At 39.1% G+C, this 71,839-nt stretch overlaps 4 protein-coding genes and 1 long non-coding RNA gene across 9 annotated transcripts in view; 3 read left to right on the forward strand and 2 right to left on the reverse strand.

The window, feature by feature from the left end:
* The window catches only part of bcas3 (BCAS3 microtubule associated cell migration factor), a 412,830-nt gene extending 403,105 nt beyond the window's left edge, over window positions 1–9,725 (reverse strand). For both annotated transcript variants that reach the window (XM_059330532.1, XM_059330531.1), the window contains exons 1-5: window positions 9,615–9,725; window positions 5,885–5,976; window positions 5,737–5,791; window positions 3,118–3,193; window positions 1,343–1,449 (exon numbers count right to left, since the gene is read on the reverse strand). In XM_059330532.1, coding sequence (XP_059186515.1) covers window positions 1,343–1,449; window positions 3,118–3,193; window positions 5,737–5,791; window positions 5,885–5,955 — 309 coding nt within the window. In that variant the 5' untranslated portion in view covers window positions 5,956–5,976; window positions 9,615–9,725. The remainder of the gene's footprint in view (window positions 1–1,342; window positions 1,450–3,117; window positions 3,194–5,736; window positions 5,792–5,884; window positions 5,977–9,614) is intronic.
* A 3,349-nt stretch (window positions 9,726–13,074) lies between these two features.
* Window positions 13,075–28,980, forward strand: LOC131970516 (aldehyde dehydrogenase family 3 member A2-like). Of its 2 annotated transcripts, XM_059331930.1 has the most exons (11): window positions 13,075–13,205; window positions 14,865–15,026; window positions 15,437–15,668; window positions 20,501–20,586; window positions 20,669–20,877; window positions 20,964–21,081; window positions 21,818–21,959; window positions 23,177–23,343; window positions 23,451–23,550; window positions 24,548–24,786; window positions 28,167–28,980. In XM_059331930.1, exons 2-11 carry the CDS (start codon window positions 14,865–14,867, stop codon window positions 28,185–28,187), a joined length of 1,476 nt encoding a protein of 491 aa, XP_059187913.1. In that variant the 5' UTR covers window positions 13,075–13,205; the 3' UTR covers window positions 28,188–28,980. The 2 variants fall into 2 exon arrangements, with proteins under 2 accessions (XP_059187913.1, XP_059187912.1); XM_059331929.1 differs by lacking the exon at window positions 28,167–28,980 and having other exon boundaries at window positions 24,548–25,523.
* A 449-nt stretch (window positions 28,981–29,429) lies between these two features.
* LOC131970371 (aldehyde dehydrogenase, dimeric NADP-preferring-like) lies at window positions 29,430–43,834 on the forward strand. 2 transcript variants are annotated; one of them, XM_059331755.1, is made up of 10 exons: window positions 29,430–29,551; window positions 31,518–31,708; window positions 31,794–32,025; window positions 38,199–38,284; window positions 38,513–38,721; window positions 40,736–40,853; window positions 40,937–41,078; window positions 41,162–41,328; window positions 41,415–41,514; window positions 43,219–43,834. In XM_059331755.1, the coding sequence occupies exons 2-10, from the start codon at window positions 31,553–31,555 to the stop codon at window positions 43,533–43,535; spliced, it is 1,527 nt and encodes a 508-aa protein (XP_059187738.1). In that variant the 5' UTR covers window positions 29,430–29,551; window positions 31,518–31,552; the 3' UTR covers window positions 43,536–43,834. The 2 variants fall into 2 exon arrangements, with proteins under 2 accessions (XP_059187738.1, XP_059187739.1); XM_059331756.1 differs by lacking the exons at window positions 29,430–29,551; window positions 31,518–31,708; window positions 31,794–32,025 and adding an exon at window positions 32,351–33,345.
* Window positions 43,835–47,545: 3,711 nt separating this feature from the next.
* On the reverse strand, window positions 47,546–53,173 carry LOC131970373 (uncharacterized). The gene is made up of 7 exons (XR_009394178.1): window positions 52,122–53,173; window positions 51,438–51,555; window positions 50,311–50,337; window positions 49,370–49,453; window positions 48,984–49,028; window positions 48,464–48,898; window positions 47,546–48,318 (listed from the first exon to the last, which is right to left on the reverse strand). It is a non-coding gene; the product is annotated as an uncharacterized LOC131970373 (long non-coding RNA).
* A 12,285-nt stretch (window positions 53,174–65,458) lies between these two features.
* LOC131970170 (zona pellucida sperm-binding protein 3-like) lies at window positions 65,459–66,976 on the forward strand. 2 transcript variants are annotated; one of them, XM_059331475.1, is made up of 3 exons: window positions 65,459–65,481; window positions 66,236–66,668; window positions 66,752–66,976. In XM_059331475.1, exons 1-3 carry the CDS (start codon window positions 65,474–65,476, stop codon window positions 66,878–66,880), a joined length of 570 nt encoding a protein of 189 aa, XP_059187458.1. In that variant the 5' UTR covers window positions 65,459–65,473; the 3' UTR covers window positions 66,881–66,976. The 2 variants fall into 2 exon arrangements, with proteins under 2 accessions (XP_059187458.1, XP_059187457.1); XM_059331474.1 differs by lacking the exon at window positions 65,459–65,481 and having other exon boundaries at window positions 66,171–66,668.
* The last annotated feature ends 4,863 nt before the right edge of the window (window positions 66,977–71,839 follow it).

The raw sequence follows: 71,839 nt of genomic DNA on the forward strand, positions 1-71,839 counted from the left end.
AAGTACATTACTATACACCGATGCCTCTCTGCAAACCTATTTCAGTTTAAACATGAAGTGCATCCCAAGGAACTCTGTGAAGTTTTTATTTGTTATGTGTTGAACAGATGACATGGTTAACAGAGGAAACATAATATGACTTACTAAAATGCAGTGAATATAAAGATGAAACCTCTAAGTAACAATATTCCTTTATTGCTTCCTCCTTTTCATGCACTACTCGATTGGGCAGTGGACACGTCCTGACAGGTCCAGGGTCAGTCAATGATTGGACTAGAGTTTGACTTTTGACCTCAGTCAGGACATATTGTTTACATTATCCAATCATGCAATCGATTGTCAGGACTGTCCATCGAGTCAGTGAGTAAGATTTATACATTTATACTCATAACCTTTAGTTGAAGTTAGTCTTTTGGTTTAGTGACTTTGATTAAGAAAACACAGATCAGTCAGTCCTTAACAAACCTACTGAATAATAATAATAATAATAATAATACATTGCATTTATATAGCGCTTTTCTAAACACTCAAAGACGCTTGAATTATACAGTTTATTAACCCTCTGACACCCAAGCTCGCTGTGGCCTTGTATTTCATTGTAATCTATAAGTCCTTCACCTCTACAGAATCAGCACAATCATGGCTACAATTAGGAAGAACAAAGATGTCTCTTGTGCAGAAAAGCATATAATGCCACACATAATCAATAAAAGAGATTGGAATAAAATTGAATCTATATATACAACATTTTTCCAAGTGTCTCCACAAGTTATACATATTAAATTATTTCAATATTGAACTATTTGCATTTTTACAACCTCTACTTACAGCCTTTCCTGTCCTCTCCTCTCTGCTCTGTGTAAACAGAATTTCAGTGAATATCTGTCACATGACCATTCGTCTCATTAAAATCAGTCATGGCTTCATGATAACCGAAACACTAACAATAATCATTGAAAAGTTCCAACCCTGATGATAATGTCTGTTTTTACAGTTTCTTTCTACAAGAGCCGGTGTATTTTTTGGCACATTTTTTAAAAACAAAACAAAACTAACCCACATTCAGAGGGTTAATGGAAGCAAAATGTTTGGACCTGTACTGATTATAGTGAGCATGATAAACTCATCTGTAATTATAATCTTGTAACAATTAAAGACTTGAATAAAAACACATTTGCTCATTTTTGTGTTGACTTCAATGGTCTTTAATACCATACAAAACAACTGTGCCGAAATATATCACTATAGTGAGTGTTTCAGCACACATATCCATCTGAATTAATCATTGCACTGGAAACTTATGGCACAAAACCTCCAGGAAGAAAATGAATGTGTAACTTACAGATACGCTCCATATCTGCATCCCGTCAGTGTAGCCGATCATGAGGCAGAGAGGAGGGTCGGTAGTGCCGCTGTGCATCTCAATAAACTCTGGATTGCGGGCCATGTCTGTGCAAACAAAAGTGAGACATTAAGAAAGGGGTAACTGCAGAATGTGTTGATCATCCAATGCTATGACAAACTAACTAAATGCAGGGTCTCTGCAGGTTTCAACAAGACTATTTTAAGATCATAATGAATACAATTTAAGACCCATTTCACACCCATACTGGCAAAAAAGTACAAAAGACATGAAGGAAAATCAGATGCCCAGAATTACTTGCAAAGTATATGAATTTATTCACAGCTCTTTCACATTGGAATAAAAAATGCTTAACCTAACTAAAAACACAGCCTCTCTATTGTTAACTAATATTTGTTTAAAAACAGAAATATTTGTTTAAATTCTGAATGTTCAGTCCTATTTGTTTAATTCTGCCCGGGCTGCACAGGTACTTAGATCCATTCTGTAGTTATATTATATCATCCTTAACAAATCAAACATTTAAAAGCAAGATTGAAGTTGATGCATTTGTTTTAAATAAAAGTAAAGTCAATACATTTTTGCTATCATGACATTTTCATATATTAATGCATTATTCTGCTCTCCGTAGGGTCCATAGAGGCTATCAAAAGCCTCTTTTGTTCGTTTGTCTGATTTACTGTATTTTCTTTTTGTCTGAGAGGTTCGTGTCACAGCCCCATAACATAATTTTAATCCACATTTACCAAATCAAGCAGAATAATAATGTAATAATCAATCAGTCAATCAGACTTTATTTGTATAGCACTTTTCATACAAGAGGGATGTAAAAAAAAAAAAAGCACAAAGTGCTTTACATAAAAAAGGAAAAAGTAATAATAATAATAATAATAATAATAACAACAAAACAAAGATAGACATAACAAAACATAGAAACAAGCAAACACCCTCCGCCCATCCCCAACCCTCCACCCCTGACCCTCCATCCCACCCATCCCATTAAAAACAAAGCACAAACTGAGGAAGCTCCATCTCAACATGGAGCAGTGAAGAAACACTGGAGGCAGCTTAGAAATTAATTAGATAAAATAAAAAAAAAATAAAGTAAGGTAAGATAAAAATAAAATAAAATAAAAAACAAAAGTAAATAATAATAACAATAAAACATTTCTAAAAAGCTAGATAAAAAACATAAAAACAATAAATAAATAATTAAAAACTAGAGCATGATAATATATATATACTAATAAATAGTAGCAAATAAATAAATGAAGATGTTGTAACACTAAGATGCATGAGCAGAAAAATCTCTCAAAATATATGTAAGTCTTAAGTTTAATTTATAATAATGTATGCTACAAAAACAGAGTCTGAAAAACTGTTTAAAAAGATACAGATTGGAAGGAGAAAATATCCCATGGAGGTAGTGGATGTGGAAGCCTGCAAAGTGCCGAAAGCTTTCACAACCATTCACAAACTGTGGCCCTAAACTACAACCAGTATTGGCCAAGCATGTCGTGCCACGCTTGTGATGATGCAGTTTGAAATCCCCAACCCAGGTGGCATGAATGTAAACATTTAAAAACATGACAAATATATTACATTCAAATGGTATGTTGAGTGGGTTCGAGTCTTCTCTGTTGCAATCAAAAAACGTATTACAATTATATAGTGTCCCAGACAGAGATCAGTCACTGTAATTAGAACTCTCCTTTTAAATACTAAATCTTCAGCTGTGTAACAGTCAGACTTACCGCTGATGTCAGCTTTCTCAAATCGAACCCAAATGATTTTCTCCTTCTCATCAGTGGGCGGAGCTCCGGTATATGCCTGTAGTTTGAAAGACAGAAAACAGAGTGAACCAAACATACAAAAGACCACCCAACATACTTTATGGAAGTGTAAAATCCAAATTCTGTTTTTACAGAACATTTAGTTCACCAGCCAAAACAGTTGGGAGACAACATGCAGACAGTCAAAGTGTACATTATTTTGGCTGGAAGCCCTGGGATGCAGCAGTCACCATATTGGTTTCTAATAAAAGTTCCAACTTATCATTCAGGTAAGGTAAAGTTCTCATTTCCCTTCACTTTCCCACCATGCATGTGTTCCAAAGTCAGAAGAACATACCGTTTGAATACTTTGGTATGTTTTAAGACCATCATTTCCATTTACTTTACATAACTGCCTACTATTTTACAAAGCATAACATGTTTTAGAGTGATTTGTTAGCCTTCACAAGTAGTGTTTTCCGTTCTCGCCAGTATGATTTGCAGTGGTGGAAAGTAACTAAGTACATTTACTTAACTACTGTACTTAAGGGAAAATTTAAATGCATCAAAAATAATCCAATAACATATTTTGAATATGTAGAATATAACACTGTAAGTTGGTCCATTCAGCATAATGAGTACTTTTACTTTTGATACTTTAAGTACAATTTGATGCTGATACTTTTGTACTTTTACTTCAGTAAGTTTTGAATCCAGGACTTTTACTTGAAGTGGAGTAATTTCACAGTGGTGTATCAGTACTTTTACTCAAGTAAGAGATCTGAATACTTTTTCCACCACTGATGATTTGTAATTTCACATATTGAGATTGCCCAAAAGCAACCTACAAGTGGCCCATCAGAACCAGATAATTTATATCATATATAATATAAGGCTTTTTCTTTATATCATTTTTTGATTGATTAGGGTTCACTTTTGGAGACAAGACAGCAAATGTAAATTTTCTACACAGCGTGAAGCCATAACATCATCATCAATTTATTGGCCCCTAACACGCTTTCTTAAAGGTCACTAATTTACTTTTACGTGTTATTATGGTATACTACACCAAAATAGAATAATAGTAAAAGTCAAGAGAATAATTGTCTAACTTGGCTTTTAAATTTTCAAACATAAGCACTTTCTCCTTTCAAAGAGATGGTCCCAGCCTGGTCCTTGTGGTTTAAATGGACCATAACCACCTTTGAAGACACAGTTAAACTTATTCCCATGAGTTTATAACAAAACCATTGAGCAAACAGAATGGTGAATGCAGTCTACTATATCTGTTTGACAGATATCAGGGGTATCATTTACTGTTTTACCAAGACTCCTTTTACTGGGTTGAGTTGGTTAACTGGGAATGCATAATGGTGTCTTTTACTTAAGCACCTTTCAAAATTAATTGTTTTGGAATTCCATGAAAAAAGGTAACATTTCATACTGCAAATAACCTTAACCAAAATGGTACCAATCTGGCATCATTATTTCTAATTAAGAATTACCTAACACTGGAGGAAAAGAGGAAAACTCATTTCCCACAGACAACATGCCTTGCTCACTGTGTCACAACCACAATTAGCGTTGGATAGATGGAGAGGTTCACGTCCAAAAACTTTACTGATCACTCAGTAAAAAATGTTTACATATAGAAAAAGATCTCCTTGGGTGGATCACACTGTCATAATTGCCTTCACTGTCTAAAAGGTAGTCTATTAACAACTGATCACACTGCCTCACGTCCTGCATCTGTTTGGAGCGTTGGTTTTGAACATTGCAAGAAATTAATGCTATGCAGTGTTGGAGCAGTACTCACCATAATCTGAGACTAAAGAGTATAGTAACCACTTGGGAGAGTTGTCATGTTTGTTATTTACATCCTGGAAATCTGGTAGTTCTGAATTATCTGGTGTGCTGCAGTGAAATCTTCCAGTAACTTAAACTTTAACTTAAAAACCTTCAAATTTTTCTTGGGGGAGAACACCAACTAGGGCTGGGCGATATATCGATATAAAAAATGTATCGATACATTTATTTAAATGTAATAAGGAATTAGACCATATATCTATATAGTTTTTAAAAAATATATTTTTTCATATATAAATGCTGCCCTTAATAGGGTTTGTCATATTTAGTTCTTTTGTGATGTTCATTATTCTTTTCTCATATAAATATATTGATTTCAGAAAAAGATTGGCCTATTTAATTTCATACGGTATGTTTATTTAAGATTTGATTTATTTACATGTGCACTTTATGGAGCTTTGCTTTTTTTTTTTAAAGGTACTCCTGTTGTTATACAGTATTTATGTTCACCTAAATAAACAGTTTCAATCAAACGGTTTGTGACATGTCATATTTGACTTTGATTGAACATTTGCTCTCACTTTGCGATAAAAATATCGGGATATATATCATATATATTCAGCCTAAATATATCGGGATATGACTTTTGGTCCATTTCGCCCATCCCTACCCCCAACCAGCAACAACTTCACATTACCTGTGTAAAAACCCTGCAGCTGAAGTCAGACAGTAGTGAGGAATTGGGATACAACTTGTAATAGCTGCAGAAGAGAATAAATGAGAGAGGAAAGTTACCTGGGGGACCACATCCTGCAGGAAGGTCACCACACTTTCCATGTAAGACTGCTCCCTGTGAAAGCAAAAAGCTCATGTAATCTGCAGTGTTTCAAATGACAAACATCCAAATGTAAAAATGTAACTGATTGCTGACGTCTGTCCTTACGTAGCAGCTTGTGCTCGCACCAGAACACCTCCAGCACAGCGGCTAGGTCTGCGTGGAGAGTCCGATGCCATTTTGTTTCCCGCTTTTTTATCCTGAAATGGTACAAAGAGATATTTCAAAATAACAGCAACATACAAGAACAGTTAATAATTCATCTGTCCTTGTATTGGCTTGCACTGTTGAAAAATTGTTCTGTTTCTCTGCAGCATGTTAACACACATGAAATCGAATCTCCAGGCAGTTACCATGGAGGACAGGCAGCAGTTACTTGTGTTGTCACAACTTTATTAACCTGTGGGAAATTTCTGACCCGTTCAAAATAGGATTTTGAGTTAACTGGGGAAAACCTTACACATTTCTCTTCTTCTTCTCACATTTTTAGAACAGAAGGCTTTTGGAGTAAAGATGCAGATGAACAGGGATAAGAATTATTCAATAATTTTGACTGTACCAAGCTGTTCTTGAGATAATTGCAAAAACTTAAACTTGGTTTTTACAGTGCCCCCCAGAGGTCAGTGAATGTCAATTTTATGTGCCTGAATACTGGGTGGGATATGTGGTGTCAAACACTAATCTATTAATCAACTTTACTAAATTTCTGGTTTCGGAAGGATGCCCGAACACCTTTAATGTTACTGGATATCAGGCTAAAATAGGCCATCATTGTCATATACAGTTGCAAGAAAAAGTATGTGAACCCTTTGAAATTACCTACTTTTCTGCATTAATTTGTCATAAAATGTGATCTGATCTGCATCTAGGTCCTGAGTATAGACAAACACAACATGCTTAACTCATTATCCACAAAAACATGTCTAATATTTCATTCATAATGCTGGTAGAAACAGGAAGTGAACCCTTTAGCTAATGACTCCATTAAACTCAACTAGACATTGCCCATTCAAATGGTACAACTATGATAAATCATGGATCTGAGCCCATTGACTACACCCAGGATATTTGATTTTGGAACATAACATTTAAACATGTATAAGTATCATGAAATCTAATACAAAAAAAGCACCCTCAAAAACAACCACAGAGTTGAATAAGCCCTTCTCAATGATCGAAATGGTGATTTAATTTGCATTTTTTTAAGTTAAGTTGCCCCCATACTCAGTGTAAATGTATGGAATCAGACAGGATCATATTATATATGTGGATAAACTAAAGGCTTAGAATAAACACTGATCATTGTCTGGATTTTGCCATTTAATGAGGTGCACATAACTAAAGCAGCATTTCTAACACTTTGTCCATACCAAGAGATGGACTAGTACAGTACTAGAAACACATCTCAAGCCTCAAAAATGATCATAAAGTTGAATCAACACGTCTGTTAAACAATTTCAACAAAAACTTAACATATCTTTCATGAAGGTTACTGGGATTTTTGAATTAGACAGTATTGGTTTGTAGCTGTCACTGAGTATAAATTATTTCATCCAGTCACTGTCAAGCAGACAGCCAACATCAATACAACTTTTTTGCGTTAAATAATATTCCACTTTCAATGTCGTTCTTTGTTAAAGTCATTTTTAAAATGAGGTTGAAATTTTCCACGAACATCCACAACACAGTCTCATGAGTGAATCACTCCAACAAAATCATTACTACTCTTGGTGTTTTAAAGGGAGATTGTGGTGGAAAAAAGCAGCTTTATCAGTGCAGCAACCATGCAGATGTAGCAATCCACTAGCTTTCCACATACTGTGACTGAGGGCACCTTAAGGTTCAGGGTCAGGAACCCAAGTAAAATGTTTACTCCTAAGCAACGAACTTAACAATTGAAGAGTTCCAATGTTTGATTAAGATGTCCCCAAGTCATGACCATGTTGCGGTACTGCAGGCAAGTTAAATGTTTGGCAAGAAACTTCTAAGCTAAACATGAATATTCATTAATTTCCCTTAACCGCTTATCCTCACTCTGGTCGTTGGGGGCTGGAGCCTATCCTAGCTGGCATTGGGCGAGGGGCGGGGTACACCCTGGACAGGTTATGACACATAGAGACAGACACATTCACTCCTACGGACAATTAAGAATCACCAATTAAACCTAAGCTACATGTTTTTGGACTGTGGGAGGAAACCAGAGTACCCGGTGAGAACCCACACTGGCGCACGGGGAGAACATGCAAACTCCACACCGAAAAGCCACAGGCCGGAGTCAAACTAGCGACCCTCTTGCTGTGAGGGAAGAGTGCTTCACTACCTAGGCCTGGACATAATTATGCTGATAAAAGTCTATTTCACAGCTAACCAGAGAGAAGCTCGGAGTGGAAGGAGGACAAAAAGTCTGCTACCACCATGAACTCAAACCCAGATAAGTGGTTGATGGATGAATGGACATTATGTGATATGCCAAATAAAAACTCAAATGTCAGGGATAAGCAGCCATGCGGCATCAGAGTAATGCAGTTGCTAATATAACTGACTGCCATGCCTCAAGTCAGATAGAAGATATCGTCACCCTGTTAAAATAATCGCCTCATTTTTTCGAGTTTTGCAGGAAACAAAAAAACTTGTAATATATGATATTTATTGATCATTTCACTCAAAAAGGATGTAACAAAGGATGGCTATTGGCATGGTAATACCACTGTGTGTAAATTATGTAACTTAAGAGAAATAAATGACTTAGGCAATTTTTGAACATGCCTTTGTGACTTAAGCAAGATATGGTAACACTTTACTTTGAAAGTGTCTATATAAGAGTCACACAAGCCTGTCAGAAACATGACAAGTATCATGAACATTAATGTTACTTCAAAGTGTCATTATTGTTCATGACACATCCCATGTCATGTTTATGACACGCTCATGTCACTCTTATAGAGTAAGGTGTTACCAATATTAGTGTCAACAATAAAACACTGATAAACTAAACTGATAACTAAACAATCTCCCTCTAGCTCTTCTTTGCTGGGTTCTTATCTGATGCCTATGAATGTGGCATATTACCAAAGAAGTGATGATCTTAAAGGGGTAAAATCACATGATCTGATCAACTGAGGATGTAGACGATTTTACCATAGGTGGCCGGCGTCATGAGGAGATGATTTAGGCAAAAAAATGACTTAGGCGATTATGTTAACAGTGTGGCGATATCCAGCAAAACATCTGGTAAAGAAATGCAATTCCTGGCCTATGTCACCTAAAATACGTACAGAATGAGACCTGCCTGTCAACCAATGCTGCTGATCTAATGACCTCTTCTCTCATTCAGGTCTTGGTGCACTAAAGCCACCTGGTAAAGCAACATTTCATTATCTGTTTGGGTGGGTTATTTGCAAGTAACTGTGCATATCGGGCTAACAAGTCAACAACGACGTATGTACAGACGTTATCAGCAAATTGGACAAACGCTTATGCAACTACATGAACACCAGGAGACAGGGCTACATGCAGTTGGACTAAAAGATGAGCTTCCCTGGAAAGCCACAGTGAACAGTTACATATCCTGCACACTTATTCAGCTGGCACCACTAGCAACAAGCGTGACATCACGGCCAATACTTGCAATAACTGCCAACTTGTCCACACAATACAGCCGTTATCTGACGGTAAAGTTATATCGCTATATAAGGACCCTGCAGCTAACTTAGCTAGCATTAGCATTAGCTGATACAACTCCAGTGTTGTGATAAAACCACAATGGCAACTCTGAAGCAGGAGATGCATTCTTCAAGTTTTAGTAAGACATTATTTTCAAGCGGCTATAGGTACGAACCGAGGTGCAGAAGGCTGACTGTTTCCTTGCTTATGGACTTGTGTGATGGCCTGAAGAGCTTTGTACAATACCGTCAAAACACAAACAGACTGGATTTACGGAACTGTCTTGTGTGATTGGGAGCCAATCGGAGCACAGGAACGTTTTCGTCGACCCGATCAGCCAATAGGAAGGGCGGAGCTCATGCCTGCGTCACACACTGGGAAAAAAAGGCAAAATAAACATTTTTTTCTTGTAATCCCTTTTTGTCTGACCTCATGATTGTAATGTTCCTTAATTGTCAATAAAGACAAAAAAAATAGAAGAAAAGACATCTCTTCAGATGTGAATGTAATGTGCAGGATTTTTGGATGGACTTGAGAAATCATTTATCTAACTTTCTTAGTGTCTCATACCTATTCACCAAAAAAGATGTTGTTATTTTAGTCATTGTAACAAATCTGTTGAATTTGTTACCAATTTCCTAATTATCTCTTGTAAGTTCTTTATACACAACACATATTTCTCAAAGCTAAGCCAAATTTTAAGGTGTTTCTACTTGAATTCAACTGTCTTCTTAAGTCTCTCAGAATTGTAAAAGACAAAAAAATGAACTATTTCTTCAATATTACGCCAGCCTGATGAAGGTATAACCTTAATTTCTAAAACTATATGATTTTTTAAAAATCATTATCAGTGAATGCACAGACTTTATGTACTTCAGATTCTCTGTGTGACCAATGTATGTACCTCTTTTTCTTTTTTTAATTGTTTTTTTACTACTGTTTCTCCTGATCAGTTCTTTGTTTCATGATATTTGTTTCTTGTAATCCCTTTTTGTCTGACCTCATGATTGAAATGTTCCTTAATTGTCAATAGAGACAAAAAAAAAAGGCAAAATAAAACATATCCCGTGTTCTCAAATATTTGTGTTTTACTGTCGTTTTCAGAGGAGACTGCGGTTTATTCTGGTTGAAAACACTCTAAGCCAGTGATTCTGCTAAGGGGTCCCTGAATTTAAAAAAAAATTGATTCATTAATATTATCATGATGTATTTTCCCCCCAAAAAAGGCTCTATAAATAAGAATTAAATAAATACTTAAATATTTATTAATATTATAATTCACAGATTAGTTTCTAATCCAACAAATATATAACTCCTCGATTCTGAAAATATATTTTAATACAATGCAGTCACCCTTTTTCTTTAATTTCTTGTTCATTTTTATGCCTGGTACAACTAAAGGTACATCTGTTTGGACAAATATAATGATAACAACAAAATAGGTTAGAAGAGTTTAATTTAAGAGCTGATATCTCTATCTACCTTTAGCTGTACCAGGCATTAAAATGAACAAGTAATTGAAGAAAACAAGGGTGGTGCTAATAATTTTCTGTGACTGTATATGTTATGTGTAGAAAAAAAAAATCTTGATTTTTTTTTTTTTTTCCGATAACGATAATCTGACAATATCCTTTAAAATGTGATTTCTTTACCCAAACTGTTAAAATTCTTCTTGCTTACCAGGACATCTATGGATGGAGACTTTTTTTTCAGAACAACATCAACAACATCTCTTGTTTATTTTCTGTAAACTTAAGCATTCAAGAGACTCCCAGTTAAACTTCAGTGTAGAGACATTTAATTTGTAAAAATTCAGGTTCTTTCTCCTGAGGCAAATAAGTGGCACATTATCATTTCTTAATATTGTTAACAAAGTGACTTTCATGCACCTCTCCTCTACCATCTATGTGCCTTTCTTTGTTTTCTTTTTTGAGATATTATAAATACTCGATAATGTAAAATTGCACATCATCAAAACAACGTTAACAATATTATCTTAGACGATATATATCTCCTACTTATATCACATAATTAAGACTATAGAACTATAAGAAATAGGCTAGGTCATTAATAATAATTATTTCAGGGGTCCCCGGTATGTTTCTATCATGTAAGGGATCCTTGGCTGAAAAAAGATTGAGAAGCTCTTCTCTAAGCAATGAATAAAACCAATGAGTCCCCTATGTCAGTTCAGTTGGTCGGATACTGAGACTAAGTGCTCCCTCTCAGAAACACTCTGACCAGTCTCACATCAAACTATCTTATAATGTTTGGAGCATTGGAAATAAGAAACTAAAAGCCAAAGTAGATTAGAATGTTATCTGATCCTAAAGGGAGGTTATGAATTGGCAGAATATCTCACTACTGTAAGAGACAGAAAGCAGAGACAGATCCAGGCTCACCACAAAGTCAAAAAAGGAAGAAACAAAAAAAGCATTGCAACCATAAGAAAACAGAGTATGTGGTCATTGTTGGACAGGAGAGGCTGTGACAGAAATGCACTTCCCAATCTAAAACATTAAATTAAATAAAGACAAAATACTTTAACAAGCTCAACCCTGGAATTTCAGATCTCAACGTGCTCAATGACCTCTCAAAATAAAATAAAAACTTCTGAGAGATGGAGACAAGGCAGAATTGTTGGCCAATATGTATCAATATGCCTTAACCTGATGGAAGGACAGTGAATGATCTAGACACACAGCACACACATATCACACATGTTCAAACAAAATAAAATACAATACCAATTGGTGTTATTAAAGGGGAGAAATAATTGACTGAAATAATGTTTCTAAACTTGCTTTGAGTAGTTTATATGCACCGCTGTATTGTAATTTTGTAGATTAATTTTGTAACGATAGGGCTCATTTTAACTACTTAATATACTTAATATACCTCACTGATATGAGGTTTAATTAAATAAAATGTCTAATCACTTTAAATTGATCATGTTTTATGTTAAATCTCGACCTGAAAAGTAACTAATTGTAGTGGAGTAGAAGTAAAAAGTCATATTAAATGGAAATACTCAAGTAAAGTACAAGTACCTCAAAAGTATTAGCATCAAAATATACTTAAAGTATCAAATGTAAAAATACTCATTATGCAGAATGGACCCACTCAGATTGTTTTATATATTCCAAATATTATAACATTATATTATCGATGCTTTATTGTAAAACCAAAACTGTTAAATCTCGACCTTAAAAGTAACTAAAGCTGGCAGCTAAATGTAGTGGAGTAAAAAGTACAATGTTTGCCTCAAATTGTAGTGAAGTAGAAGTATAAAGTTACATAAAATATATATACTTAAGTAAAGTAAATACCTCAAAAGTATACTTAAGTACAGTACTTGAGTGAATGTACTTACTTTCCACCACTGCAGTATACTGAGTATGGAGGGAAAAGAAATGCAGTAAAATGTCTGTTTGACTTCTTGAAAAACTCTGGACTGAAGATGACACAGACAGTGATGGACTTGTTCCAGAAGATGGCAGCAATGCCACGTTGCTGCCGTGAAACAGCAAGGAAGAACCAAGGAGTAAAAGAAGAGGAATGCGGATGCGGCTATGTTGTAGTTGTTATTGTTGTTGAGGGAGGCGCTCAGCTGGTTGTGTTCTGAAGATGATTAGTCATTTCCCTGACGGACACGTCAACTGACCAATCACTGACGGCGTTCGGCTGCGGCTAATAGCATAACTAGTTTGTTACTCGCGTCATCAGTTAGCATTATAACTAACGAGAGAGAGAGAGGCTCTGAGAGGTAAAACTTTAATTAAAAAACAAGCTGGTTCTGCATATATCGCTTACATAATTATTAATAGCGTCTGGTTGTTCACCTAAGCTATTTAACAACAAACTGTAATGCTATGCCATTAGCAACCAAGCTAAGTATATTATAGCTAACGTTAAGTTATAGTCTTGCGCTGTAAGGTCGGTGACTAGTATTATTATTAGTGGTATTCCTTCACTGTTTTTCGATTACAGCGAGTGTTATCATTATTTCCTTTAGAGTAAGGTAGTGTTTGTTAAACCTGAGGTTTGGGGTTGCATAAGGTCCTGCACAACCATTGTACATTTAAGGCTAACGTAACCTATTGTCACAGTTTGGATAGTATCAGAAACAGAATTATATTTTTTATTGCTAAATAGGTTTTTCACGTTCAATTAATTTGCTTTAGTGTATTCAGTGTTCAGTACATACATCTAATTGTCACACTGTTAAAATAATCGCCTAAGTAATTTTTTGTCAAAATAGTTTTTTTTGCCTAACTCATCTCCTCATGACGCCGGGCCACCTATGGTAAAATCGCCTACATCCTCAGCTGATCAGATCATGTGATTTTACCCCTATGGCTTATGTCAAGTGTGTGACTTAAGCGGATTCATTATGCCTAAGTCAAAATAAAATGTGACTTAGGCAATTTTTTGAACATGACTTTGTGACTTAAGCGAGATGTTACATCCTTGTTGAGTGAAATGGTCATTAAATGTCATATGTTACACTTTTGGTGAAGTTTTTTGTGTTTCCTGCAAAACTTGAAAAAATTAGTTAGGCGATTATTTTAACAGGGTGACGTAATGTACTTAAGTAGAATTTTGAGGTGTCTGTACTTTCCTTGAGTATTTCCATATTATGTTACTTTATACTTCTACTCGACTACATTTTGAGGCAAATATTGTACTTTTTACTCCACTACATTTAACTGACAGCTTTAGTTACTTTTCAGGTCAAAATTTAGCACAAAAACATGATTAAATTAAAGTTATTAGACATTTTTTTATTTTGTTTACCTCATAACAGTATAATAAGTAGCTAAAATTAGCCATATCTTGACAAAATTCAAATGCTGCTTACATAAATGCATCAATACAAATACTCTAATAATATATTTGGAATATATAAAACAATTTGAGTGGGTACATTCTGCATAATGAGTACTTTTGATACTTTAAGTACAATTTGATGCTCATACTTTTGTACGATTACTTGAGTTTTGAATGCAGGACTTTTATTTGTAATGGAGTAATTTAGCAGTATGGTATTTATACTTTTACTTAGGTAAGTGATCTGAATACTTTTTCCACCACTGGTTGTATTGTTGCAAAAGACCAAAGAACTAAATTAATATAGATTGAGGAAAGAAGTACTTCAAGTCAAGAAACAGCAGCATAAATAGAAAATATGAAGAATGGAAAAAGTCAACATACAAACAGTATTTACAAAATATAAAAAGTTGAAACAATATCTACAAATATGGAGTTGTTTAAATCAGCTGTGCAAACAGGAATGTGCAGTATAACGTTACTCTGTAATACTGTTTCTGTATAATCTGTTAAATAATCAGAAAGTTAAAGCTGGCATGAAGGGAATTCAAAGGGAAGGCCATCCATCATTCTGTACATTAATTTTCTATTGCAGATGTCTCGGGAACATCTGGCTGTACAGAGGGCAAGGAAGTCCTTCCAGACAGGGAAAACCAAGCCTCTGGAATACAGAATCCACCAGCTGAAGAGCCTTCTCCGCTTCACCACAGAGAGACGGAGGGACATAGCAGATGCTGTCAAAAAGGACCTCGGCAAGGTGGGTTAGTCCAAATGGAAATTCAGGAATATGTTGGCATTTCAGCAGGGCCAGGAAACTGTATACTCCCTGGGGAGACTGGAGGCCACTGGTCAGGACAGGTCATTTAGTATTCAAATGCATTTTTCCAATATTCACCTTGATTATTTAGAGAAGTAGAGAGAGGGATTTGCTCACCCCTAGGTAAGGTGAAAATGAATGCATGGGTAGATTAACTAAATTGTCTTTTGTTTTGTTTTTTTCTATACTCTAGAGTCTGAGCAGGTGCTGCAGATAATGATAAGACTTTAGGCTAAATGTTGCACATTTATAGTAACATTCTGTTTCTGATCAGTAAAAATAAATGTATGAATTACCAAACAAACTGGGGATGAGAGCTGGATTTTGTTCTTTGTTCTTCTGTTTTTCAGAGTGAACATGGCACCGAGCTGTTTGAGACGCTGGTACTTGAGGGAGAGATCAAGCTGGCGATAGAGAAACTGGCAGAGTGGGCGGCTCCTCGGCCGGTGGAGAAGAACCTCCTCACCATATCAGATGAGGTTTACGTGCAGCCGGAGCCTCTGGGAGTGGTGCTCATCATTGGGGCCTGGAACTACCCCTGGGCTGTCACCCTGCAGCCCCTGGTTGGAGCTATTGCTGCTGGTACTGTATATACCACCACTATATATTTGGGATAGGTGTACTGTCATAAGTGCATAGTGTATAGCTACAGAGGCCCCATGTGTTAAGCTCTTTTAAAACATCGTAACACCCACATATAAATCTGGCTTTCAACTTTCATACAGGGAGAAATACAATGCAGAGGAACCATACATATTAATAATAACAATTTAGTTTGCTCGCTACATGCATAGGACAAAACATAGCATGAGCAATCCAGTGACTGAGTCAGCTGGGCGTAAAACAGGTTGGACCTGTTACATTTCTCTAACACTTCCAGTATGGCAAAGGTCTGATGTAAAGGCTGTCAAATAACAAAAAGGCTGCAGCAACACAAATGTTATATACACAGAGATTAAAGATCATTAAATGTCTTGTTTGGCCTGATTAAAATCACTTAAGATTAAGATTTCCTTTATTAGTCCCACAACTGGGAAATTTCCAGAGTTACAGCAGAGAAGTGGATAGCAAACAGCAGTATAAACTAGAAATATAAGAAAGGTATTAGCAAATGAACAAGTGAAAAATATAATAAAGTATTAATAATTTACAATATAAACAAGTAGAAATATAAAAAAGTATTGACAATTAAAACAAAAATAATATATTTATATTTGTCATGTAATTATCATATGCTATGTTTAAAGTAAATCCGTTAATTAAAATATGAATCACTGTGAATGACTGACTTGATGATGTAATAACAAGTCTAAGAATATTAGTGCTAAAACATATTGAAATTATGAAAAAGATTTAAAGCTCAAATAATAATAATAATAATGATACACTAGTTAAATGAAAGCTAGACTAAAAACTAGATGAAATGGATTCAAAATAAATACAAATAAAATCACAAAGAGGGAAATATCGAATAATATGAATAACTAGAAAATTTCCTCAGGGGAAATTCTGAAAGGGCCACGGGGGCTACTGCCGGTGTGTGTCCACTATGATGAGATGCCGAATGTTCCAGGACAGAGGTGGACAGACTGGAATTTCTGGCCTCAAACAGAAAGCATTTTTGGTAAAACCATAATACCTATCATTGATCTGACTTCACTTTGAGCGTCCTTGGTTTTTCCTGAACGTCTACATATGTTTGTTTTTTTTAAGAAAAAAGAAAAAATAGCTTTGTTAGAGCGATCTAAAAAAACTGTTACATCTCCCATTTTCAGGAATCTTCCTGCGTTTTTAATATGGGAGCCAATGAGGCTGTTGGTGTGTGTTGGTGGCGCGTCTGTGCGTCCTACGCCCAAACTATAACTCTGACAGCTTTACAAGAGGATTGTGAGTGAGAAGACAAATTTTCCTACGTTTCTATGTATACATTATTTCTGTAGAGTGGAATTTGCACCCTTGAGCGCAGTTTTTTCAAATTTATTTTTTGACCATTTTTTCTCTCCCTCTACACTCTTGCAATGATGTCACACACTGTGACACGAACATACTAGGAAAAACTGGGAAACAAATTGAGAAAAAAGTCTAGAAATATCTAGAAAAGCTTGAGAAAAATTTAGAGAAGGATCTAGAACAACCTAGAAGGTAATATTGGAAAAAAATCTAGAGATCTAGAGCTTTTCTAGATTATTCTTGATTATTTTCTAGATTTTTCTTAATCCTTCTCTAGATTATTTCTAGATCTTTTTCTGGATTTTCTAGATATTTGTTTTCTAGATCATATTCTAGATTTTTTAAAAATATTTTTCTGGATTTTTTTCCTAGTTTTTACAAGAGCATTTCTAAATCATTTTCTAGATTTTTCTAGATCCTTTTAATTTTTCTAAATCTTTCGCTAGAGTTTTCGAAAGCATTTCTAGATATTTCTGGATCTTTTTTATGGATTTTCTAGATATTTGTTTTGTAGATCATATTCTAGATTAAAAAAAAAATATTTTTCTGGATTTTTTTCTAGTTTTTACAAGAGCATTTCTAGATCATTTTCTAGATTTTTCTAGATCCTTTTAACTTAATTTAATTTCTAGATATTTCTAGATTTTTTTTCTAGATTTTTCTTGATCTTTCTCTAGATCTTTCTAAAGCATTTCTAGATTCTAGAAAAAAAATCTAGAAAATCCAGAAAAAGATCTAGAAATATCTAGAAATGCTTTCAAAAAATCTAGAGAAGGATCAAGAAAAATCTAGAAAATAATCAAGAAAAATCTAAAAAAGCTTTAGGAAAAACTAGGAAACAAATTGAAAAAAGTCTAGAAATATCTAGAAAAGCTTTAGAAAAAATTAGAGAAGGATCTAGAAAACTCTAGAAAGTGATATTGAAAAAAAACCTAGAGATCTAGAGCTTTTCTAGATTTTTCTTGATTATTTTCTAGATTTTTATTAATCCTTTTGATTTTTCGAAAGCATTTCTAGATATTTGTTTTCTAGATCTTTTTCTGGATTTTCTAGATATTTGTTTTCTAGATCATATTCTAGATTTTTATTTATCTTTTCTGGATTTTTTTCTAGTTTTTACAAGAGCATTTCTAGATAATTTTCTAGATTTTTCTAGATAATTTTCTAGATTTTTCTAGATAATTTCTAGATTTTTCTAGATCCTTTTAATTTTTCGAAATCTTTTCTAGATGTTTCTTGATAATTCTCTAGATTTTTCGAAAGCATTTCTAGATATTTCTACATCTTTTTATGGATTTTCTAGATATTTGTTTTGTAGATCATATTCTAGATTTTTCAGGATTTTTTCCTAGTTTTTACAAGAGCATTTCTAGATCATTTTCTAGATTTTTCTAGATCCTTTTAATTCTTCGAAATCTTTCTAGATATTTCTAGATTATTTTCTAGATTTTTCTTGATCTTTCTCTAGATCTTTGTAAAGCATTTCTAGATTCTAGAAAAAAAATCTAGAAAATCCAGAAAAAGATCTAGAAATATCTAGAAATGCTTTCAAAAAATCATGGGAAGGATCAAGAAAAATCTAGAAAATAATCAAGAAAAATCTAGAAAAGCTCTAGGAAAAACTAGGAAACAAATTGAAAAAAAGTCTAGAAATATCTAGAAAAGCTTTAGAGAAATTTAGAGAAGGATCTAGAAAACTCTAGAAAGTGATATTGAAAAAAAACCTAGAGATCTAGAGCTTTTCTAGATTTTTCTTGATTATTTTCTAGATTTTTATTAATCCTTTTGATTTTTCGAAAGCATTTCTAGATTTTTCTAGATCTTTTTCTGGATTTTCTAGATATTTGTTTTCTAGATCATTTTCTAGATTTTTCTAGATCCTTTTAATTTTTCGAAATATTTTCTAGATGTTTCTAGATTTTTCTTGATCCTTCTCTAGATTTTTGTAAAGCATTTCTAGATTCTAGAAAAATAATCTAGAAAATCCAGAAAAAGATCTAGAAATACTTTAGAAAATCTGGAGAAGGATCAAGAAAAATCGAAAAAATAATCAATCTAGAATCTAGAAAAGCTCTCAGAAGAAAAATTAAAAGGATCTAGTGTGTGTGTGTGTGTGTGTAAGTAATTAAAATTAAAATGAAGTTACCTGTGTGTGTGTGTGTGTGTGTGTGTGTGTGTGTGTGTGTGTGTGTGTGTGTGTGTGTGTGTGTGTGTGTGTGTGTGTAATTAAAATCACATAAAGTTACCTGTGGGGGGTATTGGTGGCGCATCTTTGCGTCCTACGCCCAAACTAGAACTCTGACAGCTTTACCAGAGGATTGTGAGTGAGAAGACAAATTTTCCTTCGTTTCTATGTATACATTATTTCTGTAGAGTGGAATTTGCGGCCTGGAGCGCAGTTTTCAAATTTATTTTTTGACAATTTTTTCTCTCCCTCTACACTCTGGCAATGATGTCACACACTGTGACACGAACATTCCGTGCAATACACACCCATTATAATCTCAGAATTTCTCCAAAAATGATCATGGTCATTGAACAGGGAGTAGATTGTGTCTACTGTTTAAAGTTTAAATGGAGTCTCTAGGTGAAATTATGCCAAAGAAGTAGACGTTTAAAAATCTCCAATTATTGTTCTTTTTCGCTCATTTTTTTTTCAGCCGTCCCATTCATTTCAATGCAAAATTTTGGGCAGTTTTTCGCGACTTACGTCGCGAAAAATTCGTATTCTGTAGAGAAGAGTAATAGCACATCGATCCCGATCAAACCGCACGTTTTGATATATAATTTGTCCTGCAACTCTTCAAGTTGTAGGACTAGTAGCGGGACAAAATTGCGTCCGGAAGAGGAAGAAGAAAAAATCCACAGTATAATGAAGCCCCGAGCACTGGTCCCTACAGCTATTGCTGTATGGGACCAGTGCTCGGTGCGGTTGCCCCGTGGCCCTAATAACACATTATTAGTAGGGTAAAACTAACCTGTCTCATGACGGTCTAAACCGAGCTCACGTTCCCTATTAGTGGGTGAACAATCCAACTCTTGGTGAATTCTGCTTCACAATGATAGGAAGAGCCGACATTGAAGGAACGCCGCAGGAGGTCTTTTCTAACTGAGGCCATCAAACTGTATAACTCCTTCCCTTTCTGCAGGGAGGAAAGCTAATACTTGATGCTCTTTTATTATTTAATTTTGTTGTTGTCTTTGTTATCTTATATTGTTATTGGTACCTATTTTGTTCATTGGCTTATATTATCCTCTATATTGATTGTTTTTGTATCTTGGACCAATCTGGAACCAGGATTTCTTTCGGGATGTATGAAGTTCTATCTTATTTTATCTTATCTTAAAAGAAATTGATTACAAGATCTTCTGTGAGAAGTGGTGATGAGGATTTTTTTTCTTCACTATATAAGTGCTTAAAGATTGTTACCATCCTGCCATCTCTTTCTCTCTTTGTTTCTCAGGCAATGCAGCAGTCATAAAGCCATCTGAGGTCAGCTCTCACTCTGCCAAGGCCATGGAGGAACTTCTCCCTCTATTTCTGGACAAAGTGAGCCTCCAGCTTTTCAATATGAGACATTTAGTGACATCTAGTGTGAATGTACACTAACTACTGCGTATACTGTGTCTAGGATCTGTACCCAGTAGTGACAGGTGGCGTGTCAGAGACCCAGGAGCTGCTGAAGCAGAGATTTGACCACATTTTCTACACGGGCAGTGGTGCAGTGGGTAGATTTGTGATGGAGGCTGCAGCTCGTCAGCTGACCCCAGTGACCCTGGAGCTGGGAGGGAAGAGCCCCTGCTACATCGACAAGAACTGTGACATCAGTGTTGCATGTCGGTCAGTTTAAACTGTAAAAATGTAACACAAAAATGCTGCTAGTACAGTAGTACTGCTATTCAGCTGTTTTTTTTCTCCCAATACAGTCGTATCACATGGGGAAAGTTTGTCAACTGTGGTCAGACGTGCATCGCTCCAGACTTCATCCTGTGTGAACCCTGCATCCAGGGCCGAGTCGTAGACGAGATCAAGAAGTGCATTAAGGTCGGTCTAAAATCATTTTAGTAATATGCAGTGGTAGAATGTAACTAAGTACATTTACTCAAATACTGTACTTGAGTACAGTTTTGACCATTTTGTACCTGTACCTTAGTATTTCCATTTTATGTAACTTTATACTTCTACTTCACTACATTTTAGAGGCAGATCTTGTACTTTTTACTCCACTATATTTATCTGACAGCTTTAGTTACTTTACACATTGACATTTAACATACAAACATGATATAATTAAAGTGATTAGAATTTTTTTAAATGAAACCATATAAAAGTATATTAAGTAGTTAAAGTGAGCCCTGTCTTTTCATTATTGAAACACTGCTCACATAAATGCATCATTAATAATAATACAATAATATATTTGGAATATATAAAAAAAATCTGAGTTGGTTTATTCTATATAATGACTACTTTTACTTTTGATACTTTCAGTAAATTTTAATGCTGATACTCTTGTACTTTTACTTCAGTTAGTTTTGAATGCAGGACTTTTACTTGTAGTGGAGTCATTTCACAGTGTGGTATTAGTACTTTTACTTATCAGATGGGAATCTGACAGATCATTCAAGGAATTTCAGCAGGTCAAACGATAAAAATGAGATTCTCATAAAAATGAGAATGACTCCAGAGTGACTAAAAGAAAAAGTCTCATATGATATATTTACAAACAATCTATAAATTGTCTTTAATAGTGAGATCTCTTTTATTTGACACAATGCAGGAGTTTTACACAGATAATCCAGAAACCTTTGAGGACTACGGACGCATTATTAACCAGCGCCACTTTAAGAGGCTCATGGCTCTGATGGAGGGCAGCACAGTCGCTGTTGGTGGAGAGAGTGATGAATCCCAGTGCTACATAGGTATTATGTGTTACATTATGTGCTTGAGCAATTGGTAGCTAATATAAATCAATCAATGCTTTCGCAGTATCTGCCTTAAACATATGTCTTACACCACATATGTTTTTGGTTATGTATTTATTCATGGCATAATGTTTATGCTCTCTGTAGAGGAATCACATCGAGTGTGTGCTAACACTGTAAGATAAAACTATTCGGTACCGTGTCCAAACAACAAGCTTATTTTGCATAATTTCATTTTATACGGTTCATCTTTGTTGCATGGATGGGTGTTTGCATGTAAGGTAGAGAAATGTAATCCAATTATAGTTGGCTGCTTTCCTCTATTATTTTTCTTTTCATTCTTCTGATGAAGAGAGCAGTAAAATATATGATCTTTTAGTTGTTTATTTTATCAATTTAACTGACGGGTGTAGGCTATTTCGGCTATGCAGTGATATACAATATATATCTTGATTTTTTTTCTCCACATTTTCACTAAAATAACATTTGATTTTACTCTTTGATACAAATTATTATATCAGTGTGATCATTCCAGTAAATCAGAATCTACAGCTCCTATGATAATTATTAGAGGGCTTCTATTTTCAAATTCCACATCAGAATAAGCTGTTATTTTCCAAATGTCTGTGGAAACGGGAAGTTTTTTATGTCATTTGAAGTCATATTGGTCTTTGGGAATGTGCTCTTTATTATTAAGTTTAACTGATTATCCATACACTGACCTAACTGAATGATTGTAAAATTGCCAGTCATGTTCACATTCAAATCGTACAGATCCTCCCATTTTATTATCATTTAATATTTTTTTCAATGAAAATGAGAATAATGATGCAAAAGTAGTCATTCTCCATTCACAATATTGTGAATGATAGCACAATTGCAATATCAGTCAAAATAAATTAAAAAAAAAATAAAATAAAAAAAAAGTAGTGCAGCTGGTTAACCCATATTATCTTGAATAATATGATACACACACCCCTAGTAGGCACAGGTAAAAATAACCTTGCAAGACAGCAATCTAATGACATTTAACACAACCCACTACCAGCCATGTATAAAGTGCCAATTCTTGACATTTATAGAATACACCAATATTTTATTTCTTGCCAGGGTACTTCCAACTGGCCACCATGTACCACCACACCTCCTGTTTTGTATCATTACATCTTTGACTATAGTCTCACACTGCACCTCTTCTTCTTGTGTCCTTGTAGCTCCTACTGTGTTAAAGGATGTGACGGGAGAATCCAAAGTGATGAAGGAGGAGATCTTCGGGCCACTGCTGCCCATAATCACAGTGAGCGGTGTAGACGAGGCCATCCAGTTCATTAACGAGAGAGAAAAACCTCTGGTTATATACATCTTCTCCCACGACAACAAGGTAAACACATCACAAGCAGACGTGTTTGTTTCCCCTTATTCAAGTTAATATTTAGGTATTATAAGGCTGTGCCCACAATGCTCTGACTGTTCCCATGTGATAAACAGCTGATCAAACGGGTGATAGCTGAGACGTCCAGTGGAGCTCTGCTGGCTAATGACTGTCTGGTTCACTTCACTGTCAGCGCTCTGCCCTTTGGAGGAGTTGGTGAGTATAATAATTAACCCAAACTGCAGCTGTTCAGTAGAGGTGGGGGAAAAAATCCATATAGCATGGTATCGCAATATTTTGCGTGGTAATAATATATGGACTCATGGCCGCCAAGTATCGGTATTAAGCTTTCTGATGGGCCAGCAGCATTTTCGCTGTTTTTTTTATTTATTTTTAAAACAACCTTACAGAGTGAAAGGGGGAGATAGAGGAGAAGACCTGCAGGAAAGAGCTCTTAGCCAGATTCAAACCCTGGCCCACTGAACAAATCTGTTGTTCATTTAAAAAAAAAAAAAATGTTTAATTGTTTTTATGGGCTGTTTTCTGGAGGTGGGGGAAAAGTCGATACAGCATAGTATCGCAGTATTTTTCGTGGCAATATTATATCAATTTATGGCCGCTAAGTATCGATATTTAGTGTTCCAACAGGCTCACCCTTAGGAATACACTGGAGATACTGGTATCATAGGAAACTAGAAGATCTAAAGAATCTATGGGCATATCATGTCAGGAAGTTGTTGAAATAACGCAGCAAAGTTAGGCTATTTTATGTTTCATTCCAAATACATTCAGAACAGCGAAGCTTAAAGTTTTTGAACGTTTGATAAAATGCTGCAGTTGTTGTCGTCCATACATGTTTGATATCAGTTCAGTTCAGTTTGACTGAATACTTTGTTGGTCAGTCTGTGGGTTTGACTCTCATTGTGGAGAAATAAAAAGACTGAAGTGACATGAATACATTTTTCCTTTATTTGCCAAAACAATTCTTGATCGAATTTGATCCTGTGGACAATAAATGCAGTCAAACAGTTAAATCGCAATATGTTGTATCGCCTTATCGCAAAATGCTTAAAATTGCAATAATATCATATTGTGACTCAAGTATCTGGATAAAATCGTTTCTGCTGATTCACACCTCTACTGTTCAGCCTCCTTTTTAAACTTGGTGGAATAAAGCTGACACACGTTCCTTCATCTCCTACTTCTCACTCAGGTAACAGTGGTATGGGCTGCTACCACGGCCGGCACAGCTTCGACCAGCTCAGCCACCTGCGCAGCTGTCTGATCAAGCAGCTGAAGATGGAGGGAGTGAACAGCATGCGTTACCCTCCGCACACAGCCAAAAAGCTGGGCTGGGCCCGCTTTTTTTTGCTGAAGCAGGTCAATGTGTGCAGACTGCGGCGCATGGCACTGCTGGCCTTGTTGGCCGGCCTGGCGGCATTTGTGGTGCAGGTAAAGGGTCCTAAATGTAGCACTCCAGTCCAAAGAGGAATAAAAGGTTTTGCTTTGATATCGGGAATGTTTTGTTTCACACGTTGGTAGGTTCAGAGGAAGAGTCCCGGAGAGTACTATTTAATTGGTACTAGTGCCAGAGACAAATTCTAACAATAGCAATGTGACAACTTTTCAATAAATCTACCATTACTGATAATGTTTCTGCTATAAATATAACTGTTGCCTTCAAGAGCCACAACATGGAGCTACCTGCATTAAAGAATAAGGCAAAACCACAAATGTGTTTGTTTGTGAGTCTCTTAAAACTTTCTGCCTTTCTGTGGCCCTCAGCTCCAAGCCAATGGCTTCCTACTGAATATATTATGTACACATAATAGCAATTTATTGTTTAATTTTAAGTAGTTTTCAGCAATTTGTCTGGGAGGATTTCCAGCTGCCTACACGGTTGCCCATGAAGTTGGAATAATTTTGTTTTTCAGACACAATCCTCTGGTTTAATTTTCATTGTGATATGTTTGGAAGAGATTGATTAATAAAGAGGACATACACGTCATCTGTCAATAATAAATCACACTGTCACAATCATTTCATGGAAAGAGGTAAAAAATATTTTTTTCCAACTTTATGGGCGACCGTGTATTAGTATGATGTGTTCTAACCAGAGGTGGAAAAAGTATTCTGATCCTTTACTTCAGTAAAAGTACTAATACCACACTGTAAAATTACTCCACTACAAGTAAAAGTCCTGTATTCAAAACTTACTGAAGTAAAAGTACAAAAGTATCAGCATCAAAATGTACTTAAAGCTTAAAAAGTAAAAGTACTCGTTATGTAGAATGGACCCACTCATTTTGTTTATATATTGAAAATATATTATTAGATTATTATTATTATTGGTGCATTTATGTAAGCAGTGTTTTACTGTTGTCAATGTAGGGCTAATTTTAACTTCTTAATATACTGTTATGTGGTTTAATTTATAAACATGATAATCACTTTAAATGTATCATATTTTATGTTAAATCTAAATGTGAAAGGTAACTAAAGCTGTCAGCTAAATGTAGTAAAAAGTGCAATATTTGCCTCAAAATGTAGTGGAGTAGAAGTATAAAGTTACATAAAATGGAAATACTCAAGTAAAGTACAAGTACCTCAAAACTGTACTTAAGTAAACTACTTGAGTAAATGTACTTGGTTACATTGTACCACTGGTTGTAACAGTCATTAGTCAACAATGGGGCTCTGTGGCATGGCTGAATGACATGTAACATCAATCCATTGTCAGTTTTGGTGTTTTCATGAGATTTTTGACTTGAAGATCAATTTTAGCATATCCCCAACCTTATCCATGAACTGTTCTCATTGAAGATAGATTAGCTGTAGGGTTCATGTGTGTTTTCCAGACAATGTAGGGAAAACTTTATCCACAAAAACACTGGCCAGTATACGAACGGGTCCTTTTCGGGCCACAAGGTCCAAACCAGTGGTGGAATGTAACTTAGTACTTAGTACGTAAGTACTGTACTTAAGTATAATTTTAATGTACCTATACTTTACTTGAGTATTTCCATTTAATGTAACTTTATACTTCTACTTCACTACATTTGGTGGCAAATATTGTACTCTTTACTCCACTACATTAGTTACTTTCCGAATGAAAATCATGATAAATTTAAAGTGATCAGATGTTTTTTTGTTCATAATTAAACCTCATAACAGTATATTTAGGAGTTAAAATGAGCCCTATCTTGACGAAATACATAAATACATACATAAATGCATCAATATAAATACTCTTATAAGATATTCTGATTATATAACAATCTGACTTGGTTTATTCTACATAATGACGACTTTTACTTTTGATACTTTAAGTACATTTTGATGTTGATACTTTTGTACTTTTACTTTAGTAAGTTTTGAATGCAGGACTTTTACTTGTAGTGGAGTAATTTCACAGTGTGGTATTAGTACTTTTATTTAGTCAAACAAAACTTAATTAAAATGTTTAAGCTGCCAACCTTGTTCATGTGGTCATGTTTTGTGACATCATCGCCCAAGTGAATGGTAGAGGGAACACTGACTAATATGATTTTTGCTGAAAAATGTATTTAAATGGTCATGGTGGGATTTTTGTGTCAGAGTGTGTTTTGTGTTCAGTGTTTTGTGCAGCACTACAGTACTTAATTTCACAAATGTTGCTTTTAATAACTGCATTGCCTCCGGTGATTTGGATATTGCTCAAGTCTATATTATCATTTGGATAACATTTTGATTAATTGTGTAACCCTGTGTCATGATAATGGCAATATGCTGTAGACCTTAATGCTACTGGAGCCACCAACAACTATCACTAATGAATTGTCTGATGGAACAAGATGTATTTATCCTGCATGTGTTGATAATTGTTATACTATGTTGTCCCATTGTCTCATTCATTTAAAACAATCTCATAAATCTGCAACTTTTTTCTCCTAGATTTTCCACTTTTAATCTTGTAAATCTGCATTTTCTTTCTCCTAGATTTGCCATTTTTAATCTCATAAATCTGAGACTTTTTTTCTTGTAGATTTGCCATTTTTAATCTCATAAATCTGAGACTTTTTTTCTTGTAGATTTGCCACTTTTAAATCTAATAAATCTGCAACTTTTTCTCCTAGATTTACCATTTTTAATCTCATAGATCTGCGACTTTTTTCTTGTAGATTTGCCACTTTTATTCTCATAAATCTGACTTTTTTCCTGTGGATTTTACACTTTTAATCTCATAAATCTGCAATTTTTTTCCAGATGTATTTATCCTGCATGTGTTAATAATCATTATACTTTGTTGTCTCATTGTATCATTCATTTAAAACCGAACATTGTATTTAGTATTTATCACTTCTGGCACAACTAGAGAATGATAGATGTGACCGTATTCTCCTCAGTAGCAGGAAATGTTTATTTTATTTACACTAGTTATGTTTTATGTAACAAGAGATATGCACTTTTTTTTAACAGTGGGGTATTTGTGTGATGGCTGTTCACAGCCTTATACATAATAACAAATACAGTTTCCCAAGATGAGCAGATATGAGTACCCCCCACAGTCCCACAGGCATGTACTCTCATACAACAATGGCTTTGTCTCCAGCAGACAATGTGTGGTGTTGTCCAGGAAATCTAACCACATACTGCCCCCTCATATGCCCTCCCTTTAATTACCCAGCATGCTTCACTCTCCTCTGCTAAATGGCCCCTATTGTTTTGGTCCACCCCACCACCTTTGTTGACATCCACACTTGTTGTCTGTCTGTTTCTGAACTATCTATCTGTCATCCCTGTATTTCAAACCTGTCTTTTTACACTTAATTTTGGTGTCGTGTTTCTTGCAGAGGTTCCTGCAGTGGGGCTGAGGATCAGGAAGGTGGTTGCGGCCTGAGCTGAACCCTGGTGGTGCAGGTGATCCTGGGACAGCTACAGTGAAATACAGCACTCCTGTGATTTACTGGTCCATATCATTTCACATTTATGAAGATATATCTGACTGTTCTGTCCTTTTATTGCATTTCACTTCTGTTAAACCACTAAGCTGCTATTAACGTTTTTAGTGTTTTATAACTAGCAATATTACCTGTTACATTTGTATTTAACATTGTAAATGTAGATTTTTCTTTTTAGATTCTGAAATAATGAAACACATACCATCACTGCTGATCGAACTAGGTTGCAGTGATGCATTGTTAATTTTTATTACATACAGTCATGGGAAAAAATATTAGACCATTTTTTTCTTCAATTTCTTGTTCATATTAATGCCTGGTTCAACTAAAGGTTTGTTTGGACGAATATAATGATAACAACGAAAATGCGTCAAAGATGTTTAATTTAAAAGCTGATATCTAGCCATTTTCAATCGTTTTCTCAATGATTTTGGTGATTATCAAGTAAAACATGGAAAATGGCTAGATGTCAGCAAATCTTATGAGCTATTTTTGTTGTTATCATTATGTTTGTCCAAACAAATGTACCTTTAGTTGCACCAGGCATTAAAATGAGCAAGAAATTGAAGAAAAAATGGTCTAATATTTTTTCCATGACTTTAATGAGAAACAATGACACAAACTCTCTTTAAGTGTGACTATTACATCTGCTTTTAATGATGCCAGTTCTGTTTGTTGCACTGACATTAAACCGCTGCAAAACAAATGTATTTTAAAAAAATGTGTTTCTGTTGTTTTCCACTTTGTATAAAACTGATTTTTGAGTGTGATATAGCTTTAACAGTGGCATATTATTTACAGGATCCAAAGGTTGTTGTAATTTATGACAAGCTGTTATGACTCACGTTATTAAGATACATTGACCTCCATAAAAATAGTTCAACTAAAGACTGTGAAGAAGAAACACATGCAAGTGAACTGTGGCCGTGAAGGTACAGCTATTTGAGTAAAACCTGGTTGTGTGTGTGTGTGTGTGTGTGTGTGTGTGTGTGTGTGTGTGTGTGTGTGAGAGAGAGAGAGAGAGAGAAGGTTAGAGGGAGGAAGGGTCTCAATGCTCGAAGCGGTCTGAATGAAGCTGGTGGTTACAGTGAGCAAGCTTCCCGGTAAACTGATCCTAGAGCAGCCTAAATGATAAACAGTGTACAATGAGACTCAGTGAGTGAGTGAGCCCGCAGCGTGTCGGACATCTGAACCTCTTTCAGATCACATCTGCTACCGAATTGAACTAATATTTTACTATAGAGAATCCACTGGATGTGTATTTGACCTGACCTGAGGTGAGTCTATTTTTTTATTCCTTTCTCAATTATTACGAATCAAAAACAACTTGACGGATAATGCTGTCAATCAGTGATCGTATTCGCAGTGATCGTGTTTGGATCGTAGATGCACTTGCATAAAATAACTTATCCGGACTGAGCTGCAGGAGAGATGTGTCCGTCAACACAGAGGTTTTTAAAAAGTTCTGGCAGATTTAGATTCCAACCAGAGGTGGAAGAAGTATTCAGATCTCTTACTTAAGTGAAGTACTAATACCAGACATTACTCCACTACAGTAAAAGTCCTGCATCAGTATAAGCATCAAAATGTACTTAAAGTATCAATGCATAATGGGCCTACTCAGATTGCTTTATATATTCTAAATATATTATTAATTAACCCTCCTGTTATGTTCGTATTTTCAGGAACAGCAATAGCCCAGGGCATTTTTAGTTATCCAAAGTGTCAGAAACTAAAAATTCCCAATAAACATTGTTTATATTTCATTAATAACTCCATTACTAACCATCTCAATCAATATTTAGTGCAACTGTTTTTTTTTTGGGGGGGGGGTACATATAAAATAATGGTTTAAATTACTTTTTTTTCAATTGTATTTTACATTGTTTATTTTTTATTATTAAAAGTACTTTTAACTTTAACTATTTCTTTTTAGATTTTTAATTTGTTAATATTAGTGATTCAGTTATGTAAGAAGTATTTACATTGTCTCAAGATAGGGTTAATTTAACTACTTAATATACTGCTATGAGGTTTAATTTAAAAAAAAAAAAGTCTAATCACAAAAAATGTATCGTGTTTTTTTGCAAAATCTCGACCTGAAAACTAAAGCTGTCAGCTAATTGTAGTGGAGTAAAAAGTACAATACTTGCCTCTAAAATGAAGTGAAGTAAAAGTATAAAGTTACATAAAATGGTAATACTCAAGTAAAGTACAAGTACCTCGGAATTGTACTTAAGTACACTACTTGAGTAAATGTACTTAGTTACATTCGACCACTAGCAAAATATTTTTCCCTTGACGAGATTTACTGTAGGTGTAAGCACAACAGCATTAAAACGCAGACAGAGACGAGAATGTAGACTGAAGCAAATTTGTATATTACACCAGAAGTCTAACCAGAAGTCTAGTCTAATCTGTTAGGAACAAGCCACCCAATTAAAATAACACAATTAACTTTACATCTATAGACAAAAAACAATGGGTATAGTTTTGAGCATTTACAGATCATAAAAGGCGTTTTTTGGCATCAAATAAAAACACAAGATCAGTTAGGGTCATTATAGTTTTTAAAGAAGAAATAGAAAATCTGGATTAACAAGGAAAGTACATATTTTTAAACATCGTTTTATATTTTGTAGTCTACTTTCCTTTACTGAACAGATATTACACAGTTGCGCATAAAGTTATAATAAAATATATTTTTTACCTGTCCATTAAATGATTGTGACAATGTGATTTATTATTGACAGATAAAGTTCATATCTTCTCAAAACTGTATTAATCAATCTCTTCCAAACATATCACAATGCAAATTAATCCACAATTAGAGGATTGTGTCTGAAAACTAAATTATTCCAATTTTATGGGCGAACTTGTATATAAGTTTAACAAGATCCTGTTATCTACTTTCTTCTTCCAGCAAAAAGATGTATTTATGGTTTTATATGTTAAAGGCTGGTACGCTGTATAACTGTATGCATTATAGCAAGTGTATTATCTTTCGCATTACTTACAGTGAGACAGAAAAACAGTGTTAAACAGTAATTTATGTTATTTTGTAGGTTTTGGGAAGGTGGGCTTATATGTATACAGCCCTGCTGGATGAAACAGAAAACCGAAGTTAAACCAGGACATTGTGATTGTTGATTGTACTCACAAGCACCTGACTGGACCCTGGCCTGTCACTGCTATACCGTATTCAAAACAGACACGCTTGCTGTCTTGTCCTTGTGTCTGCAGTTCCTTACGCTCTTTGCTGTCTTCACGCGGTCTGAATGGAGAGGCAGGCGGTGGCGCGGGCCAGGGAGGCCTTCTACAGCGGCAGGACTCGGCCTGTGGAGTTCAGACTGCAGCAGCTTCACGCCCTGCAGAGGATGATCACTGAGAAAGAGACCGAGATCTCCACTGCTCTGAAACAGGACATCAACAGGGTGAGACGGCATGCTGCATCATGTAGTGTAATGTAGCAGTGTTATTGTCCTGTCATGTGTTGAGTATATGCTATGTTTCCCACAGAGCCAGTACGACACACCGCTCCTGGAGCTGATTGGCATTGAGAATGAGATCAAGCTGGCTATAGAGAAACTGGCAGAGTGGGCGGCTCCTCGGCCGGTGGACAGGAACCTCCTCACCATATCAGATGAGGTTTACGTGCAGCCGGAGCCTCTGGGAGTGGTGCTCATCATCGGGGCCTGGAACTACCCCTGGGCCCTCACCCTGCTGCCACTGGTTGGAGCTATTGCTGCTGGTAGGGAGCCCCTTAATAACTCTTTATGGCTGACATAAACGTAGTCATGTATATAACTCTCCTGCAATCTTTGTGGTGAACGTGCCAGTCTGATATGTACGACGGCGTCTTAGGGCCAAGTATGAAAAAAATATATATAATACGGACTCAGGGAAGGGGGCAATGTTTCAAGAAAAAAGTGGCAAATCTAGGAGAAAAAAGGAGCAGATTTATGAAATAAAAAGTCTTAAAAATTGGCTAGTGTTTTGTTTTTTAATGAAGTGCATCACCACAGAAGCTGCCGCATGCCGTGTACTATGTCTGCAGGGAGAGACTTCATCGAATTATACTTTGCAATCGGATTTAGCAATAAGGAAATACTCGTGGTTTTAGCCCAGAATCACCATATTATCATAAGTTTCAAGACTTTGAAGAGACATTGCAGTGAATTTGGCCTATTCAGAAGAAAACACCGTACAAATTTGGATGAGTTTGGTGAGAGCTTTTCTGCATCAGGAACTACAACGCAATGGACAGATGGCGCCGCACCCGTGCGGCGACAAGCAGCAGTAGTAGTGTGTCTGTTGTTTTGTTTTAACGTGGATTAATCCGTGCGGATGGTGTCTCTTTTTCTTACTAACTTTTAATACGTGGAGTGATCATGGATGTAATCAGTGCTTTGTTTACGAGCATTGTTGCACTTGGGACTGTCGTGAACTGTCAACAAATCCAACAGCCTCGGAGAATCCAATATAGTCGGGACTTTCTCATCCAATGTCGCAAATCAGTTGCTGAGACTTTACCAGACACTTTTCCAGGAACTTTGCCCGGCGTTTTTCCGCCAGAGATCTGTAAACGCGGAAATGTTTGTTGGAGACGACAGGCTCCGGATCGAGTGAGGAAGCGTGGCCGGAAAGGAGGAGTGCGACAGAGGCTACGGAGACTCGGGTTACGCCGCTTGCCAACTCCATCTGTCATCCTCGGGAACGCGCAGTTACTGAGGAATAAAGTGGACGAATTGCAGGCGAATGTGAAGTGCCTATCGGAATACAGGAACGCCTGTGTGATCGCATTGACTGAAACCTGGTTGACCCATTGACGCCGGGAAAACATTACCGCATTTCTACCATTAAAGCCGGGAGCGCTGTTGCGTCACTCTACCATTAAGGCCGGGACAGCGGATATGTCATTTTGTAGTATTTGTATTTTTTTCCACCTATTTTCGGTCTCTTTGCCAATGAAATGCATCAGAATACATGCGGGAGTGTCGCAATGCAACATCGGACTTTTCCAGAACTTTGAAATCATGACGGAAGACGACTATAGCGGAGGAGCTCAGCAGTAAGTGAAAACAGCGCCGATTATTTAATTGCTGATCCGGACTTTGAACCCTCGGAACCAATCGACCGGGATTTATGGATGAGGAATATGTTTTTAGACGACATATTTTCACCAAAGACCAGACAGATTTGTGGCCACCTGGAGATAATATTAATATTATTAATAATATATTAATATGAATAATAATAATAATAGGCTAATTGATTGTGATGATGATATAAGAAATCATGACTGTTTATGTCTTATATTACTTTATGCGTCGTTGAGTACCCTGAAAAGTGCAATATATAAAATGTATTATTATTATTATTTATTATTATTATTATTATGATATTTATGATATTTTTTTATTAGAGTAGGCTAATGAGAACTATGTCTTGTTCTTCCAGTGGTCATATCATGTTTGCATCTTGCTAATGGGCATGTATTAGTATTATGCATAGGATTTTTTATTCAGTCAAATGTAACATTTGCTGAGTTTGTTGATTTAAAAAAAAAATGTATTGAAGGTTTGGACAAATAAACTCAACTTCGTATGAAAGCCACGGGTATAAGCTCTCAAATACTTTTTGAATTTCATTTTTATCTGCTACAGAGGCTGAAAAATCTATCATTTAGTAGGTGCTGAATTTCCAGAAAAACTTCAGGTTTTAGGGGGTCATTTGAAAATCGCCCATAGGTTTTCCAGGCATTTTTTCCAGGCGCTTTAGGCCTTAATGGGTTAAAAGAACATGACTTAAGCCAGGATTTTGAAATCGGTGGCTTTGGTCAGCCCATCCGACTGGACCGTGACGCACAGCTGACTGGGAAAACACAGGGGGGCGGGGTCTGATTTTATGTGAACCCTCGTTGGTGTATGACTGTCATAGTGAGGGAATCTATATGTACCCTTAATATCTATTTCATTGCGTCCGTTCTACTTGCCACGGGAAATCCCACAAATATTTATGACGGTGGTTTACATCCATCCTTGAGCCAATCTGGAGGAAGCAATATCCACCATTGTGAAGCTTGTGCACTGTTTACATAGCATTTCCCCTGATGCCCCACATTTTATTCTTGGCGATTTTAACATGTGTAGCCTTAAAAAGCCCCTTGGTCATTTTTACCAGTATGTAACCTATCCAACTAGGTATGGTAAAGTGCTTGACTTATGCTATGGCGCCATAAAGGCAGCCTATAAATCATATGCAATGGCACCATTAGGCTCCTCCGACCACAACTGCATCTTTCTTGCCCCGGTCTACCAATCGGTCCTCAAAAGAGGGAAAGTTGAGCGAAGGGAGGTGTCTGTGTGGACTGATGATGCTACCCGTGAATTAAATGGTTGCTTCCATGGTACCAATTGGGATGTCTTTCGAGATACTTGTAGTGACTTAGATGAACGGACTCTCACTGTATCAAGCTACATTACCTTCTGTGAGCAAATTATAATCCCGAGGAAGACAATTAAAGTGTACCCTAATAATAAACCCTGGGTTAGTAAATCCCTCAAAATTTGCCTCAATCAAAAAAAATTGCTTTTCACCAACGTGACATTAACCAACAAAGAGATGCTCAGAAGCTTGTGAAAAAGGAAATAAAGCTGGCCAAAATGCACTTTAAAGACAAGGTAGGTCTAACCCTGAAAGGTCTAACTCCATTCTGGCAGAGGAGTTAAACACATTTTACCTGAGATTTGATTCCCATGACTTTAGTAATGAATTAGATGAATTCAGAGGTAGTTCAGAGGGCAGTCACATTCAGATAAACGAAGCAGATGTTTGGAGAACACTTGAAAAGACAAATGTGAGGAAAAGTCAAGGGCCTGACAATATCAGTGGAAAACTGCTTAAAAATTGTTCCCTGTTTTTGAGTGGAATTTTAACCTATATTTTCCGGCTCTCCTTATCCAGTAACAAAGTCCCCATGCTATGGAAAGAATCAATTGTTGTCCCCGTAGCCAAGGGTTCATCATCAAAGGAGTCGGTGATTATCGTCCAGTGGCCCTAACGTCTTTGGTAATGAAGGGGTTTGAAAAAATTGTTAAGAGAGGCTTACTGGCAGTGACACAGAGTGTGTTGGACCCTCTCCAATTTGCCTATCAGGGAGGAAAGGGGGTAGATGACGCCATAGCTACTCTGCTGGATTCCATTGTTGGGCACCTGGAGGGAAAGAACACACATGCACGCTTATGTTTCATAGATTTCTCGTCAGCGTTCAACTGCATGCAGCCCTATATTCTTGCTCAGAGGGTCTCTAATATACCTGGCATTGACTTTGGCACTGTATGTTGGCTTGTTGACTTCTTGACAATGAGGTCACAAAGAACTCGTGTTAATGACACTCTTTCCGATGCCCTGATGTGTTCCACTGGATCCCCACAAGGCTGCGTTTTGTCGCCCTTACTATTTGTGCTCTACACTAATGACTGCCAAAGTACCTTTGAGTCAAGGATTATTATTAAGTTTGCCGATGATTCAGTCATAGTCAGTCTCCTGCAGGACCATGAGGTGGACCATGGGCCTGTCTTGGACAATTTTGTCAAGTGGTGTGATAGTTCATATCTACAATTAAATGTCTCAAAGACAAAAGAAATGAAAATCGACTTCCGCCGGAATGTTCCTGCCACAGCACCCACTGTAATCAGTAGCGTAGCTGTGGAGACAGTCAACACATATAAATACCTCGGCACTAGCCTGGCTAACACCAGACCAAATCTCATTGGAGATTAGGTCTGGACACCTTCAATGCTTTTCTCCGTAGAGGAGGTGTGGTTTACGATCCTCCAGAGCCGTTTATTGGGAGCTTAGAATGTCTATCAAAGCGTCTGTAGGTAGCTCTTAGCCAATCAGATCAGTTATACCAGATGACGTAGTAGAGCAACAGAGATGGATGTTTGCTGTGTGTGTGTCTGTGAGAGAGTGTTGTTTGCTGCGTTGCTTCTCCAGTTCTCGCTTTCTGCAAGATTATTTATTTTCACGCTTTATTCCCCCTCATGTCATTCTGCCACACACATCCGGAAAGCTTCCAAGTGCCGAGTAGTACGCGTCATCGTCTCACCGTCCCTCCCCGCTCTGTGATTGGATCCCTAAAACAGGGCTAAGATCTCCCTCTAGTTTCCAGACCCCGCCGCAGTTCGAAATTAAATTCGAGCGCGCAAGGCAGTCTGGGTATACCCAGGCTACCTCGGCACCATTTTAGACGACAAATTGACTTTCGATGCGAATACAGACTTCATCTGTAAGAAGGCCAACCAGAGGCTGTTTTTCCTGAGGAAGCTGAGGAGTTTTAATGTCGACAGATCGATTTTAAAAATGTTTTATTCATCTTTTATCGAGTCAATTTTAACATTTGGAATGATCTGTTGGTTCGGTAACCTCAGTCTGATAAATAAGAAAAGGCTTGGAAAAATTGTTATGTTATGCCAAAAGATCATTGGCCTTGACCTGGAACACATTGGCAATATTTATCAAGTCAGAGCCACTAGGAAGGCAAAGGCCATATTGTCAAACCTCCTACATCCTCTACATGCAGAGTTTCGACTCCTGCCACTAGGAAGGAGATATACTTACAGGAAGAGGGCCAAAACAAACAGATATTTAAAATCATTTGTTCCCTCAGCTGTTGGCTTCCTTAACAAACTAGGGTAGTAGCTTTGTCTTTCTTAAGCAATGTAAATTATATATTCCATGATGTCTCTCATATGCTTTTATGCTTTAATGTTTTTATGTTCTGTGTTTTGTATTTATTATGATTATTTGTTCGTTGTGTGACATTTTTTACTAGTGAATGCAGAACAAATTGCCCCTCGGGGACAATAAAGATCTATCAAATCAAAATCAAATCAAAACAGATGAAGGATATCACTGGTTACATCTAGGACACTATTTTTTAACAAATCTGTGACTTTTTTCTTGTAGATTTACCACTTTTACTCTCATAAATTTGTGACTTTTTTCTCCTAGATTTGTCACTTTTAATGTCATAAATTTTCTACTTTTTTTCTCTTAGATTTTCCACTTTTAATCTCATAAATCTGCTACCTTTTTCTCGAAATATCTAGTATATATATAATTTTAAAGGTCCTGCACATCCACACGTTTTCAGTTATTGCTGGTTCGACCTTTGCTCAGATTGAAGTTGGGTAATTGGGAATTATTTGGTCACCATGCACTGATAAAATGATAAAGGTGGCATTGTCACTTGCTAAGCAGGACACAAATTATTTTTATTTATTTTTATTATCTGACCTTTTTTGGCAGAGTAGAGAAGATGATATTGTATTGTTGTACTATATTATATTGTATATTATATGAATTTAAAAACATGTGCTTTACAAATACAAATGCAGCCTTTGTGTGTTTTCTACAGATTAAGATTAAGATATTCCCTTATTTGTCCCACAACAGGGACATTTTTAAACCTCTGCAATTAACCCATCAGACCCTCAGCCCTTGACCTGTCTGTCCTGGGATTCTAACTAGCTTTCTTTAACCTCTAAGCCATCAGGAAAATGTCAATTCCACTATTTTAAATATTTTCCTCTGACAGTTTGGGTTATATCTATCAGCTAGTGACTCTTTTTGGGTAAATAATGTAATACATATACCCTTATTTAAGTGATACTACTAAAAAAATTGACATAACCATAGACATAATAACAATAAAACACAGAGAAAAATATCACTATGATTATGCATGTTGGTCAAACTTGCATTTTGCAGCACAAGTTTGAGGAAAATCTGAGAGAGAAATATCTAGCTTTAGTTTGACAGCAGCCTCGGCTCTACATTCTCAGCCTCCTACTCGCCTGCTCTCCGTCACTCGGTGATCTCATTCCATTCACAGAAACCTGTGTTGTCTCTCTGCAGGCAATGCAGCTGTGGTGAAGCCGTCAGAGCTCAGTGAGTGCTCGTCCCTCCTCCTGCGAGCTCTGCTGCCTCGCTATCTGGACAAGGTCTGAACACCGGCTCCTATTGTTGATGGAATAATGTTGTAACGTCAAAGCCTTGCACCAACACAGTACAGTACATCACAGATATGTTTGACCTCAGGGCCAAGTGGCCTCTGTATAAGGGGAATCGCTCCGTCAGCAGGGACTCTACCCCAGGGCTAACATTATCTTGAATGTACCAGGAATTTTCAAACACGCTTAAATAAATCAAACTTTGCTGTTTATTTCCAGGATCTGTACCCTGTTGTAACAGGTGGAGTTTCAGAGACACAGGAGCTGCTGAGGCTCAAGTTTGACCACGTGTTTTACACAGGCAGTGGCCAAGTGGGTAAAGTAGTGATGGAGGCTGCAGCTCGCCACCTGACCCCGGTGACCCTGGAGCTGGGAGGGAAAAGCCCCTGCTACATCGACAAGGACTGTGACATCCGAATCGCCTGCCGGTAACAAATCACTCATCAGATCAGCAGCAACCTCGAAGCCTGAAAAGTGAACCCAATGCAAAAGTGCCTTAAACCTGCATTCTTTATAATGTCCAGCAGGGGGCAACTCCACTTGCTGCAAAAAGAAGTCTGATTGGATGAAAGTCTGAGAAACTTACTTTGTCTCACTTGATTTATGACCTCAGTAAACATTTTCCTCATAAGTTTATGGTCTAAATCATTTTTTTTCAAGGTCTCTTCAATAGAGCATGATATTTCATAAATTATGGTCACATTTAGAGTAAAATAGACATAAAGCCAGGGTGTGTTATTACCATGCTGCACTATGTGTATTTTTCTTACACTTGATATTAACATGCGTCCTATGTGTTCAGATCATAAATGGCCTGCTCTAAGTACAGGTGTGAATGCACCGAAAATGTATTGAGGACGCATTTGAGATCAAATCATTCAGACCATATTCAGAGCTGGTCAGTTGGCCACATTCTTTAAGCAGTGTGTACACAACTTGTGTCCTGGTCCACATTAATGACACCTTACTTCTTTCATGATTTGATCCATGGAGTCTCACTGTGCTGCTATTGTTAAAACAGAGAGAGAAAATCCTACCACCTACTACGTAAAGTGCACTGCTGCCTGCTGCTGCTGTGTTTCTCATGTCACAGAAACCACTAATAGTGAATCTTGTGTTACAGGTGTTATTATTATCATACTGTCTGTGATGTTGTGTTTTTGTACTGGTGCTCTGCATAGACCTGACACTGCGACCTGCTTGCTCTTCAGGTCTCTGTAGCTCTGATGCCCGCTGCTGCTGGTAAAGGCGTGATGTTAGCTGCATGGAACTTTATAGTTTCAGTCATGAAATGTACCTGAATAGGATAAAGTACACTACAGACATTCCTCTACCTCACAGTGATTGCTACATTACCCATGTGTTTACTTTATTTCTTGGTTTGTGAACTAAAACAACAAAACAAACAACCAAAACAATGTGGTTATAGTAATTAGGTAATTTGCCAGTAACTAGTAGTATTAAACATTTCTTTGAAAAATCTCAAAATGTACCTAAAAAATGTTCATACTTTGGGGCGTTCCCGGTGGCGCACCTGGTAGAGCGCGTACCACAGAGGCCCGGTCCTCGTGAGCGGGCGGCCCGGGTTCGAATCTGGCTCGGCGCCCTTTCCCGCATGTCTTCCCCTCTGTCTCCCCCTTTCACTCTCTGTACTCTCAATAAAAGCTACAAATGCCCAAAAAATATCTTTAAAAAAAAAATGTTCATACTTTTTAATGTCAACAATATTCAATAATTATATTCCACTACTTCCCAATAAGCATGGAAGAAATAGCTGGTCATATATAAAGTAATATTTTACTACATTTACAATAGTATTTACAATAATTATTATCTAATCAAGTGAAATGAAGTATTAACAACAACGCAAATATTTGCATCTGTGGTTTATGAGGACAGAAGTTACAAACCACTGACATTCAGCTTTGGATGGATTAAGTTGTGTATTGATGCATTAATTGTGTAAATCTATCTCTTTTAGTACAACTGAACACCGACATTTTTACACAAACAAACATACATGGTGAAGGGGTCAAAGTTCTGAGATGAAAACATGACAAACAAATTAGCTATTTAGATATACACGTTACCGTGGATATTGTTCTGCTTCTCTCCTGATGATGGCTCGCCATGTTAGCGACCTGTCAATCAAAGGTAACCATACCCCAAATCATAAGTTTCTTTATCGTATTCTAAATGGGACCATTATTTACACACTAAACATCATATTGTCTTGAAGAACATTTGAAACTAGTGATTGAGACCATAATGTTGGCACAAGAATTTTTTCTGAGGTAATGGATCAAGTGAGAAGTCGTCTTATTTTGTATTGAGATAGATAGGACCGGAGTTCTTTTGCAACCTTAGACATACAACATTGTTGACGAGTTAAAGTGTAAATAATAATTTCCTTGTGTTCTTCCATATCTGGCTTGTGTGCAGTCGTATCACATGGGGAAAGTTTGTCAATTGTGGTCAGACGTGCATCGCTCCAGACTTCATCCTGTGTGAACCCTGCATCCAGGGCCGAGTCGTAGACCGCATCCGACAAACTCTACTGGTACAGTTTACACCAGTGCAAGCTAACATCTAAATGTGAATCAAACTGCTCAGATCTTATCAAGACCTTTTGATCCATTCCAGGAATTTTACGGCGCTGATCCCAAATGCTCACCTGACTACGGCCGAATTATCAACCAGCGTCATTTCAACAGAATCATGAGTCTGATGGAGGGTTACACCCCTGTGGTGGGAGGACAGAGTGATGCCTCGCAGCGCTACATTGGTAGGAAGATACAGTGAGGCATAAGTCAACGTTGTGTTGAAATCTTTATTTCTGTTTAATGGATGTTGACATTGTCCATGCAGCTCCAACAGTTCTGAAGGACGTGCCCCCTCACTCCAGGCTGATGCAGGAGGAGATCTTTGGCCCCTTGCTTCCCATAGTTACTGTGAGTGACATGGATGACGCCATCCGCTTCATCAACGAGAGAGAGAAACCTCTGGCGCTATACATCTTCTGCTCTGACAAGAAGGTGAGAGGAAACAGAAAAAACAAGGAGATGTGAACATATGTTTCAATGTTTAATGTTGTTTATTTGTCTCGTTCCTTCCTCTCAAGGCAGCAAAAAAGATGATTGAGGAGACCACAAGTGGGGGAGTGACGGTTAATGATGTCATGATGCACTACACTCTCAGCTCCCTCCCATTTGGTGGTGTTGGTAAGACTTACTCAAAGTGCATTATTGTTTTGGCATCATGGTGGCACTGCCAGGAGCTCAGTCAGATATCTTGACACAAACTATATTTGCTGCACCTCTTGTACTCTAATGCTGATTAACCCAACAAGTGCACTAAATGTCAAAACTAGGTGACAAGTCTTCATATATAAACATAACAGTTACAGTTTTAAACACATGGTTAACAATGTGAAAGTGTTGTAGATTGGTAGAACCAAAACGACTTGGTTACATTCAGTGATGGAAATAGTATTTAGACCACTTATTACTCCACTACAAGTAAAAGTCCTGCATTCAAAAGTTACTACAGTAAAAGTACAAAAGTACCAGCATCAAAATGTACTTAAATTATCAAAAGTAAAAAGTACTCGTTATGCAGAATGGACCCACTCAGATATGTAGTCTTAATTTATTATTAGATCATTTGTCGTGATGTATTTATGTAACAAAGCGTTTTAATTTAGTAAAAGTAGGGCTCCTAACTCCTAACTATATATACTTTTATGAGATTTAATTAAAAAAAATGTCTAATCACTTTAAATTGATCATGTTTTTATGTTAAATCTTGACCTAAAAACTAACTAAAGCTGTCAGCTAAACGTAGTGGAGTAAAAAGTACAAGATTTGCCTCAAAAAGTATAAAGTTACATATAATGTAAATACTCAAGTAATGTACAAGTACCTCAAAATTGTACTTAAGTACACTACTTGAGTAAATGTACTTAGTTACATTGTACCACTGGTTACATTCAGGAAACGATTATGGTTTTGGTTAGCTACTTAACCATCTGAAGCCCAAGCCTTATCAGGGTGCTTTTTGCTTTTTTTTCTCATTTTACTTACTGATATTTCACTGCAATATATGGAATCAGTACAATGGCTAGAAGTGGGAACAACTCAAAATAATTAAATTTAATGTTTTTAACTGGATCTAGTTACTCAAAGCAGTTTATTTTTGGCAACGTTTAAACAAATTTGCATTTTAAGTAACTTTATACTTCTACTCCATTACATTTAGCTGACAGCTTTAGTTACTTTACAGGTAGAGATTTAACCCCAAAAAAGTGATTAATTTAGAGTGAATAGACACATTGTTTTAAACATAAAACCTCATAACAGTATATTAAGTAGTTAAAATGAGCCCTATCTTGAGAAAATTTAAATGCTGCTTACATAAATGTATCAATAATAATAATACAATATATATTTGGAATAAATTTAAGTCAAGTCAAGTCAAAGTTTATATTATAGAGCACATTTAAAAACAACCTCAGTTGACCAAAGTGCTATACAGTTATTAAAATACAATAGCAATAATAATATGAATAAGAATAAGAATAATAATAATAAATAAAAACAATAAAATAATACAAAAACAATAAAACAATTTAAAAAAATGGTAAAAACTAAATTAAAAAAAAGAGTTAGAGCTAACAACAATGATTAAACTTATTATTTAATTTAATTTAACAATCTGAGTGGGTGCATTCTGCATAATGAGTACTTTTACTTTTGATACTTTAAGTACATTTTGTTACTGAAGTAAGGGATATGAATACTTCCTTCACCACTGGGGAGCACATTCTCCATTGTTCATATGAAAACTTTAATGACCACATTAACCCCACGCAGTAGCACATTAAAATACATTTTTTATGACTGCAGACTTGTGTGTGACCCCTCCAGGTCAGAGTGGTATGGGTGGTTACCATGGGAAACACACCTTTGACCGGCTCAGCCACCAGAGGGCGTGCCTGGTTCGCAGTCTGAACATGGAAAGTGTCAACCTGTCCCGGTACCCTCCTCAGGACCGCCGGCGGGCGCGGAGGGTGCGGATGGCCCTCAAGTCGCCCCTGATCGACATGTCGAAGAGGACGCTGGTGTGGGCCATCGTAGCCACCATCATCGGCATCATCCTGTTCATCGCCCTGATGGTCATCCTGCTCATAGCTGCAGGTCTCAACTGTACCTGCTGGTACTGGAGAGGCTTTTATAACTGGTAACACTCCGTCGGTAAAATCTGTGCCTGCTGCAATCCACTCCACGTTAAGAGCACCTGAGCATCATTTGAATCCTGTTTTGTATTCAGATAATTTAAAGATACAAATAATACTCTAACTTTTATAATGATGTGTGTCTATTTTGTATCAGATTTCCTTCAGCGATGAGACAAACAAGCTGAAACACCGTCCAAAAACACTCAATTTCTGCTCTGAATTCTCCTTTACTGAAGGTTAACACTGAATGAAGGAAATGTTTATTCTGCTTGTTGTTCCAGAATAAAAAAAATGTTGATATATTATCATCTTTCATTTTTATTTTTGCACCATTTATAAATAATAATTCATTATTAAATCTGATAGATGATAAATCATGATGGAGGTTCCTCACAGATTGAAAAAGAAAACACAAGAGGTGTAAATCAGCGTATCGGCCCCATGATATGATTTTATTCAGATACTTGAGTCACGAAACAATATTATAGCAATTTTAAGCATTTTGCAATATGGTGAATATTGTGATACAATATTTTGAGATTTAACAATTTAACTGCATTTTGTGTCCACAAAATTAAATTCAATCAAAAATTGTTTTGTCAAATAAGAGAAAATTCTCAGTCTATTCATCTCAATTCAGTCTTTTTATTTCTCCACAATGAGAGTCAAACCCACAGACTGACCAACAAAGTATTCAGTCAAACTGAAGTGAACTGATATCAAACATGTATGAATGACAACAACTGCAGCATTTCATCAAATTTTCAAAAACTAAGGTTTACTGCGCTCAATTTTTTTTAAATGAAACATAAAAAAGCCAAACAGATTTGCTCTTTAAAAAACTAAAATCTGAAGCATCAAGTTGGCTCACTGGTAGAGCACATACCATTAAGGCTCAGTCCTTGCAAACAGTGGGCCGGGGGTTTGAATCCAGCTCTTTTCTGCAGGTCTTCTCCTCCTATATAGACAGGATATAAACTCATGACTGGAACTTAATGGATTTTAAAGGGATGAAAGAACACTTCAGCATTGTTACAATATATAGTTAGGGCCACGGGGCAATCGCACCAAGCACTGGTCCCATATAGCAATAGCTTCGCCCCGAGCAATACTGTTATACTGTGGATTTCTTCTTCCTCTGCGAACCTGCGACTGCTACTGAGACCATGTGAACCGGCGACTGGCACCGAGACCATGCGAACCGGTGACTGTGTCGCTGAGAGACCATGTGAACCGGTGACTCTGTCGCTGAGACCATGTGATCCAGTAACTCTGCCGCTGAGACCATGTGAACCAGTAACTCTGCCTGAGACCATGCAAACCGGCGACTGCCACTGAGACCATGCAAACCGGCGACTGCCACTGAGACCATGCAAACCGGCGACTGCCACTGAGACCATGCAAACCGGCGACTCTGTCGCTTAGAGACCATGTGAACCGGTGACTCTGTCGCTGAGACCATGTGAACCAGTAACTCTGCCGCTGAGACCATGTGAAGCAGTAACTTTGTCGCTGGGACCATGTGAACCAGTAACTCTGCCTATGAGACCATGCAAACCAGTAACTCTGCCGCTAAGACCATGCGAACCAGTAACTCTGCCGCTAAGACCATGCGAACCAGTAACTCTGCCGCTAAGACCATGCGAACAGGCGACTGCCACTGAGACCATGCGAACCTGCGACTGCTACTGAGACCATGCAAACCGGCGACTCTGTCGCTGAGAGACCATGTGAACCGGTGACTCTGTCGCTGAGACCATGTGAACCAGTAACTCTGTCGCTGAGACCATGTGAACCAGTAACTCTGCCGCTGAGACCATGTGAACCAGTAACTTTGTCGCTGAGACCATGTGAACCAGTAACTCTGCCTCCAAGACCATGCGAAACAGTAACTCTGCTGCTAAGACCATGCGAACCGGCGACTGCCACTGAGACCATGGGAACCTGCGACTGCTACTGAGACCATGCGAACCGGCGACTGCCACCGAGACCATGCGAACTGTGTCGCTGAGAGACCATGTGAACCGGTGACTCTGTCACTGAGACCATGTGATCCAGTAACTTTGTCGCTGAGACCATGTGAACCAGTAACTCTACCTCTGAGACCATGCGAACCAGTAACTCTGCCGCTAAGACCATGCGAACCAGTAACTCTGCCGCTAAGACCATGCGAACCAGTAACTCTGCTGCTAAGACCATGCGAACCGGCGACTGCCACCGAGACCATGCGAACCGGTGACTGTGTCGCTGAGAGACCATGTGAACCGGTGACTCTGTCGCTGAGACCATGTGATCCAGTAACTCTGCCGCTGAGACCATGTGAACCATTAACTCTGCCTGAGACCATGCGAACCAGTAACTCTGCCGCTAAGACCATGCGAACCGGCGACTGCCACTGAGACCATGCAAAACTGCGACTGCTACTGAGACCATGCGAACCGGCGACTGCCACCGAGACCATGCGAACCGGCGACTGTGTCGCTGAGAGACCATGTGAACCGGTGACTCTGTCGCTGAGACCATGTGATCCAGTAACTCTGCCGCTTAGACCATGTGAACCATTAATTCTGCCTGAGACCATGCGAACCAGTAACTCTGCCGCTAAGACCATGCGAACCGGCGACTGCCACTGAGACCATGCAAAACTGCGACTGCTACTGAGACCATGCGAACCGGCGACTGCCACCGAGACCATGCGAACCAGCGACTGTGTTGCTGAGAGACCATGTGAACCGGTGACTCTGTCGCTGAGACCATGTGAACCAGTAACTCTGCCGCTGAGACCATGTGAACCAGTAACTTTGTCGCTGAGACCATGTGAACCAGTAACTCTGCCTCTGAGACCATGTGAACCATTAACTCTGCCTGAGACCATGCGAACCATTAACTCTGCCTGAGACCATGCGAACCATTAACTCTGCTGCTAAGACCATGCGAACCGGCGACTGCCACTGAGACCATGCAAAACTGCGACTGCTACTGAGACCATGCGAACCGGCGACTGCCACCGAGACCATGCGAACCGGCGACTGTGTCGCTGAGAGACCATGTGAACCGGTGACTCTGTCGCTGAGACCATGTGAACCAGTAACTCTGCCGCTGAGACCATGTGAACCAGTAACTTTGTCGCTGAGACCATGTGAACCAGTAACTCTGCCTCTGAGACCATGCCAACCAGTAACTCTGCCGCTAAGACCATGCGAACCAGTAACTCTGCCACTAAGACCATGCGAACCAGTAACTCTGCCGCTAAGACCATGCGAACTGGCGACTGCCACTGAGACCATGCGAACCTGCGACTGCTACTGAGACCATGCGAACCGGTGACTCTGTCGCTGAGACCATGTGATCCAGTAACTCTGCCGCTGAGACCATGTGAACCATTAACTCTGCCTGAGACCATGCGAACCAGTAACTCTGCTGCTAAGACCATGCGAACCGGCGACTGCCACTGAGACCATGCAAAACTGCGACTGCTACTGAGACCATGCGAACCGGCGACTGCCACCGAGACCATGCGAACCGGCGACTGTGTCGCTGAGAGACCATGTGAACCGGTGACTCTGTCGCTGAGACCATGTGATCCAGTAACTCTGCCGCTTAGACCATGTGAACCATTAATTCTGCCTGAGACCATGTGAACCAGTAACTCTGCCACTAAGACCATGCGAACCGGCGACTGCAACTGAGACCATGTGAAACTGCGACTGCTACTGAGACCATACGAACCGGCAACTACCACTGAGACCATGCGAACCGGCGGCTGCCACTGAGACCATGCGAACCGGCGGCTGCCACTGAGACCATGCGAACCGGCGACTGCCCCTGAGACCATGCGAACTTGCGACTGCTACTGAGACCATGCGAACTTGCGACTGCTACTGAGACCATGCGAATCGAGGAAGACCACTTTTTAGTTTTTGACTTCTCTTTTCTTTTCTTTGTTTTTACATCATTTCATATGAAAAATACTATGTAGTATCAATTACTTTAAATGAGATTAGAATTTAAAGTAAAAAATATATATATTTCACCTGAAATTAATATATCATTAATGTGGGCTTATTAAGGATGTTTATCCCATCATTTCAGGACTGTCAATAATTTTTTATTTTATCCAATGAGACTTGAAGTTTATTATTGTGTTTGTGGTAATCTACATTTGAATGTCATCATAGCTATGTTTTAGAAGATAAAACTACTGTTAATTGCAAAATGAATGTTATTGAAAATAATGTTAAAGTCATTGAAAGGCCTTGAAAATCTACCATTGCTTTTTTTGTTTGTTTGATGTGCTTCTCACTGGGTCAGGATTTGCAAAACTATCGTAAAATTTTGAAGCAACCAAGTAGATTGATAGTTGTGTTCAGATAGCTTTCCCCTGTGACGCCGGTGTTGGTCTCTTGCATGCAATATTTAGACTTACCCTCTCCGCCCCCTCCCCAGAAACAACAATTACAAATCTCACAAAAGTTTTGTTAATCTAAAACGTTACCATCAAGATGTAACCTCTCCTTGGATGGAAGTGTGTGCAAAGGTTGGTTAAAAAAAAAAAAAAAAGATGATGGTTAGTATGATTGATTTGCATTAAGTCATGTATTTAAATATACATTTCATGTTTGTGATTGTTGAAATGGAATACATACAGTGTTTTGTGTATCACTTTGTGCAGAATTAACAATTGAATAATTTTTTAAAAGCCTATCTTTTCAACTGGTGAACGAGGGCAGGTGGGTCCAGAGGTCATCCAGCTGTTCTTGGACTGTGGGGGTGTCGGTATTTTCAGAACCTGATGACACACAATACCAAATTTATTCATACATTTATTTATTTATAAATACTCAATTGTGAATTAATATTTTATTATTCAAAGGAAGTAGTTAAGACAGCAGATTGTCTGTGTCCACTGTGATGGGGAAAAAAAAAATCCATACCTTGTAGACTGGAGAAGGAGTTGTGGGTGCGTTATCCATCATCCACAGCCGGCTGGTTGACGGAGGTCTTTGAGGTACCCCATGGTCGGAAGTGGTTGGGCTAAGTGGGGCAGGATCTGCAAGGTCGAGACTTGTCCAACGCACTTTCTGAGCGGCATCTTGGAAGCAGTGGTCTTCCTCGTCTCACTTGGTCCTGCAATATAGCCTGTACAACAATAACTCACAAAATAACATAATTGTAACAATAATATGCAACTGTAAATGATCTTAACTAAATTGATTTGCTAACTTAACTGTCCCTAGAAAAGCATAAAAAGCTAAACTATACAAACTAAATACTCTACTATAAACCTTACCTACTCCTAACCTAACCTAAATATAAATGTGCAAAAAATATGAAAAGTTAGCTTAGTCTGTCTTGAAGATGCTGGACACCTGGAAAAGTCAGAAAATACAGTGACTTCTATACTATATATTGAGGACCACATGCTGAAAAATCTGCATAATGTGAAATACTTACTCTGATGTGAAACAACAACATGGTGATGGCTTCTCAGGTTTTAGCCTACAAAATAAATAAATACAACATTTTAATGAGACAGCAATACTTAATTAGATGAAAGTTTGACCAAGCGTCAATTAATGAATGAACATCATTGTTACCAATTCTTTTTTACTAGTTACTAGTTTTTGTACTAATAATCTATTTTCCCCCATTCTCTGATTTAAAAATAAATAAATACATGAATAATACTAATAATATTGATTATCCCAAATACACCTTTCCTTCAGATATATTTGTATATCACTATACATGACATCACAGAACAGTGGTTGAAAGTTCTTCATGAATAATAATTTCAGTGTTTCTCAACATTACAAAAGCAATTTTTTCAAATAGCTTACCTGAAAAGGTGAAGACAAACAACTGAATGCTGAAGGTCAACGAAGAACCGGATACTCAAGTCTCTTAGGTGAAGTAGTGTTCATCTAGAACAGGATGACAACCGTGAGCATTGCAGCAATGTAACAATAATGTGTTATTAATGTTTTAAATAACTGAATTAATGTATCACTTATTCATAAAAATCAGTATGAAGCTGAATATAATCATTTGAATTAAATACACACATAGCACCTCTAGAAACACAGCATATGTGCCCCTCTGCATCCTTTATAGATAACATAAATTTTAACTTTCTTCATACATTTTTACGTGTTTTATACATTTTTATAGCACCCATGGTCCTCAGGGGTCAAAAAGGACCTCATGACATTAGACTGGTTTTAGGAAATGTAGAAAAAAATATTACCAACTTTTTTTTCACCTTTTAAGATAACTCATGACCAAAAAAATTTATATTTCATTTTCATATTTTTTTCATTACTATTGGTCAATTTTATTCAAATATACAAATATCAAAACATAAGTTTCACTAAAAGTTGACATGACCTACTCTGTGCATTCCCATCATGAATATTTTTTTTCCACTATTACTATTGAAAAAAGTATTCAGGGTTTTTTTTTTACTTTTTTCTCTCTTGAAATGAGGCCTAATTTTGAATATTTGACTAAAATTGACCAATAATAAAGAAAAAAATATGAAAATGATATATCAATCAATCAATTTTTGGGGCATGAGTTGCCTTAAATGATGAAATGATTTAAAAAAAAAAAAGTTGGTAATATTTTTTTTCTACATGTCCTAAAATCAGTCTTGTGTCATGGGATCCTTTTTGACCCCTGAGGACCATGGGTATACATAGGAGCACACAAGGGTTAAAAAAAACCCAACATAATTTATGAAAGTAGTTTATGTTAATAACAGTCTTTGACAAACACTCACCAGTAAATAAATGGTCAAGCTGTAAATCTGTGAGGTGAAAAACAGGATTAAAGCTTGCAAAGAAGATGAATATGAATGGATAGGTTGATAATTCTATTGACAACACAGCTCGGTAACATCATGGTAATAGTTAGGTAATAATCTGATAATAGTGGCGAATACTTTCAAAAGCGTTCCGCGGCACACAAGTGTGTATCAGTGAATCTCGCGAATTCACGCGTAATCAAGTGATATAACCGGAAGAGAATCAACATCTCATTAATGACTGGAGAAAAATCCAGGGACTCTGTTATCCAGGGATAACAGAGGGAACGATGGAGACTGGTGAGCCAAAGGAGATGAGAAGACAGAAGGGAGGACATTACTGTATTGTACTGAGTTTTACAAAGTTAAGGCCGAGGACAAAACAGTCAATTTTTCACAAACTTCGGAGAGCAGTACTGCTGCGCTGACTGGCGGTGAACTTAGAAACAGCCAGAGCAGCTCCAGGCTTTAGTCTGCTGGTCCGGCGGACCACTAGCTTGCCAAACTCAAAACTCTTCTGCTCTATGAAATCTTCCTCCAGAAAATGCTAACTACAGACGCTGGAGGGTTTTTAATTTCACCGCCGTTATAACCGGTCTCTACTGAGCGGACAACACTCAGTACAGTACAGCGGCATCAATCCACCGCAGTGACAGACAGGCAGTGAGACAGGTCAAGTTAAGTCATCAACTATGTCCATACTCCAAAACAAACCGTATACACAAACACAATCATTGAAACGTAGCTGTCCGACTCTGTCCCTCTGTGAGCCTCTTATTAAACACACCTTTCACCTCAAACAGCAGCCCTCATAAACACCCTCACCACTCTGAGCCTAAACATGAACATATCTGCAGCTCAGGATTGGCTCAGAATGACTGTCAAAAATTAAAAAGTAACCACAATAATATTTTTAAAAAACACCTGTCTTAAAACCCAAATAATTCCACACTTTTGATAGTCACAGAAGAATAATACCCTGGCTTAGATATGGCTATAAGAATGTGACATTAATATCATTATGTTCAACATCCCTCAGACTGCCAATCAATTTCATGCAACATTCATAAATCATCATAAGCATACTCAAATCCATGATATACCAGGGGGAAACAGCTCTGATGGAGTGGATGACAGGCTGGAATCAGGATCCTGTTCTTCTTCCCCAAATGCCCCCTGGCCCAAAGGGTTAACTGCCTGGATGCAGTCAACCTAAAGAGACTGATAAAAATATGTATTGGTTAGATTTAGTTTTACCACATGTATTCATACATATCAACTCCAGAACTGCTAGTCATGCTGTCTCAAATGATTACATTCATAAAATAGTTGTGTGTAGTTGTGCAACAAGCTAATATAAGGTTAATTTATAGGGTGACAGTCCCTGTATATGGTGCTCTGTACCTAACGTTAGCTGGTGCTGTTACCACAAATGTTCCTGCCCCCTCCCCTCCTCATAACGTGCTGGCCGATACAAGATAAACAAACAAGCCAAACAATGCATCATGTGTCATCATATTGTCACCCAGACTTCTCAGACATGTTTTGCACACACCTAGTCGGCCATTTGATGTCATTGTTAGCTAACGCTAATGTTAGCTAGTAATTAGCTATTACCGTTAGCATGGAGCGACATAAACTAAAACGTTTTCGTCTGATAACTATTGAAAATGGAAACATCGTTTGCATCTTCTCCATCATATTCCTGTCTCACTATAGCGTTTATTTATTATATTTTACGTTAAACCACCGGCGATTACTGACGTTAGTTAGCTTGACCTAGTTACCTGCTGTTGACAGGACGCTCCGGTGTCTCCGCTCGGACATCCTTCAGCTCGGACATCCTTCAGGGACAGCACGTCCTCTTCCCGGCACAGTACTCCAAATGTGCGAACATTTGTTACACATGCTTCACCACGCATGGTATGGTCCAGGTCAGCCTCCTGACAGCAGATAGACTCAGGACACACCGACACCAGGTGCTGCCGACCCGCTCCGCCGCCCAGACGAGCTCCGGCTCCACATCCTCCTCTCTCCGGACCACCGCTCCAGTCTCTGATCAGAAAGTCTTCCAATGTTTGTGGGCTGTCTGAGAAGACTGACATAAATTGAGAGACCGCCATCCAGAGAGACAGCTTGCACTGTTGCAAGAATGAGGACACAAGAGTGCTGGTGTACTTGACTATTCATGTTGTGGTAACGCACAGGTTACAGTGGGTAAAGACAACATGTAGTACTGAACGTAAACAACCACTGGGTGGCAGTGCATCCTGCAACATCTTCCTTTTTCTTAATGAAAGTAATGCTACCTGTATAACTTAGGCATAGAACTGAGGCCTATTGAATACGACAATGAAATACCAAGTTCCATCATACCAACAATAAACATTCTCATTATTAACAGTACATTATCATCTGCCCCCTCTTTTTTTTTTTTTTACTCAAACAACAAAACCCTTATGGCAGACTATTCAAACTACAGATCAAGTCTGTTTGGTGCCCTGGTCAACCGACCATAGCGTGACATAGCTGGGGGCCTTGTTGGTGTGGACATTGGATCAACAGCTGGGTTGACAGCTTGTGTAGGTGGGATAGCGCATGCTGCGTGACCACCCGGCTCCCCTATCAGTGCCTCAGCCCCCGCCTGGTTTAAGGGGGGCACCTCCCTCAGCATGCTGCTCTGCATTTGACTCTCCGAGTTCTGTGGTGTAGTTGGCTCTCCCGCCCGAAGATCAACCCTGTTTCGGTGGTATAGCGATCCCTGTACCTCAACCAAGTAGGACCGTGGGGCAACCCTCTGCACGCAGGATCCTCGTTTCCAGATGCCTGTCCGGTCACCAGGCAATGGCTTCATTCGCACCCCTTGGCCTACCGAGAGCACAGGTAGGTCCTTTGCTGAGCTGTCATAGCTTGCTTTGGAAACCTGCCTCCTGTGACGCAGCTTCTCCAACACGCCAGACACCACACACGGTTCCAACAGCTTGTTGGCCACCGGTAGCGCTGTCTAAAGACGCCTTGACATCAGGCGCTGCGCCGGACTGCTGTCCATTCCTTCTGTCGGCGTATTGCGCCACTGCAGGATCGCTTTCCAGGCATGCTCGCCCTCACGGTGCGCTTTTTTGCATAAGTTCTTTGCTATCTTGACCGCAGCTTCAGCTTTGCCATTGGCCCTGGGATAATGTGGAGATGAAGTGATGTGTTCAAACTCCCACTCTGCTGCAAACCGTTTGAACTGGAGAGACGAAAACTGAGGGCCGTTGTCTGAGATAACCCGATCGGGCTGCCCATGACAAGCGAACTGCGCTTTGCAGCGTTTGATTGTGGTCTCGGCCGAGAGGTCCGTGAGGAGGTCGATGAAGAAGTCTGAGTGATGATCAACTATCAGGAGATAGTCTTTGCCATTCTGTTGGAAGAGGTCAGTGCTAACTATCTGCCATGGGCGTGTTGGCAGCTCGTGGGACATCATCGACTCTTTCTGCTGATCAATGGCGTACTCGTTGCAGACTGTGCACTTGCCTACAAAGTCTATGATGTCAGCTGGCATCCCTGGCCAATACAGTGTGTCGCGCGCCTGCCTGTAGCAAGCCTCGCCCCCTATGTGGCTTGAGTGTACCCTCGCTAACATCTCGGGACGCAATGCTTTAGGGATAACAACCCTGTCTCCTCTGAACAGCACTCCATTCTGCACACTGAGCTCCTCCTTGTATGCCCAATATTCTCTCACCTCCAGTTCAGCATCTTCTTTGAGGTTAGGCCAGCCCTTCAGTGTCACTGACTTCACTGCCTGGAGCTGCTCGTCTTTCTCTGTGTGCTGTCGGATTTGTATGAGTCTCTTGTCTGTGACATTCAGATAGTCAGCCTGGTTGATGTGCTCTGCCTCCCTCTGTTCTGTTTCCAGACTGCAAACTGTGTGCCCACCGAGCCTGAAGTTTGTACGTGTGTCTGCCACTGTGGCCCTGCTAAGCGTGTCACTCACATACATCTCTGGGCCGGGCTTGTACACAACTGTGAGATTGTAGCCCTGTAGAGACAGCAGCATGCTCTGTAGGCACTTCGGGGCATTCAGCAGTGGCTTGCTGAAGATGGTGACAAGGGGCTTATGATCTGTCTCTGCGGTGACATTGTTGCGCCCGTACAGATATTGATGAAAGCGTTGGCATGCAAACACAATGCTGAGGCATTCCTTCTCAATTTGGGCATAGTTCTGCTCTGTTGGTGTGAGCGCCCTCGAAGCGAATGCAACAGGTTGGCCCACCTGCAACAGGACACAGCCCAGGCCGTGCTGGCTAGAGTCACTCTGGATTGTCACCGCTTTTGTCACATCGTAGTAACGCAGCACTGGTGTTGTAGTCACCAGCTGCTTCACTTCATTCACTGCTGCCTCATGTTTCGGAAGCCAGTGCCACACTGCATCCTTATCCATGAGCCTCCTCAGTGGCTCGCAGACCTCTAAAAGGCATGGCAGGAACTTAGCCAGGTACGTCACAAAGCCAACGAAACGCTGCACGGCCTTCACATCAGTCGGGAGGGACATGTCCATGACTGCCTTCACTTTCTCCGGGTCAGCCTTCAGCCCCTTTGCTGATAGAATGTGCCCATGAAAGTGAACGTCTGGCATTTTAAACTGGAGCTTCTTTATACTGAGCCTTAGTTTGACCTGTCGACATCTGTCCATGAGGGCCAGCAGCTTGGCATCATGGTCACGCCCTGCCTCTTCATCCGTATCCCCACAGCCCACGATGAGGATGTCGTCTGCTATAGGGTCCACTCCATTGAGTCCCAGCAGAAGCTCGTGCTGTTTCCATTGGTACACCTCTGGAGCCACCGAGACGCCAAAGGGGAGCTTCAACCAGCGCTTGCGCCCCCATGGTGTCCAAAAGGTGGTCATGTAGCTGCTTGTCTCGTCCAGTCTGCACTGGAGAAAGGCGTCCCTCGCGTCCACCAGGGTGAAGACCCTAGCCTTGGGGAGCTTATAAAGTATGTCCTCAAATGTGGGCATGATGTAGTGTGACCGCAGCAGAGCCTGGTGAGGTGCTTTGGATCAATGCATATCCTCAACTTGTCTGGTCTCCTGATGATCACCATATTGCTGATCCAGTCAGTCGGTTCTGTGACCGAGGTTATGTGGCCCTCCGCCTCGTATTTCTGAAGCTGAGCTTTCACTGCCGCCCTCATGGCGACCGGGACGTTGCGGGTGGCACTCTGGACTGGCTGAACCGCTGCATTCAACTGAAAGTGCACCACCCCTGGAACGGATTCTACTGGTGCAGTGAAGACATCCTGATACCTCTCGATGAGAGCCTCCCTTTTCAAAAGCCCAGCCTGGGTACCACTGTCCACCGCATTCAGGCCTGCTGGGATGGTGAACTGGATAAGTCTGAGGTGCTCGCATGTAGACCCGGAAACCAGGGGCTGCTGACTGGTTTCGACTATCTCAAACTCTCAGGTGTGTCTGCGGTCCCGCACAACACACTCTGTCACGAACAGACCCATGGAGGTCATCCGCTGACCTGAGTAGAGCTTGAGCTTGGTGCTGCTTGGCATGAGTTTATCTTGTGGTGCGATACGCATCTTATCTTTCAGGCTCATAACGTCACATGTGGCTCCCGAGTCTAGCTGGCATTTTTGCTTAATGCCATTCAGTTGGAGAGCGGCGAACCACTTTTTTACCTCTGGCGCCTACAGCCCCAATGCATTCTGTTGTGAAGAGCTCATCCCCACTACCATCTGTTTCCCGGGCTAGTATTGGATTTTCTATGGAGTGAACATGTTGAGATGCCTCCGATCCCCTGGTTTTCATGCAAACTCGAGCAAAGTGGTTAGCTGTACCACAGGCTTTACACACCTTTCCATAAGCAGGACATTGCTCTTGCCCTCTCCCATGATGCACACCACAGTACCTGCATGCAGAGACACTGCCTGTGGCCGGGGTTGTGGCTGGTGTGTATTTCTTCTGCTGCCTCCCTGCGGCATGGGGAAATTTTTTTGATGGCTGTCTGAAAGCTGAATTGACGCTGTCTGTTTGTGGCCTTTCTTGTTCCATGGACCTCAGAGTCTTCCGTCAGCTCTGCAGCACGGCATATTTCTATGGCTGTAGCCAGTGTCAGACCTTTCTCTCTCAACAGCCGTCTACGCATGCCTTCATTGGTAATGCCAAGTACTATTTTGTCCCTTATCAGCTCGTCCCTGAGAGCCCCATAGTCACAGGTTGCTGCTTTTTCCCCTCAATCGGGTAAGAAAATTGTCAATGGACTCACCATCCTCCTGTTTGCAGCAGCCAAACACATATCGCTCATATTTAATGTTCTTGGCCGGTTTGAAGTACTCCTCTAATTTGTCCAGAATTTTCTTAACATCGCTGCGCTCCTCCTCCGTCAGCTGCAGGTTGTGCTTGTACACATGTCGACATTCCGGCCCCATTAAACTCCTCAAAGTGGCCACTTGGACAACTCACGTGATACAAAATGTGTTTATTGGACAATAAACATAGATTAGATTTGGCGTCTAGGCTCCGACTAAATCACTCCTCAGCAGTTACATGAGGTATTGAGGAGTGATGCAATAAATCCCCCAAAACCAAAAGATTCAGAGCCTAGCGCTGATGTTCTATGTGAGGACCCGGCACCGCCGGCGTGAGGCCATGCCTCAAGAGCACATTGGCTGCAAGAGAGATATGCTATCTAGTGCAACTGCTATGTGTGACCTGGCACCTCCAGGCATCAAGAATTTGATCTAGTAGTATAATTGCCACGCCTTAGAAACCCATAGAGCCATTAGAAAAATGTATTCTAGCATTGAATATCATATAGTAAAACGACATTCCTTTGACCTTGACATCAACCTATGCACCATTGAAATAGATAACAGCAGTCTTGGTCATTGCCTGAGGATGGGCCTTTGAGAAGCAGCTGAAGTGAGGGATTCCCAAGAATGCTCTGGGAGGCTGGGTTTTGGCATCTTATATGGCACTGAAACCCTGCTAGCATGCTATGCTACTTGCACTTGCAGATGGCACGATCCTAATAAAAATACAATGAATGCCAAGCTACGGAGATCTTTATAGGTACAGGACTAAGGAGGAGGCTGGCGCAGAAAGAAGAAATACAAGGCTGAATCATGAGCTCTAATGGAGCTTTTGGTTAAACCAAGTCTCATATGTTTGGTGCAGAACATGCTATCTAGTGCAACTGCTATGTGTAACCTGGCACCGCGCCGTGAGGCCATTCCTCGAGAGCACAGCGGCTGCAAGAGGAATAAGCTATCTAGTGCAACTGCTATGTGTGGCCTGGCACCAGCCGTCTGAAATCCTTCAGAGGTTGGATTTGCTTAATCGAGAGTCAGCTGATAAAATGGAGGGTGTCGTGGCAATTCTGGTCAATTGCACTAAGTTAGTGGGTGAGCTGGCCAAAAACAAAGCAGTCAATACTCTGTTCAGCAAGATTTATTTGCACATTCGTATTCCATACATCGCACAATTCCGAATGGCTATTTTACAATACAACAAAGTCCCATACACCGCTCAACTTATGACTGTTGCACTTTTCAGCATTGGCTTTTCAACAAGACTCAATGCGGCCCTATCTTCCTGCCCTAAACATCACATCAGGACAGAGCCCACTGGTCAACACGTTCCCCCCAGTCATGATGTTAGAATTGTTAAGTTCACAGAGTCAGTTCCCACAATGCCTTGTGTCTTGAATACCAAGTAGGTCGACGCCTACTTCCCACCATGTGGGAACAGTCCCACCATGCAGGAAACCCCAAATTTCCTTCACAAGGGCATGGCATGATGGAGGGCTTGGCCTTGAGGCATATAGTTTTGAACTTCATAGCATCAACTACATAATTCCCATGACCAGAGATGAAGGTAGCTCACAATATGAAGATATTAAAATTGCATGACTATGTTAAACATCGCATGAGACTGTTTAATGGGTATTTAAGAGCAAACCTTATTATTTCCACTGTAGGAGCATTGTTGCAGAATGCTATGATTGCTTTCTTGTACCTATACTACCCCACAGTAAATGTGCAATGGAGATATGGTATGCTCATAAAGAGCCTTGGATTTAAGTGGTTACTGAGGGACTGATTTTAGTTGACCAGGCTCTGCAAACCACTCATATTGAAGAATTCCCCCAAAACCAATTGAAGGAGCTGCATCGGCCTGAGAGAATTTGAAGACTCAATAGACATTGTAAAAGAACGAAATGCTGTTCCATTTTCACATAGCAGGAACCAGAACTGCAAATCTGAGCACAAACTTCACCTGAGATTACAGTGTCTTGAAGAGCTGGGTCTTCAGGAGGTTTTTTTTGTTTTTTTTAATAAAAAAGGTAGAGAGGGACGCCCCTGCTCTGGTTGGAACTGGTAGTGTGTTCCACCAGCGGGGAACAAGAAATGCAAAGAGTCTGGATTGCCTTGGACCAACAGGGGGGCAGAGCCAGGCACCGTTCATTGGAAGAGCGCAACGGTCGTGAGGTAGCATATGTCTGAATCAGGGCGTTCAGGTAGGTAGGAGCAGTACCGGAGACAACTTTGTAGGCCAGCATTAGAGATTTGAATTTGATGCAGGCTGCAACAGGTAGCCAGTGGAGCTTGTTGAGCAGCGGTGTGACATGTGACCTTTTTGGCTGGTTTTAGACCATGCGCGCCGCCGCGTTCTGGATCATCTGAATCGGTTTTATTGTGCAGGCTGGCAGGCCTGTCAGGAGGGCGTTACAGTAGTCAAGTTTTGAGATGACGACAGCTTGTGTCAAGGAATGATGCGCATGGCAAAGTTAAGGTGATCAATACAGCACATAAATCAACAGCTGTGCTCTCCTCTCATTAGAGGAGCTGTACAGGTTCCGCTGCCACGGAAACCTGCAGTATTCTGAAGGACTCATCCCACCCAGCACATCACCTGTTCCAACTGCTACCCTCAAGGAGGAGATACAGATACTAAAACCACAACAAACAGGCTGAAAGCAACACATATCTCAGGGCTACTGCGATACTAAATGAACACTGGAGACTCTTTTATACACAAACATAAAAATCATTAAACTCGGCAATATCACATGAAATGTCACTACTAAATAAAATATATATATTGTTTGCATAACCACACGCATATATTATATATATACACACACACATTATTATTGGTCAATTTATTCAGAATTTCCTTCTTTATTCCTGCTTAAATACTTTTCTTTGCAATGAATGGGATTGCGCACAAATTATGTTGCACTTTTAATAATGACAATTTAATTTATTAATTATATTTATTTATTTATATTATTGTTCTATGACACCTAGCTCATTGAATAAGCTTAAAACTACAGACATGCTGCAAGAGGTGGAGGGAAAGGAAAATCTATGACTAGAAATTATTCTAAAAGATGCAGGATGAAAGGGTATTTACAGGAGTTGTGAATGATCCAGCATGCTTCAGATACAGATACGAAAGCATGGCTACTGCGCCAACCAAATGGCATTAAACCAGAAATTCAATTTGGAACACCATTACATGCTGAAAGGTGCCATTGAGAGGGGTGACATGACTTAGGTGGCATCTGATATCTGCTTCCTCACCATGCACCGACACCTGTAGGCTTAATATTATTATTAACAGAAGCATGGAACAAGCAAAAGGCTCTTTGAGGAACTAAGCTACACCAGATTTATGTCCTGGCCTGCCGAGATAAGCGCATGTTTTTGTTTTTTTTTCTTTCTTCAAGAAAGATATATTTATTAAAATTATATAATTATTCTTATATTATATTCAAATTAATTAAGCATTTATTAAATGATTGATACTCTTTTATACCATGGCAGACATATGCATCCAAAGCTCTTACTACTATAATTATTGATTTATGCCTGTTGTTAAAACTATCCATCATTTGTTTATAAAAATCATTGTGCATATTTATTCATTTTAACGAAAGAATAAAATACCTTAGTATTTGATTCCTGAGGGAATCATGAATTGCTGCTGCAGGTGGCAGGGGTCTGGAGCCCATGGGTGGAGCTGAGACTGCATTTCCCAGGGTCGTGTGGGGTGTGACGTCAGCAGGTAGCGCGGGAGCACTGGCCGTGTCAGATTACGTCACGGTTGTTTACATTGGAGGCAGAGGAATCGGCGTTTTCTTCCAGGGATTAATTCTGCGTTGGTTACATTGATTGCTGACTTCATTTCACCAAGAAAAACAGGATGAATGCTTCTGCAGTACTGGGCACGGACTGCTTGATTCTTTTTGGAGGAACGTTGGCCGCAGGTTGACAAAAGCCGGTGGGGAGCGGCGCGCGCACTTAGCTGCCGCTTCACCTGTTGCTCGTCTAACAATGAAGGTAGAAGAAGAGCTCTTCGTGGCTGAGACCGCCAGTGAAAGAACTGAATGTTACATGCATGGAGTGTTTCCAGAATGCGTTGCACGGCCATCCGACGAGCCGCTTGCATTAAATGCGTGAGCTGTGGCGCGGCGAAGGCCCTTCCGCTTCGAGCCCGGAGTGAGACAGAAGCCTGAGCTGGTTCGGGGATAAAGCTGTATACTCTCCGGAGGTCTGAGACTTACTATGAATCGGAGACGTCTAAGGGCATGGCATCCAACGAGCCACGAGGTAGATTGAAATCGCAGGAAAATGAACGCACACAAGGCTTACAGAGCTGAGAAAGCAAGCGGCAGTACAGATGTAGCAGCATAGGCAGGCAGGCAGGCAGAGGAGAGCGAGGATTACTCTCATCTTAAATAGAGCGCCAGATTGGATAGAGGGTGTGTTTTAGTGGAGGATGTATGAGGAGTGGGGCATGTCATGTGTATGGCAGCACAGCTCGAGTTGCCTGCCTGAACTAGCTCGCAGGCGTCGCTCCATTTTGTTCTGTACTGTTACAGTATGCATACTGTGTGTGTGGCAGTTAGGTGGCATCAGAGAGCTGAAGAAGAGGAATATGGTGGCTCTGTGTTCTACATGATAAATGTAATGGCATTGTGAATGTGAGAGGTAAATTGTGAATGTGAGAGGTAAAATTGTGAATGTGAGAGGTGAAATTGTGAATGTGAATGTGACAGGTATTTTTTGTGAATGTGAGAAGTAAAATTGTGAATGTGAGAGATGAAATTGTGGATGTGACAGGTAAAATTGTTAATGTGAGAGTTAAAATTGTAAATGTGAGAGGTATTTTTTGTGAATGTGAGAGGGAAGAATGAATTATGGCCCATACGGCCCCTCATAGACATTGGGGATCAGTATAGCATACTGTGTCTGTGACAGTTAGATGGCATCAGAGAGCTGAAGAAGAGGAATATGGGTGCTCTGTGTTCTACATTATAAAAGTAATGGCTTTTCTATTAAGTTATAAGAGCAATCTAAAAGAAATATCCTCCCAGTCCTAAATTACACTGACATTAAGAGGATAAGAAGACAAGGGTGTAGCTCTTGACACATTGTCAGCCACTGACTACACAAACTACGGCATCCTAAATGCACATCATGACAAATAAAATGTGGGTTAGTCCCATTGTAATTTGGTGCAAACTTCCTTCACAGCCTTTAAAGTGATTTAAACAAGCTCTCCATTAGCATCAGGCTCCCCCTGTTCCTCTGAGATGCTCTGCTAAGCTCTTAACTGACAGCTTTATCACTTAATAGGTCTGGGGATATCCAGGCATTCAGCTTGTGAGCCAGAAAAAGGAAACAGCTGCCATCTCAACACCCTGCTTCAGCTCTAACAGGCTCACTTCAGTTGTCCTGAGTGTCTGGAGGCCCAAATAACTGTTGCATAACTTCAGTAGAGTCGGATTGTTGACATTAAATCTGTTAGAGACACCAGTCCATGACTTCCACAGGGAAACAATGTACTGTTACACCTAACCCCTAACACTAACCCTTACCCAGAATTCAACTCTGAGGCCCCAAAGACCTGTGGCAAAGCACTTCTGTCATGTCAGTAATTTGCGTGGGCACATTACCTCAATTTCAGTCACTCCAGACTTGATCTGCTCTAATTAACTAGCTGTGGGAACGACACTTTATTTATGTCAATTACAGGCCTCTGTAGCTCAAGGCAGACTGGCAGAAACCAAAAGGTCTCTGAACATTGGGAAAAGGTCACAGATCACTGAACATCCTTTAATGCGCACTCTGGGGTTAGAGCCACTTAAGCCTTGGTTCTTAGAGCTGTGATGTCCTGGCTTTTATTTTGTCTTATTTTGTAAGTTCTGTTTCCTGTTTTAGTTTTGCATTTCACTTCCTGTCTTCGCTGTGTGACCCGCCTTTCCAATTATCCCTCCTTTTGCATTTGGTGTCTGGATCCTCTGATGTCTATGAGCTGTATGGGCCATAATTCATTCTTCCCTCTCACATACACAAAATATACCTCTCACATTCACAATTTTACCTCTCATGTTCACAATTTTACAAAATGTGTGTATGTGAGAAGTAAACGTGTATGTGAGAGGTATATTTTGTGAATGTGAGAGGTAAAATTGTGCATGTGAAAGGTAAAATTGTGAATGTGAGAGGGAAAAATTAATAATGGCCCATACGGCCCCTCATACCTTTACCTAAGCTGTTCATTACCTGAATTTCTGATGTCAAGACTTTGAAACTTAATTAATTGTGTTGGTCAGTTCAGCATGCAGCTGAAAAAGTTGCAGATAACCACTCTGTTTATCATGCATTCTTCAAAGGTCCATTTTACAGCCACACATCAATGCTGTGAACCTCCTGTCAGTCAATGAATCCATTGGAAGCAGCTTTCATCTTACTGTTGTCATTCCTCACCTAACACACCCTTGTTACAAGGGTGCAGTTTGGCACAGACGCAGAATGTTTTAAATGTAGGCTTTTGAAAGTAAAGGGATTCTAATGGGCCGCAGATTATTTCAATATATAATGAATGCTTTCTATGTCACGCTCAAAGGCTGCAGGCAATGTAGTAGAAATGAAAGAATTAGAGTCAGTTATGTTTGCAGCCCTGTTAGCATTGCTTCATTTTAAAAGCTAACATCACAATGCTTACAACAATGCTTTAATGCTAATGTAAGCATCTACCATGTTCAATATCTTGGTATAGCGTGTTAGCATGCTAAAATAAAAAGAACAGTGGAGAATGATTTGAACTTGTCTAATACTTTTAGTTTGTTTGGTCATAAACAGACATTCATTCATTATCCAGAGGTGGGGTACACCCTGTACAGATTACCAGTGCTCTCATTCACTCCTACGGGCAATTTAGAGTCACCTAAAAAGTCAAACTTCATGTCTTTGGGCTGTGGGAGGAAGCCGGAGGACACGAAGAGAACCCATGCTGACATAGGGAGAACATGCAAACTCCACACAGAAGAGCTGCAGGCTGGATTTGAACGTAGGATCCACTTGCTATGAGGAGAAAGTGCAAACCCCTGCACCACCGTGTAGCCCCATATCATACATACAACTAAAGTCACAGGTTCAGTTTTATGGTAATCAAGCCAATAGTGAGATGTTTAGGTCTGGCAAAGTGTTGGACCCACTGAAACTGCTATCCCGAGTGCTATGGTGCTCGCACTGTGAAAAAATTACTTTATATGGAGATTTCTTGAAACTTACATGGATACCAGGCTGCTGCAAAACACTATCTGACCTCCCAACTAAGAAATAGAGTAACAAACTTAGACCTCAAAGAGATCTTTTAAAAATGATTCTACTTTACAAATAGTGTCAAGGAGCTTTACCAGTAGGTTGGAATGTTCACGACCACCATTACAGACTTGTTTCTTCTCTTCTTGTACTCAAATCAAATTTGTACTTGATTGAATCAATCAATCAATAAGATATAATGACTCCCTTGAATTGGCCTGTTTGTTGTTTACTACTGTTGTATATGAGAGTAAGCCCTAAGTACATGTGGTCTGGTTGCGTTTTGACTTCATGGATGAAGTTCGGTGAAACAGAACATTCGTGTTTATGTCTACAATTGTAGCAGGTTTGACAGTTCTCCAAGTCTCTGATCTCCTGTTGAGATATGTTTCTTTGCAGATGACTCATGCGTTGCAGGAGACATTTCTGAAGAGTGCACTGGAGTTTCAGGGCTTTGTTGCTGCTGGACTGTAAAGTTTACTTTCACAGAGCTCTGCCCTCATTTGTCCTCCACATATAAAACGCAGTCTGCCAAAAACCCTTCAGCCCAGCAGCTGCCTGGCTGAACTCTGCTGGCAGTGAGCTTTACACACACACATATGCACACACGCACACACAAGCACACGCACGCGCGCGCGCACACACACACACACACACACACACACAACAAAGACGGATATCCCTCTCACACATATATTTCTCTCTGCAGTACAACATGTGTGGTACAGTATTCCTCCTGTCTTATGTCACTCCTGTTTTATTGCTAACATCTCATGAATAATGCATTGTTTTAATCTGGAAGAGAAAAAACCTTTGAAGATGAAACCTTGATTCATGAGCAAGTGTCAAGGTGAACATATGTTTGCATGCATTTATAATGGAAATGTGTATCTGTGAGTGTGATTCTGGCTCGATCTAGTGTCTGATTTTGATTAGAAGGTGATTTATATTTTGCAGATACACCATTGGATGTGTTTAGAAAATGTCAAAGCAGAATGTACAAACACCAACACGCTCCTTTATTCGTTATGGACATTGTTTCAATGTGCTTATTTGACCATGAAATGTGGTTGAAAATGGACAAGGCCTGATTTAGTCTGGTCACTGACTGGAATGGCTTCTGCTGTCTACTTCCTTGTTTCCACGGTGACCTTGATACCTTCTGTTCATTCATCAATAGGCTCGATTCGTCGTTCAGGGACAGCATGGCAGCCCCTGGGGCAGCGGTGTGAAATGTGGGCTACATGATGCAGCTGTTAGCCAGAGTCATGCTGTGTCTTTGGTCCTCTCCACCACAATGGCCAACATTTAATAAGACATTTAAAAGTGTGTTTGGTCACATGGCTGCCTGGAAAGTGAAGGTACGTATTGTATTAATACAGTCTCATTTATTCATATATTAATCATCTTTGCAGTTTCATGTGGACAGGTTTACTTCAATCTGAGCTCTTCATGACTCATCATTTCACATCATTGTATCAGTGGTGGAATGTAACTAAGGACACTTACTCAAGTACTGTCATTAAGTACAATGTTGAGGTACTTTACTTGAGATTTCTTCTTCACCTTATTTCTTTTCAGGTCAAGATTTAATACGAACATGATCAATATATTTTTCATGTATTTCAATTTATATTCTCAGACTTTTCATGTGTGTGTGTGCTTTTATGAGTACTTTTACTTTTGATACTTTTAGTATATTTTGATATTTTTGTACTTTTACTTCAGTAAGTTTTGAATGCAGGATTTTTACTTGTAGTGGAGTAATTTCACAATGTGGTACCAGTACTTTTACTGAGTAACTTTTACTAAGTGATCTGTATACTTCTTCCACCACTGTAATGGTTTCTTATGTTACAAAATCAGTTAATTAAGAAAATGATAATTGTTAGTTGCAGTCCCAAGCTATGAGGTCATATCTTTTTTTGTGAATACAACTTTATTACCTGTAACTATAGCTGTCAGACAGATGGTAGTACAATATATTTCCTCTGTGAAAATGTGATGGAGTAGAAGTACAAAGAAGCAAAAAATACATTCTGTACAGAAATGGTCAATTCCACTTCATTTGTTGACTGTAAATTGGTGTCTGCTGTGTGCAATCAGTGGGGGATGTGGAGCTGTGAGATCCACAGGTGTGCAGAGGCTCCAGGTAATTAGTCAAAGGGAGGAGTCACTTCCTTTGTCTGCCTCAGTACTCATGCTTAAGAAAGCTGCATAGAAAATTCATTGTTTTTGCAACAATGGGGTCCAGGCAGCTTATTGTGTTTGGCTTTGTGCTTGTGTGTGCCAGGCTTAGTGAGGCTCGATTCCTCAGTATGAGATTGCCGACCTACTGGGGAGTCGAGGTGGAAGTCGAGCCAGCTGCAGAACCTGAGAGGGAGCACTCCAGGGAGTCTGTTCGACAAGCTGGCAGGCTCCAGGCAGAGCAGGTCGAGCCAGTGGTCGAGCCACTCTCCTGGAAGTTTCCACATGATCCGGTGGAATTAGTGAACAAGCCCCCCATTGAGTTTGAACAGCGGAAGCCGGTGACGACCAACCGTGTTGCTGTAAGGTGTGGGCAAAGTAGGATCCAGGTGGAAGTGAGCCAGGACCTGCGGGGCCTCGGCAAGCTGATAAAGCCAGAAGACATCAGGCTCGGTGGTTGTTCAGCCACTGAAGTCGACGACTTGTCTCATGTGCTGATCTTTGAAAGTGAGCTACATGGCTGTGGCAGCACACGAGTGGTATGAAGTTTTTTATTCATATAATACAATAATATTGCACGTTGAGCTGAGAAATGCCACTCAGTAGTTCTCCTTTTCTTTAGATGACTGAGGATGCCTTCATTTATGCTTTCTCACTGGTCTACAACCCCAAAGTGTCCGGCAGAAGTGACATCATCAGGAGGCAGGGTGCTGTCATCGGAGTGGAGTGTCATTATCCAAGATTAATTTAAAGCTGGATGAGTCTGCAAAGACCCTTTGAGTTTAATGTAAAGTAATCAGCTGTATGTGTTTATAGTAAATGATAATAAAAGTTTTAATGTCTCATGCACTGGTTCTACTCTAACCTGACCTCTAAAACCAAACACAAGACCAAATTTCCTAATTTGGTTGCAGAAAATTATGACTGTATTCTGGATTATAAACTAGACAGTGTGTGTATGTGATGCATTATCAGGCTTGCATTTTAGCTTATATAGTGGCTATGTAAGATAGGTGCCTTGTTGTGATTGTTGCCTCATATGCACAAGAAATTCAAGTTTTATTTTAAAGATTCTACTTGGGTAAACACTAGCTGTAACTGGATACAGCCACAGACAGGAGAGCACCACATTGTCAAATTTAAAACCAGAGAAAAATGTTTTTAAAAGTAATTTAACTTGCATTAAAAAAAATCCCCTGAAAGGCAATACTGTTCTCACTGAAATGTTGAGGTTTGTTAGACACATGCATTTCCTGTGACTGTAGGGTTGTATAATAGGAACACAATGTCATATATAACTGAATTTATTTTATTTCTGTTTGGTGTAATTCCTGCACTGTGTGCATTACATACAATTTTTTGCATCCATCTATGGAAAAAGTCTCACCAATTCAGGCAGCGGGTGATCATTCAAAATTATATTGATGGAACACATTGCAGTAAGGCTCTAAACATTCTGTTTTCAGTAATTTACATAATTTAGAACAACTCTCATCACTTAATGTTGGCTCAGTACACATTTAGGCATGATGTAGTCTTCCGTCCTCTTGTGTTTGCGGAGGTAACCTCTTAAGTGTGCGTATGGCACATATTCTCATCCGGAATAACCTTAACATTAGACCAATAAAGTTGTACTTTGAATAAGAATACAGTCAATATTTCAAGAACAAAAATGTACCTGCCCTATCTTCTGCTATGCATTACGGTGTTGCTTTGCTTATAGTATTTCACTGAGACTGTCTGACACACAAAAACCCCATTTGGACTCTAAAATGAACTGAAAACACTTCTGATCATTATGTGGCTTATTGTCCACACATGTTCTCCCCACCTCTGATAAAGTGCAGCTCACAGATGATTCAGTGGGAATTAAGCTGTTATTGTTTATAGATTGACTAGTCACTGATGCACAACAGTGGAAATATTTTAACTTTCTGATCCATATGGCCAGTAGGGACACTATGCCCTAGAGCAAGGGTGATGGTGTAAGAATTGAATTTGCAGAAATGCTTTTCTCAGAAGCACTTCTCAATACTGATTGCAATACTCTAGCATGAAGCCACTTCTTGTTACTGATTGTGAAAGTGTCTCAACAGAGCTACTAGCTGGAAAAGATTAGGTCTTTTAAAAATGCTTCCCCAGCCCTCATTAGCGCATGTTCCAACAAATTTAACACAAGGGTGCTTCCAATTTATAAATATATCCCTTTGTTCTGCTTTTTCTCATGTTGCAACAATTTGAGATTGGAATCCATCATACACAGGTTGCAAATATGTGAAATTTGTCACAAATCATAACTTGCATGCTGCAAATTTGGTGAAATTAGTTTGAAAATGACAGGCCAGTAGTCCAACCCCTTAGACATCTAAACTAAGAGCTGTGCTTTTCTGGTAAAAATCCCTGTGGTGCCCCATTGGCCCAGCGAATGTAACTTTTTTAAAGCCTCAATCAGAGCTTACTGCTCACCACACAGTTTCAGCACCTATTCTGAGGTGTTTTAAAGTCAGTGACATGGCAGAGGGCTCATGCCAGAAATTTTTCCCAGATCCCAAACTATCCTGATGCCAAACCAGTTGGAAAGAATTTGATGGAAATATCTTTAAAATGTACATAAAGTCAGCCAGCTGGACCAGTGGAAGTCTTGCATGAAAGTCTCGAGAGCGACGCGTGTACAAAAACACTGTAGCATGAGGAAGCCTTATGTGGTGAATGCAACTACTGAGCAACTTTCATAGGAATGAATGGGGTACCATCTTATGAATACGGTATTAGGTTCTCTATTCAGGTACATCTCAATACATTAGAATATGATGGAAAAGTCAATTTCCAGTTAAGTCTAAGGTGGCCCTCTCTTAACCTGGCTGGATCACCATGGTAACATATGTTGCATGGCTCACCTTGTTCAATGAGGGTCCTCACTGACACCAGGAAAATGGACCATATTATACACATGTTCTTATATCACTGCACTGGCTTCCTGTGTGTCAAGGAATATATTTTAAAAATCCTGTTACTTGTTTACAAAGCACTGAATGGTCTCTGGCCCAGATATATCTTAGAGTTAGTTGTTTGTTTTGAAGCATGCAATCCCCTCAGGTCATCTGGGACAGGTGTCAGTGTCCCCATGATCACAGCTGAGCAAGGTGAAGCTGCATTTAGGTTCTGTGCTTCTCACCTGTGGAACAAGCTCCCCGAACACCTGAGGGCTGCTCAAACTGTCTGTTGGCTCATTTAAAGCAGGGCTGAAAATATTACTGTTTACTTCAGCTTTTCTTATAAATACAATAGATATAAAGTAGTGTTCAATATAATAGCAGTCCAATGTGACTAACCAGATTAATCCAGGTTTTTAGTATATTTCTTATTGCTACATGGCAAACAAGATACCAGTAGGTGCAGTAGCTTCTCAGGAAACCAACAAGACCCAGCATTGATGATATGAACGCTCTTAAAGCTGTGCAATTAAAAGGGGTGTGTTAAAAAAAAATAGCAGTGTGGCATTCAATCAGTGAGGTCATCAATTTTGTGAGAAAAATCAGGTGGCCTCTATTTAAGGATGAAGCCAGCACTTGTTGAACATGCATTTCTCTTTGAAAGCCTGAGGAAAATGGGTCGTTCAAGACATTGTTCAGAAGAACAGCGTACTTTGATTAAAAAGTTGATTGGAGAGGGGAAAACTTATAAAGAGATGCAAACAATTATAGGCTGTTCAGCTAAAATGATATCTAATGCTTTAAAATGAAGAGCAAAACCAGAGACACGTGGCAGAAAACGGAAGACAACCATCAAAATGGATGGAAGAATAATCAGAATGGCAAAGGCTCAGCCAATGATCAACTCCAGGATGATCAAAGACAGTCTGGAGTTACCTGGAAGTGCTGTGACAGTTAGAAGACGTCTGTGTGAAGCTAATCTATTTACAAGAATCCCCCGCAAAGTCCCTCTGTTAAAAAAAAGGTGCAGAAGAGGTTACAATTTGCCAAAGAACACATCAACTGGCCTAAAGAGAAATGGAGGAACATTTTGTAGACTGATGAGAGTAAAATTGTTCTTTTTGGGTCCAGTTAGTGAGACGAGGCCCAAACTCTGAACTCAAGCCACAGTAGACAGTGAAGACAGTGAAGCATGGTGGTGCAAGCATCATGATATGGGCATGTTTCTCCTACTATGGTGTTGGGCCTATTTATCACATACCAGGGATCATGGATCAGTTTGCATATGTCAAAATACTTGAAGAGGTCATGTTGCCTTATGCTGAAGAGGACATGCCCTTGAAATGGGTGTTTCAACAAGACAATGAGCCCAAACACACTAGTAAACGAGCAAAATCTTGGTTCCAGACCAACAACATTGATGTTATGGAGTGGACCTTAATCCAATTGAGAACTTGTGGGGTTCAAAATAGTGTTTCTGAAGCAAAACCAAGAAATGTAAATGAATTGTGGAAGGTTGTTAAAGAATCTTGGAGTGGAATAACAGCTGAAAGGTGCCACAAGTTGGTTGACTCCATGCCACACAGATGTGAAGCAGTTCTAAAAAAAAAAAACTGTGGTCATACAACTAAATATTAGTTTAGTGATTCACAGGATTGCTAAATCCTAGAAACAGAAAAGTTTGTACACAATAGTTTTGAGTTTGTAAATCTTTTTTTTTTTTTAATGTCTGTTGTGTTTTTCATGTATTGTCCTGCCTCTGTGTAGCACTTTGAATGACTCTGTGTATGAATGGGGCTATACAAATAAATGTGCCTTGCCTAACTGTGCAGATATTTCATTAACAAACTCAAAATGTCAATACAACAAGCTAATTAATAACATACTAACATTTAGCAAATCTTAGCATTAGGTTGGATTTCTTTTCCACACCTGTTTCATGTTAAACTGCCAAACACCTTTGTAAAACACAAAGACATATCTGGACAGTAGGCTAATGCTTGAACATGTCATGCTTTGTGTGGTCGTCGTGGAATTGAATTACACAGAAAAAAAATATTTTATTCTGAGTGAAAAGGAGTCAAATGAACCAAAGGAGTAGTAGCCAGATGCCTTTCCCCCCTTTTGCCAGAAAAGAAACGATTTCTTAAAATAATCATCGCTGATGAGGGGGGGATTATTTATTAAGGAAAAAGTTGCAAATGTATTACATTAAAAGTGACAAATCTAGGAGAAAAAGTCTCAAATTTATGAGATTAAAAGTGGCAAATCTACAAGAATAAAGTTGCAGATTTATGAGAAAAAAGTGTCCTAGTTGTAACCAGTGATATCCTTCATCTGTCCATTGCATTGTAGTTCCTGATGCAGGGCAGCTATCACCTCATTCAAATCAGTACAGTGTTTTCTTCTGAATAGGCCAAATTCACAGCAATGTCTCTTCAAAGTCCAGATACTTCTCATAATATGGTGATTCTGGGCTAAAACCACAAGTATTTCCTTATTGCTAAATCCTGGGTCCGTTTTTTTTTTTTTCCATACTTGGCACTAATCACCGTTGAACTTAAAAACCACAACCAAAGTGTCATATAGTTCCATTATGTTTGAGAGGAAAAAAAACGTTGACGTTGATGTTTGTCCAGACATGCAGACTATCTGCTGCAGGTGTGGACAATCCTACAATGAGTACTGGCCTCAGACCTGAGTGGAAATCTCTTTCTCTGCCGAGGACAGTAAATACTAAGATCCAGCAGGAATGAATGATAAGAAAAGTGCATTTT

Source organism: Centropristis striata, chromosome 4 (assembly GCF_030273125.1).
Source record: "Centropristis striata isolate RG_2023a ecotype Rhode Island chromosome 4, C.striata_1.0, whole genome shotgun sequence".
In the NCBI taxonomy this organism is placed as follows: domain Eukaryota; kingdom Metazoa; phylum Chordata; class Actinopteri; order Perciformes; family Serranidae; genus Centropristis; species Centropristis striata.

What these genes read in the sequence shown, in the direction of transcription:
- LOC131970371 (XM_059331755.1), top strand. Translation starts at nt 31,553, where the DNA reads ATGGAGAGGCAGGCGGTGGCGCGGGCCAGGGAGGCCTTCTACAGCGGC. An exon ending in GGTTGGAGCTATTGCTGCTG is followed by an intron (nt 32,026 to 38,198) that starts GTAGGGAGCCCC and finishes GTCTCTCTGCAG; the next exon opens with GCAATGCAGCTGTGGTGAAG. An exon ending in TGCCTCGCAGCGCTACATTG is followed by an intron (nt 41,079 to 41,161) that starts GTAGGAAGATAC and finishes TTGTCCATGCAG; the next exon opens with CTCCAACAGTTCTGAAGGAC.
- LOC131970170 (XM_059331474.1), top strand. Translation starts at nt 66,186, where the DNA reads ATGGGGTCCAGGCAGCTTATTGTGTTTGGCTTTGTGCTTGTGTGTGCC. An exon ending in GCTGTGGCAGCACACGAGTG is followed by an intron (nt 66,669 to 66,751) that starts GTATGAAGTTTT and finishes CCTTTTCTTTAG; the next exon opens with ATGACTGAGGATGCCTTCAT.
- LOC131970516 (XM_059331929.1), top strand. Translation starts at nt 14,865, where the DNA reads ATGTCTCGGGAACATCTGGCTGTACAGAGGGCAAGGAAGTCCTTCCAG. An exon ending in TCCCTCTATTTCTGGACAAA is followed by an intron (nt 20,587 to 20,668) that starts GTGAGCCTCCAG and finishes TACTGTGTCTAG; the next exon opens with GATCTGTACCCAGTAGTGAC. An exon ending in TCTTCTCCCACGACAACAAG is followed by an intron (nt 23,344 to 23,450) that starts GTAAACACATCA and finishes TGTGATAAACAG; the next exon opens with CTGATCAAACGGGTGATAGC.